The 57,597-nt window shown below is 39.4% G+C and overlaps 2 protein-coding genes across 5 annotated transcripts; one reads left to right on the top strand and one right to left on the bottom strand.

The window, feature by feature from the left end:
- The first annotated feature begins 10,674 nt into the window (after positions 1-10,674).
- On the top strand, positions 10,675-37,875 carry MFSD6 (major facilitator superfamily domain containing 6). 4 transcript variants are annotated; one of them, XM_067298940.1, is made up of 8 exons: positions 10,675-10,779; positions 15,517-15,669; positions 18,866-20,461; positions 25,544-25,641; positions 31,309-31,470; positions 32,109-32,207; positions 34,430-34,710; positions 37,255-37,875. In XM_067298940.1, exons 3-8 carry the CDS (start codon positions 18,918-18,920, stop codon positions 37,429-37,431), a joined length of 2,361 nt encoding a protein of 786 aa, XP_067155041.1. In that variant the 5' UTR covers positions 10,675-10,779; positions 15,517-15,669; positions 18,866-18,917; the 3' UTR covers positions 37,432-37,875. The 4 variants fall into 4 exon arrangements, with proteins under 4 accessions (XP_067155041.1, XP_067155045.1, XP_067155042.1 ...); XM_067298941.1 differs by lacking the exon at positions 10,675-10,779 and adding an exon at positions 11,093-11,134; XM_067298944.1 differs by lacking the exon at positions 15,517-15,669.
- A 2,416-nt stretch (positions 37,876-40,291) lies between these two features.
- NEMP2 (nuclear envelope integral membrane protein 2) lies at positions 40,292-56,597 on the bottom strand. Its single transcript, XM_067298621.1, has 9 exons — positions 56,480-56,597; positions 53,322-53,437; positions 51,525-51,753; positions 51,278-51,350; positions 50,159-50,252; positions 49,318-49,432; positions 48,463-48,688; positions 45,786-45,962; positions 40,292-43,568 (listed from the first exon to the last, which is right to left on the bottom strand). Exons 1-9 carry the CDS (start codon positions 56,595-56,597, stop codon positions 43,349-43,351), a joined length of 1,368 nt encoding a protein of 455 aa, XP_067154722.1. The 3' UTR covers positions 40,292-43,348.
- Between the last annotated feature and the right edge of the window lie 1,000 nt (positions 56,598-57,597).

The raw sequence follows: 57,597 nt of genomic DNA, 5'->3' as shown, positions 1-57,597 counted from the left end.
GAAAAGAGTCTGGTCCCATCCTCTCGACACCCTCCCTTCAGATACTTGTACACGTTGATAAGATCTCCTCTCAGCCTTCTCTTCTCCAGGCTAAACAGGCCCAGCTCTCTCAGCCTTTCCTCATAAGAGAGATGCTCCAGTCCCCTAATCGTCTCTGTAGCCCTTCGCTGGACTTGCTCCAGTAGTGCCACATCCCTCTTGTACTGGGGAGCCCAGAACTGGACGCAGTACTCCAGATGTGGCCTCACCAGGGCTGAGTAGAGGGGGAGAATCACCTCCCTCGACCTGCTGGCAACCCTCTTCCTAATGCACCCCAGGATACCATTGGCCTTCTTGGCCACAAGGGCACATTGCTGCCTCATGCTTAACTTGGTGTCCACCAGCACTCCCAGGTCCTTCAATGTCCTTCTCAATGCTCAGGGTAGTTGTTTAGTTTTTAATTCCAATACAACCTGAATATAAAATACAACCTGAATATAAAAAGACTATGGTTCAGAGCTAATGGCGCTTGCACCATTTGTACTGACAGAAGGGAGCGCAGGTGCTCCAAAGCAAGGAGGAACCGAGACCATAAGCTTTCTTTAACATTTCCCACTGTTGTTGCTACCAGCAGCCAGGGTTACAGCAGACCCAAATAATTGTTTCAATTACTGCTTTTCTGACTTAGACTTAAATGATGTCAAGAAGCAGCTAGCTTCTGCTAGCTTACCCTGACTCCTCTTTCCATCATTCATATTACTAAAGGAAGTGTGCTAATGGGATATGCTAAATGTTTAAGTACATTAGAAGGGCTTTATAGAATAGGAAAAATGTCTTCCTAATTCAGCACACGTGTAAGCTGTTTTTTTATGACAAAGCATGAGGATCAGTAGTACCTCACATATTGCGGCCTAGGGAACACTGATGGTCCATGAAACCATCAGTGGTCCATAGGTGATCTGCAAAAACAGATCTAGTGTTTACTTGAAATATTTAAGAATACATAATGTTTTGAAAAACTATGGGGAAAATAATCTGTGGTACGAAATGTTTGAGAACAATTGATTTACTGTTATTCTAATTTTCTTTAATTGTTTCCCAAGAGATTCCAGCTATTAGAAACTGAAAGAGATAGGAACAACTGTGCTGAGTCAGGCTGAACGTCCATTTAGCCAAAAACAGCCATAGCGGGCTACCTGAGGAAAAGTAAGAACAAGGCAAGCAAGCCCGGCCTCTGTTTTCAGCTCCAGGGATTCCTGAGTTGGAAGTATTTTTTGTTCCTTTTATTTCTATTTCTATTTAATTCTATTTATTCCTGGGATTTCTCTTCCATGTATTTGTCCAGCCTCCCCTGGAGCTTGTGCAGACGTCTAGCATCCGCAGTGTCCTTGCAAGCAGTCCCATAGGTCTGAAACCCACTGCAGGGAAAATGCCTCCCTTCGTCCTCCCCCCCCCCCAATTTGGTTCAGGCCTGGCTCCCCCCAGTTTTGTTTGATGTCCCCTAATAAATATATGGGAAGAAAGAGTAAACCCATCTATTTCCTCCAAGTCGTTCATGAGTTTGTAAATCTGTCATACGCCCCCTAAGTTGCCTCTTTTCCAGACTGAAGAATATCAGACCAGTGAGCTGTTCCAGGCAGATGGGTCACTCCACAGTTTTGACCGTCCTTCTCTTAACCCTTCCCAGTTCTACTATGCTCTTTTTGAAACAAGGAAACCATACTGGTTTTCTCAGAGAAATCATTTGGGATCCATGTCTCAATTTCTCTCAGCGTGGAAAAAATCTGAAGTAGAATTCTTTCTTATCTTTCAATTGGTTTTGCACTTACAATTACTATTTTTTTTAATACTCCTAAGTACTTTGACATTAGTTTTGAGGCTTCTGGTAACAAACAGTTAACAGCACACTGTAGCAATATCAGAAATCTTCAGGGATCTAGTTTGTACCTCCAGAAAAGCAGCTAAAATTATCTAACCCTACAGGCAACAGGAGACCTTTGCTCAACTATTAATAGAAGGGGGAAGAAGTGGGAAAGAAGAAAGGGAATTGGTAAATGATTTTAAAAAGCAGAGCTATTTAAGATTCATAGCTGATATGCCCATTTCGGAAGTTGTGAATTATGGCATAGAAAGAAGGTAAGAAATGTTAATACTGTTAGATAGGCAAAGAATATTTTTCTGCTTTTTGTCACTTTCCTGTATTTTTTTCTTTCCCCACCCAAGCATTTCAAAGGCATATCCTCGCAATGACTCATCAATTTGCTGTCTGCTGGAGGTCTGGAAATAGCTGAGATGTTATAAATAGATCATGATCTGCAAGAGACAGAACGGAAATACTGTGAAAGGTTAGCTGAAAAATTTAGGTGTGGATCAAGATCTCAAACATATCTCAGTGTGGAAGTACTTAGTTTGAAATGTTTTATTCAACACAGCAGAGGGACCTGCATTCATTGCAGAGCAGCATGGAGCAGCCGGCTGGAAGCGGCCGGGACTTCTGTGGTGGTGCAGGGCCCCAAAAGGTGGCATTTGCTTACTGTAAAGCTAAATTAGTAGAGCTAATTATTCTTATAAACACTGTATAGCCACTAAATCAGCATATATAATTTTACACAGTAATTTTTCTGGCACTACTCATGTATTTTGAATTGGTAAAATTCTTCAAGCTCACTCCCTTTTTCCATTTGTCCTCCAAAATGCCTTAACTTTACTGAAGTGCCTTGGCTTATGGTGAAACCTTATCCTTGTCCAGTGAGGCAGTAGAAAAGCTAGAACTGGAAAGGAGTCTAATATCTTTTTGTTTTTGTTTCGGAGTACTTGCTTTGTAAGGTCATTTAAATGCTGCAGAAACTTCCAATCTGCCTTTAAAAGAAGTAGTGGTCTATTGAGACCTGATACCAGGAAGTGTTTTTATTTCTCTATCCATGTACATATAGCTGAGGTCCATATTTTTATCTCCTGAGCAGCTAATTCTGTTACAGTGACTGTCAAAGGGAGCACACTTTCTCTAGGATGTGTTCCTGTTTTGAAGAGATGTTGCTTCCTGAAACCATTTTGGGTTTCATGGTAGCTATATTATGGTAACCGGCTTGACCTAAGCTGTACATTCTCAGTATCTGCCAAATACAGTGACGCACCACTAATGAAAGACCTGGTCTTTGCCCTTGAAGTGCATCTCCAGTTGTTATTGGTTTCCATAGAAGTTTAGGCCAAGAAGCACGTTGCAGAATCAGGCTCTTTAAACCTAAATTAACATTCTGTTGAAAATTAAACATATGTTGTTTTTCTTCACAGTCAATAATTTAGTTTCCAGGTTTGGAAAAGAAACACTGCTGGGGAGGAATCCAATGAATTTATTAATGAGCTTGGTAAGTATAGAACTATTAATATCTTCTGAAATTTTGTTTGTGTTATTTTTACCTTCAACTTAAGACTCTGAAGTAAACAGATGTTCTGAGGCTTTCCACTGAGAATACTACAGCATGTTAAGCCCTATTTTAAATACATTGTGATTATCAGTATATTGTAGGAAACAGGTGAATAGCTATGTTCAGTATTTTTGAAACAATTTGTTACATACATGAAGCCTTTATTTCAGATTGCACTGATAACACTACAAAGAGAACATCTTGAATGTTTCTCATATGTTACTAATGAATTTTATTTCCAGCCAGAAATCTGAATAGAAAAATGGAATCGGATTAGTTTATAATATCATCAGTGCACATTAAGGTTCCTATTACCATTACATGGCATGGCTAACAACGTAGTTTGCCCATTTTAGGCACATTTTAAATACATGAATGTTTCTATTTGTCTAAATTTTTTTATTTATTTCACATTCATTTTTGATCAGAGATACTGCTTTGAATCTCAGTGTAACTGGAGTCTATGGCAATCCTCACACTGACACTGAGGTATTAAGGTCCTTGTTCTTACAGTGACGAGTATCATCTTGAGAAGTTGTCTGAGAAGGGCATCAGTCAATCGCCCGTTGTTTTCACACTTTGGGAGGGAATGTTTGAAATTGACCTTAAAATTGAATTCAACTACTAGGATTGCTCAGGTGCTGATATATTAACCAAGAGGTTAAAATAGGTTAACCAATCAGTTACACTAGAGATCCTGAGAAGAAATACAAAATAAAAAAGATGCATCAGTTTTGGGGGGAAAGAAGGCTTGGCTGACGCTGTGACATGTCTGTATCAGAAGTGCCATTTGCTGCTCCATTTTATAATGAGGCAAATTCAGCCCTAGAGAATTAGATGTTAGTCCTCTGAAGCTGCTGGAGTTAGTCTTTAGAATTTGGTGCAATATGTTTCTCAAGAGAAAAGATGACTTCACTGCTTGCATCATTCAAGTGGTTTTCATAAAAAATCACATTTGCATGTCTTGGTGGTGATTTGTTTATTCAGCTGCATTGTAGAAGACATGAATTTAATATGATTCAAAGAAAACAGGTGGGTTAAAAGCTGCTTTGAGCTATCACCATTTATTTCAGCCATATAAGTGGTGAGAGCTGGTCCTTGGATTAAAGGAGAAGAATATATAATGCTGTGTAAAATCAGAAACTGTTTTCTTGACTAATCTTTCAATGTGAAGAGTACTGAACCTTAGCTAAAATTTGTTTTGGTCACAGAATATTTTGAAATGTAGTGGTATTGTATTTCTTTTAAAAGCTAATCTCGGAAACTTAATCTAGTTAGAAGCTGAGAACTCTAATTCTCATTGACCTCAGTGATCAAGCCATTTACTAATAACTAGGAAAAAAAACCCAGGAATATCTGACCTTTTTTTTTTCTTTTGCAGATGTGAAGAACAATGACAGAAAATAATTTCCTACTTGAATGCCAATATTTGCTCAATCTTTTGTTCTCAGAAGGGATAGAAAGAACTTCCTAGGGATCAGAGGGAAGTGGTCAGTTTGCTGTCCCTCAGTCATATACCTGTAGATATTATGTAAACAGGTTAGGCTCAATGGTTACTTATTATGTTCCGAATACAGTTTAGAAGACATACAGTTGGGTTATTGAAGCTGAGTATGGGAGCAAGGACCCGTTCTGCCAGGACATAATGGGCAGAGGAGATTGGTGCGTATGCCTCTTTTAACCATTCTGTCTGCCCTAGTCATTCTCCATTTTTATTTTTAAAGTTTCCAGTTTTTATTACAATAAAATGTGTGTGTGAAAGGGACGTTTGTACTCAAGTTCTAAAAGACTTTTGGTCTTTTCTGCAGACCTTGCTATATGAGAAGGCCTAAGGAGATCCATCTCAAAACTCTGGCCGGTTAAGCCTGCCTCTGTGAAAACAGACCGATGTAGAATTCATTGCAGGTTCAGTGTCTAAATTGCATAAACTATCTTATCTCCTGCCTGGAATACAAATAAAGTCAGCAGGGCTTTGCACAGGCTCTACAGCCTGTATTTGCAGAGCTTATGACAGGATCAAGGTCATAATATTTTTGCACATATTCATTGGCTTTTGTATTAGCAACAGCCCAATGTAAACAAGTGGCCCTGTGAACAGCAGAGCTAATGAAGCTTGGTTTCCTGCGGGTCTGTGTCCTACACCTTTACAACCTGCTCCCTTCCTCCACCACTTTGCACACCTCCGCCGCCCTGTCTCCATTTCTTCCAGTTCTCTCTATTCCCTAAACTGTCCCTCCACTCCTTCCCAGGTTAACTGTACTGCTGTTTGGGCAAGGCGAGGGTTCACGGCCGAACGGGAGACAGTTGTGGAGTTTATGCTGTAGGCTTTCCTTCCATGCAGGGCACTATCTTGGGTTTTTTTCCCTTGCTAGCTGCTGACGTTCACACAAACTTGTAGGAATTTAATATTTGTGAGACCATCACCACTCAGCCAATGGGTTCCAAAGTTCTCTGGATGAGGAAAAGTTGACTTCTGTATAGACAGATAAAGTGCAAACACAAACCTAATTTGAGGAAAAAAAGGCCTATCAGCTTGGAAAAAGGACATAGGTATATGCAGTAAACATACTTTCTGTAACTAGTATTTGCTAATGAATTTAATATTCTAAAGGTGTTAGATTAAAAATCTGAGGAAGTGAATCCTCTGCTTACCTGTTAAACCAGATAGATCACTGCAACAGTATCTCATGGTCTGACCAGCTGTGAATAGTTTTACTGTTGTTACCATTAATGTTGCTTTTAGCTCTGTATGATTTGCTAATTCACTGTGTGACTATTTTTCAGTTCCTCTGTCAGGATTTCTCTCTTACTGATGGTAATGTATTTGCATTTACTCTTTGAAACAGTAGAGAAAAGCCACTTTTCTTTGTTCCTCAGAACAACTTAACTTCTTCCCAGATTTATACTGGGATACATACAAACTGGGTGTGTGATGAAGACTTTCCTAAAGAGGAAGAACTGAGTGCTTTAGTCACCTTAGTGCACTTCCTCTCCCAGCTAAGGGGTGACTAAAGTAATTTTGTCCATGTTGTGCAAAATTTACTAAAGGTCTGATTGAAATAAAAGCTCTTCTGTTGACTTCAGTGTGCTCTGGAGCAAGTCCTAACAGCATAATCTCACCTTGAACTTATCTTTCTAGCCTCATTGATGTTTTTTTTTTTTTCCTTTTTGGCTCAGAGCTAAAAGCCACTGAAGGACAGTAGAATATTTTGTAGCAACCAGAAGTTCCTGATTTCAAAGTACCGCTCTACTTCATGAACGAACCCAAGAAAGGAGATAGTTCTATAAATTAAAATCTGAGCTCCTAGAAGCAGTTTCCATAAGATGAGATCTCAGATACCTTACCTTTGCCCTTATTGGAAAATATCAAAATCACACTATGCATATATTATCCTTATAATATGAAGGACGTTTTTCCGTGAAAGCTTTGTATGTGTTATGCAATAGCATATTTGCTTTATTTTCCCTCTAACCTAGGAACAAGTCAGCTGCCTCAGTGGGTCAGCTGACACCACTGAGTCCTTTTGAAGCAAGATCTGCTACTGTTAGCAACCTGCAGTGTTCCAGCGGATACATCTAGGTAATTTTGTTCATTTTGTTTTTAAAAATAACTATCTTGCTTTAATTTTTTCAGTTTCATTGGGCCTTTGTATTATATATTAAAGTTTTTCTTCTAAACAGTGAGATGTTTGTAGCTATTTTTGGCAAGTATTCTTACCACAATATATGGTAAAGTGGTATAGGACATGTAAATTGAAATCCTTATAAAGCAGTGTAAGCATTTAACCAAAAGCCCACAGAAATCCACTGCCATTTTTTTCCATTTCTTTGATAAGTTTAACCCAGGTATGGGTTCATAATACAGCATTTATTATATGACATGTATATTTACTCTTCATAATTATTTCACAGTTAAAAAGACTTACTTCTGAATATTCTAATAGCCAATGGTCAGGTGCATATTTATTAGTCTCACTCCACATATTTGCTAACAGAAAAAGAGTTTTTTAGCATAATATCTTGTTTTTTACATTCTGTATATCACATTTTACAGTGATTCAGAGCTTAATCCTAAGGCCCCTGAAAAAAAAGAGGTTTTCCAATTAATTTCAACGGACCTGACATCTGACCTGGCTTTTTATTTCCTTAATTCTACTATCATGTTCTATAATAGCAAGTGCTTTAACTGAAATCTTTGTATTTTTGGTAATTGAAAACTGTATTTCCTCTTCTCTGAACACTTCTTTGGCTAGAAATATATAGGCTTTCTTGATAAAAATACATTACGTACAGTCTGTGTATAGTGCAGCAGTTTCTCCATTTCTGCTAATCCTCATTTTCATAGCTGAAAGAACAGAGAAGGAACCCTCTGAGTGTATGTAATAATTTCTGATGGGTTGTAATCCAGATCTTTACATAGAGCTTCACTGAAAGAAAGAACCAGTCAGAGCCCTATTATGTTCAGTTCTGCTCACCCCGGGATAGCTTGTCAGATGGGAGCAACATTGTTGAATGCTGAGGTTTTTCCTTATGTCAGAGATCCTTATTGCTTGAAGCCAGTGGACCCCAGTCTAAGCTATTTGATCAAATTCAGTTGGTACTTTTTAAACTCAGTAAGAAACCATTTTTGCAATACATAAAAATAATTCATTGTAAATGACTGTGTATCGGGCACATTCTATAATCCACTCCTCAGCTGCAACTTCATGTTCACATAGCAGGTTATGCAACAACCTGCGAGGAAACATTACACATTTTGTCTAAATTCCCACATTCAGAGAGGAATTCTTTTTAGGATATATCCCTGGCGTCTCAGAAAGCAAGTATATGGAAGGGAGGATGTTCAAGGTATAATGTCCCAAAGACTCAGCTCCAAGAAATCATAATAGAAGCAAAGCTGCAAAAGGTGGTTACATTCTTAGTATGTATTAGTGGATTCCCTGAATTTGCGGTGTTGAGTTATCCGAGTTCATGAAAAGCCTGCTGTTATAGCTTCAGTAAATGTAATCTGTCACTACAAAGATCAGCTTTCCCTTTTCAGTTCAAGAATGACTGAAAATGATTGGAAATACATATTATTCCTAAAAGCATTTGTAGTAATTTGCCAAAAAATCTCCATCAGGGTTAAATAACTTCAGTTGGAGCTGACATCTGATCCATTACAATAATATTTTGTAATAACAACAAAACAAATTGTATGAGTTGATAAATCATGTCTGAGTTCGGCAAGACAGTATGAGACCTATGCTCCTGGTCTAGTCTGATGTGGTTTCTCTGTGTTTAAATAGCCTTAGGGGAGATTTTCAAAGACAAAAAGGGGTTTGTAAATCTGGACAGATGTTAAACCAGCCTCCTCCTGCACCAAGACATCTGTCTTCCCAAAGACTTTCAGCTTTTGCCTCCTGCCTCCTTTAGGAGAGGCCTTTACTGTAGAGTCAGGCAAGGTTTAAATCACATGTTGTCCCAGGCTACCTTCATATCTATGTACAAAGTCACGACCCCTTAGGTAATTAGCACGGTTGGGTAACGGCCTTCAGACAGCATTTCCTTCCACAGGGACTGGTATCCCATTCACTTCAGTGAGACTCGCATTAAATCGGTCAAATGCGACTGGTCCCCCTGCTCCCCTCAGGCGGAGGGGGCAGCTGAGTGTGGCCACGGCTGGGCTGGGACGAGTGCGCTCTCACGGACTGTAGCACAACGCGCTGCGGCTGTGTGCCCTGTGAGCCACAGCAGCAGCGCAAACTCGTCGCTGGTGAGACGTGTATGGTGGTGCCGGCTTTGCTCTGCGTAGCCACCCGCTCTGGTGAGGCTGCTCAGTACGTTAAGATTGGAGCTACTAGAAAACTTGCCTTCCCGCTGGCTCTCTCTCCAGTTTGTTCTTTTTATGGATGATCTGAGTTACCTGAAGTAACTACCAGCACTGTGTGTATGTATTTTAAACAATCCCATCCTCTGTCTGCCTGAATTATGCAAAACTATACTTTTCTCTTGACTTCTTCCCTTGGGTAAAATGCTGCAAAGATTTTTCTTTTCCTTGAGGAGAGGGGGAGCCTCCCTCACAAAAAGGGAGGTACAAAGAAGTTATTTGCCCCATTGCACCACAGTTGCACTGTTGGTACTGTAGTCCTGTCCTTGACAGCAACCTGTCTCCACGCGCATGCCCCACTTCAGAAACCTCCTTCTCCTCAAGGCAAACCACCTGCCTGTGCGCCACCGCTTTGGACGTCCCTGAGAAGTCTGCACGCACTTCATTGACTTTGCTTGGACTATGGCCCAGTTCCTTCATGGTAAACTCCCGAATCTGAGCTCTTGTGTACAAACCACAGTCACTTGAGCTTAATCCTCCAACGACTTTACTACTTCCTGTGCAGTTCAGGGCGTACAGACTCTCTCCAAACCCCAGGCGGTCCTTTCATTTTCTGTCTTGATTATTCCCCCTCTTTAGCTTAACGCTGTCAGACTTTCGACAGTGCTACGCTGTTCGGGGGCTGCTTGGGACAGTTTCTTTTGTGGAGATCCCGCCATCTGGAGCAGGTTGCTGGCATTTTTCCACCTCAGTAATTGTCATTCTGTTCCAAATCTCACTTTTGGTGGTGGGGGGAAGGTTTATCCTGTTGTCCATGCTTTCAGCAGTTATGTAATTTTATGTGTACATATTTCTAGAAATGTAACTTAACTGACTCTGTGGAAGACACTACAAACAATAATTTAATTCTTTATGCTCTAGTAGGCGTTTGAAACTTCTGAGCAGTAGGAAATGCGATCAGTCTTAGATTATTTTGTCGCTTAGGGTCCATGAATGCTCCCCAAACGCTATTTTTAAACCTAAGGTCTAGTCTGTGGCCGAAGCCCTACAGGCTGCTGTATGTAGGTACAGCTCTGACGTCAGCAGAATTATTTCTTGTAGATAAACTATCTCCACATCACCTTCCCGACGAAGGGGTTTAAATAAGAAGCAGCCCGTATAAGACCATGAAATACATAAGAGGCTCGATGCAGTTCAGCACCAGCGGCACGGTTAAAAAAAAGAGAAAGGAGGAGAGAACGATCCTTTCCGCGTCGCGCCGGGGGCAGCGCCCGCCCGGCCCGCGGGGCCGCCGCCGCGGGGGGAAGCGCGGGCGGCGGCCGCTCCCTGCGCGGGCGCGGAGGCGGCGCCGGGCGGCCGCGCGGCCCCCCCGCCGCGGGGGGCGGCTCCGTCCCTCCCCGCAGCGCCTCTGCGCGGCGGCGGCGGCGGCGGCGGCGGCCCGGGCGCGGGGGGGCGGGCGAGCGAGCGAGCGAGCGCGGCGCCGCCCGCAGCAGCGGCAGGAGGAGGCGGCGGGAGGCGCTGCGATGCCCGCGGCCGGGCGCCCTCCCGCAGCCGCCCCCGGGCGAGGTGAGTGGCGCGGCCCCGGCCCCGGCCCTGCGCGGCGGCGGGGATGGCGGGGGGCGGCGGGGCGGCGGCGCCCGGCAGCAGGCCGCCGGCTGCCCCTGCCCCCGCGGCGGCGGCGCGGCCGGGCCCCGCGGCGCCGGCTCCCCCCGCGGCGGCGGCTGCGGGGGCGGCCGAGCCCCGGCCCCGCTGCCGGCGGGGCGCCGCCGCCTCCCCAGCGGCCGCTCCTCGTCCTGCTGCCGCCGGTGTTCTCCGCCCTGCGCTGCTGCGCGCACCGGCCGCCCCGCAGCGGGGCCGCGGGCGCCTTCTGACGTGAACTGTGGCCGAACCGGGGCCTCCTTACTCGCCCCGCTCTTAAGGGGTAAAGCAGCGCTCTGCTCGGGGGCCGCGCAAGGGGGCCCTGCGCCCGGGCAGGGCCGGGCCGAGCCGAGCCGAGCCGAGCCGAGCCGGCCCCGGCCCGGGCCCCGCGGGAGCCTCCGCGGCGGCGGCGGCAGGTGGCTGCGCGGCGGGTGCTTGCGGCTGCCGCTTGATTTCTGGACTCTCAAGTCCTTAAAGCGTTAGGATGTTTAGTAAGCGGGTTGCCCATTGCTTTTCTGCGTACACCCAGCTTGTGAAAATAAGCATAGGAATATATGCTCGTTCAAGCCATCCGTGCTGGATACCATATGCATTGTGGACACCTGTAACATCCTACAGTGTCGCGCATAGATTTTAGAAGCTGTCTTGGGTCAGCACCTTTAAAGCTTTAACAGCAATTTATTTTAATGTGGTATTGATGAAAAATGCGGTATTGAACAGCAATAAACTTGACATTTGGGGAGAAGAGTGTTATCTGAGCATAATACTAGTAGTTTAAATATTTCAGTAAGAGCTCACCTGAAACAGTACTATGCTGCTAAGCTATATGTCAGGTCTAGTTGTCCATTTAGCTATGTCCAAGGAAGATCATTGTGAAATGCTAGTTTTCTGGTCTGGTAGTATTTCAGGTTTGTTTCCCTGGATGTAAATAAACAGTGGACAATGGAACATTTATTTAATTATTTGTACTCTCTGAAGACCCACAAGAGGACTAGGGGACTTGAAAACAAAATAATTCCCATTTTGAAGATGGTGTCTGTGATAGCAGTCATAAATACAGTAAAAGTCCTAAGCAAATTTTAGAAAAAATGTTCAAAGAGGTGGAGTGAGAGTATAAGAGCAAAAGCTGTTAACAGAAGTAGCTGATATGGAGCAGTCGCAGTTGGTCGCTGCTGTAATGGGGGCCCGAGCAGAGGTTCTTCCCACAACATCATCCTTAATGTGCCGCTGCAGCACGATGGGTGCAAGTTCTTATCGCATGCAAGAGGACGTAAGCTGGGGATATGATCCAGTTACAGTAACCGTGGTTGGTCCCAAAGGCTAAGTATCACCGAGCAAATCTCTTTGTTTTGGAACAGGTCACTACTTCCACTGCTGTGAAGCTGTGGCTGGTGGGGCACGGCGCGTTTTGCCTTTTCCCAGTACTAGAAGTACTGGAAGAGCTTGTAGACTACCTCAGGTCTGAAGTTGGCCACTTTCCTAGGCCATAGCTGAAGTCTCACTTATTTTTTACCAAAACTAAGGAAGTGTAAACCTTGTAAGTGCAGACACATAGTTGGTAAATTAAGAACTGGTTAAAAAGTTTGAGTTTAGTACTGGTGAAAAATGGTTAAAAAATAGCTTACTATGACATCTTAATTTGCACAGATTAAACAGAAAACATGGCTAGGAAAGCAGGAGTCCTAAGGTGCGAGTTTAATAGCTTTTCTTTAACAGATCAGGATCTGATAGTGCTCTTATCTTTTTGCTTTAATGTTAACACTAGTATTATTGTATCAACTTAGCAACTTCAAACCTATTAGAAAATGCGTTATAAAACCTATTATACCTAAAACCTATTATAAACCTGATCTTGACATACTTTAGACATATTTTTAGTCTCTCAATCTAATTGACTAAACATGTCAAAGTATGTGGTGTTTTACGTGCATATTAAATGATGTAGAAAAACCTATAGACCAAAACATCAAATAAGTGCATGCCAAGCAAAGCAAAATAAACCAATTTTAAGAGTTAAGTGTTTTAGAATGAAGTGATTTCACTTCTTAGAAACTCTAATTATGGTGGGTAATGTTAAAACACTAAGTCTCACTTCAAACTTGAAATAAATATATAACCCAGCATCAAGTTAATTCACTAAACGGTTTACGCTGCCTTTATAAATCCCGAGCAAGGTGGCCATGCTTGGAGGGGTGATGGGCGAGAGGTGCGTGAGGGCAGTGAAATCACCGTTCACCTGTTGGGGAGCAAGGGGGAGGTGCTGGGGGGAGCTGCTTTGGGGTGTGTGGCCTGGCAGGGGTCTGCACCTCCACCACGCTCCTGGAGGCTAGAGTACTGCCGAAAGGCTTGGGGCCCAGCCTAAGAGTAAATGCAGGATAAACACTCTATGTTGTGACGTAAGCTGTTTGCGTAACATTTCCCTTCTTCTTGGTGTAGATGTAGGTGACAACACTAGGCTGTTCCTTAGGAGTGAAACTTGCTTAAAAAGGGAAAATGCAGTCTATTATTCATGTTTATTACAGCAGTGTTTTATAGACTTGCTTAATTTCTGCTAGGCACTGCACAGAAACTGCAGCAGAAAGTTCTTGATCCAAAGATTTTGTAGCTTAGATCAATGAGATAAGCAGCGCTGAGGAAGAGATACTGTGTCTGAGCAATATGATGGGTGCAAATGTTGTGGCAGTTTCACCATCCCAGGGATAAGTGAGGTGATCTTTCTTTTAAAGATAGTTTTTAAGTCTGCTTCTCTAGCACAGACCTACTCTGAATTTAACTTAGTAATTTAAAACTTCTCGTAAACCCTAATTATGGTAGTTAATATTAAAAGGCTGAAGTCTCACTTCAAACTTCAGATAAATATATATCCCAGCAATGAGATAAGAACTTAGTAATTAAAAAAATAGAAACTGAAGATTTATTCAAAGGACATGTTTTGTGTTAGCAGATTGATTTTAAAATATTAGTGTGAAAATCTCATGTGAAATTTCACATGTTTATTGCAAACTCATTTTTCTAGTCAATGAAAGCCTGAACAGCGTAAAATAAGATTTGATGTTGTATATAGGCTGGCTTTGATTTATCCACACAATGCAGACAGCAGTCTAACCTGCTTCTGTCGTTACAGCTACATGTTGTTTGAGAGTTTAATTAATGTTTTCTGTTTGGTATTCTACTCTAGAGTATGTTTTCAGAGACTACGTAAACATAAATCTTATGCAGTGATTTTGCTGAGTACTTAACTGGTTAAAGCTATTCTTAACCGCTTGCACTGTGTTACTAGGAATTATGAGAGCTTTTTTTTTTTTTTTTTTTTTAAACATTCTGTTTACATCCAAACCCTGACTTTGAGGCTCTTGGATATTTTGCTTTGTGAGTCTTAATTATACTGGAATTCTCAAAGCCTAACATCTACAAATCAAATATTTATGCTGAATTAAGCTTTATTTAAAAACCACAATGCTCCTCCTTCTAATTGCTTTTTGGTCTGCAAGTGAAATTTTAATGCCTTCTTTTTACCTCCATAAATCTGTAAGTGCCTTGGGACTTTCCTTGAGAGGTTCAGGGATTCGCTACCCCAGTCAGATCTGTTGATTAGCATTTTTTTGAGAGACAATGCAAAGCAGGTGTTTTTTTTGAAGCTTTTGGGAAGAGTGGCTCCAAGGGGAGAACTGAGTTTTTAGCATCCTGCACTAATATTTTCTTGTGTTATTATTTTCCTTTGTTTTATAGGGAGCTAGCTGTAATGTCACGTTGTCTTGAATAGGCTGGCTTTTTGTCCTTTCTGATCTTGAAATCCTCTAATTATTGAGAGAGCCAGTGCAGATGAGGATCAATTTAAAAAATAAAAGAAATGCCAAGAAGATACTTAACTAAATAGAGCATACTCGTGTCTGTCTATTCCCACCCAGGTGCCAAGGAGGCTAGTCACAAATGTTAAAATGACCACCGTGCTGTCATCACTCGGTTCCTTGGAGCAAATGGTTTTTCCTCTGTTGCTCAGACGGAGTCAGTTGTTCATAGGCAGTTAAGTCTGCAGGAAAGTTGCTGTACCTTTTTGCAGATTACTGGCCGAAAGCCTTGCCATAGATTTCAGTGTTTGAAGTAGAATTTCATTAGAGGAATAAGAATTGATGTAAAACAGGAGGAAACATTCTGTTTATCAGGAAACTCACAAAAAATAATTGACTGTAGGACTTCTCTAAGAATACTTTTTGTGTAAAGCACAAAGGAAGAAGAGTCATGTGGTTAACATCTGTTTTCTTTATCTGAAAAGAAACGAATATACTTTTACATAAGCAGGCTTGGAGAATGTGTGGTCTTGCACAGAAGTCAGATCAGCCACAAGTTTCCTGTGTAACTCTGAGCAAGTGACTTAGTCCTGTACCTGTAAAACCAGATTACGTTTCTCGGGGGGAGGGGAGGATGTACATTTTAATATTTTGAAAGCCTTTCGAGTTGTTACAATGTTAAGGATGATAGGGTGATGGAGAAACAAAGATTCAGTTCTTAATTCTGAGTGTTAAAGCGTTTTGGAAACATAAACCTGTGTAAAGTGAAAGGCTTGTTTGTGCTGTCAGTTGGAGGAACAACATACTTTCTTGTTACATAAATCTGCTATCCGCTTGCTAAACCTCATTCCTTTCCATTTGTGTTTTTCTTTTTCAGGATCTTTTCAGATGTTTCTTCCCGTTTGCATATAGAGGTTAACGGGCTGTATTGTCTGTTAGTGCTACTTAGATAAGTTCATGGAAGATAGCTTCAAAACAGTTATTCCTGCTTTCCAAAGTGATGTTACCGCTCGGGAACATTTCTGATCGTGTGAGTGGACCCTTTTACTATGTGTACGTTCAGTTATGCTGGCTAGACCGATGCCGTTTGACAGGCCTCGACCAAAACTTCAGGCTCCTGTTCTGCCGCAGAGAAGCTAGAGCAGGCGAATCCGTTCCGTTTGCTTTTTGAACCTTTGCTCCTCACTGCTGTTTGCTGCTGATCATTTTAAGCTTGCTGGTGGCACTGTCTTCTGTCCTCCTACTGCCTTGTAGATCAGAAAAAGATTTTACAAAGGGAAGATGTAGCATTTGAAGACTATGTTTATAATACCTTGTAGATACCTAGTCTGTTCTCGCTTAGAAGTATGTTGTTTTGCCATCTGCTTGATTTCACTGCACATTCAGTTGCTGCCTGGCTTTTTTTTTTTTCTTCCAGGAGAAGAAAAGCCCCATAGATTACTAAATTTTTTGCAGATTTCCAATAACAGTACCAGTTAGTTGGCTTTCTCATTTTTAGTCATTTATTTTTAGAATTTAAAAAGATTGCTAAATAAAATCACTTCCAAAAACCCAACCCCCAAACAAACTAGTGATCAAAACATTAAAGAATGCCATATGGCTCCTACCAGTCTTGATGCTGTTATATTTCTGAAGGGTATATTCCATGTTATTAATAATATTCAAAGAAACACTCTAAGGGTGGGAAAATATTTACTGAACTTATTATGAAATATATTATGAAATATATTTTTCATAGGTTTCTTATTCTAGATTTTCTAGTCAAAATAATAGAAGAGTATAAAGACTTCTGTTGGATTAATCCTCACACAACAGGTTAGAAGCGGATGGATGCACTGGCAAATAAAAGTCATGGGGCAGGGGAAAGAGGGTGCAACAACTTAAGTTTTTAAAGGTTAAGAATATAACAATTTTTAATATACTTACTCTTCATACATCTTATGAAACTGAAGTCCCTTTCCAACAGGAAAGGGAAACCGAAGTAAAAAAGATCAAATACTAATTGACAACAAATCTTTGTTGTCAAAGGCAAGGCTTAAAGAAAATAAAAGCACAGATGATGACTGATCAAATTTACTCATTAGAAGGACTTGTTTTATGGATGTATAAGCCACAAATGAGCAAATGTATGAGCAAAGACCCAAAGTCTTTCCAGCTGTCAGGTGGAGGTGGCTGGCTGAACTGAAAATTACAGGAACTAACTAAACATCTGCTGGTTTTCCCTTCACATGGCTTATAATGGTAGTAAGTAAGAGCAAGAAAATGTGTTTTCACATTTGACTGTTGTAACAACTTAATTAGAACTTTCTCTAAACTTTTGACACTTGCAGGTTTTTTATTTAATTGGATTGTCCCTGAAGTATTTTTAAAGCAATAGGAGAGAAAAGGAGGCTATGTTTATGTGCTGAGGTTTTTTGATCAGCTTCTGATTTTGTACACTTGAATATTTAAGGTTCCAAGATTTTCGTGCAACCTTTTCTCCCTGGGTAAAACCAGAGATCTTTGTAGATAGTATCCATAGAAATACCATTTAAAAATAAAAAACATGCACAAATATCATGAGAGTTTGGGATCTTAGTGATGATATTTTGAGACTTGTCCAATACTGAACTATGTCAGGTTTTGATTATTTCGATGGACCTCTCTTTTTTAGAAGTATCCATCACTTGTTCTGCCAGCTGTTGTGTGTACATTGGATCAGCATGAAACAATTCATTCAACACACTTGCAAATTTCAGAATCTCTTTCATTAGCCTTCCATTGGTTTGCAAATACATTGTTGGTATTGAAATCAATTCTCACTTATAATTAAATAATTTAAATGAGCTGGTTATCTCAATGCATGACTAATTTTAAATAGACCGTATTATGCTTTCAGTTGAGCTATGAAAGTTTGAAGTTTCATTGGAGCATTGCTTGTGAGAATAGAAAGGGCAGAGCTGCAAAATATACTCCAATTTCTGGAGGAATGTATTCCATATCCATAACTTCAGTGCTCTTAGAGAAATTTCAGGCTCTTTTGGAATAATGCTAAAATGCCATATTCAAATCTTCGTCCTTGAAAAGGTTCTTGTGTGTCATTAACAGTAATCCAAACAGTAAAGGAGTGACAGAACCAAAACATATTAAGTGTTCAACTTACAATGAATGTAAGCTAACCTTCCTAGGTTAAATTTACAGATATGGGCACAGCAAAATTGATTGCTTAATATAATGGTTTTGAGCTGGTAGTCCATTGGTAGAGCTTTGTTTTATTCCTCAAGAGGAAAGCTTCTTTTAGCTAAATTGTTTGTAAGAATGGTTTGTTGTTTTCAAATGTAAAAGCTGTTTTGTCAAATCAAGTCTAAGTAGTGGTGACTTTGGTTTTGTTTTCAAGTGCAGCTTGTCAGTTCTGCAGCCTTTTACTTCTCCACAGGTTAAGTACAGTGCAGGCAGCTGCAGTACAGTTTTCTCTCCTTAGCCATCTTTCTTGAATTTCAGAATTTGACTTGAAAATATCATTATAGGGCCTGTATTTACTTTCTGTCCTTGTGTTTCTTTGCTCTCAGGCCTTTGATGCCTTTGAAGTTGTTACTCTAATTATGAGGATCTCTTGTTTTAATCTTGAAGGCCTCTCCCAATTCCCACCTCCCTTCCCACTTGGCCCAGAAGCTTTAAGCCTCCCACCAATTTCTGCTGTGGTTGTACAGTTTTTTGAAAATCATGTTTCAAGAGGAGATTGACTAACTTTGTGTAGGGTTAGGGTCATCATCAGCCTTCAGATAGTAATTTATTTTGGTTATTAACAAAACAGGATATATATATTTGGCTGCATTAATTAATTATGGAATCATGGCTTTCTTATCCTGTGGTATTACTGTATTCCTGTGGGAATACAGGAAATAAAGCAGTTAGCGTTGGAGGAGAAAAGACAACTTGAAAGAAAAGACTTGCAAATGATAGCACTTAATTGCCACAGTAACTTTGAATATACAAATTTTCCCTGTCTTAGACACAAAAGGTGCTTTATAGCACAATGTTATGGCTGCTGTTGGGAGAACAGCATTGGTCATAAAATCCATTTTTCTTGAACCTACCGTGTACCCGTAGTCTAGGCAAATGGCCTTCCCTGCCCTAATAACTGCTGTATTGCTTAGGAGCATCAGTTATGTTTGTCCCTGATGACTGGCATTGCAGATCTCTCCCTATGTGTTACCTTACCATGGTCTCTCTTATTTATTCTGTAGGGTAGCAGTAATTCCTCAGAGTGCACGAAATATTGGATGCCTGTGGTAAGCCATGGCAGCTGATGATAAAGTTGCCATTTTAACAGATGATGAAGAAGAACAGAAGAGGAAGTATGTGCTTGCTGATCCTTTCAATGGCATTTCCAAGGATCAAGACTTGCAGCCCCAGGACGAATCCCCTTCGACAGAGACAACTACTGTCCCAGATGAAGAGCTAGACTGGTTAGAAAAGCACTGTGTCAAAATAAATAATGATCTTCTGATCTCAAAGGTCTTCTATTTTTTCTTCTATTCTGCATATGGCTCTCTCTACCCCTTGCTGCCCGTGTATTACAAGCAGCTGGGTATGTCACCCAGCCAGAGTGGACTTCTGGTGGGCATTAGGTACTTTATTGAGTTCTGCAGTGCTCCCTTCTGGGGAGTGGTAGCAGATCGCTTTAAGAAAGGGAAGATTGTCCTTCTCTTTTCACTTTTATGCTGGGTTTTATTTAACCTGGGGATTGGATTTGTTAGACCAGCCACCTTAAGATGTGTACCAAAGGGCCTTCCCCCAGCACATCCCACCAATGCAAGCAGCCATTTAACAACAGTTTTGCAAAATGTCTCGATTTCTTCTCTGCTAATCACAGCAAATACTACATCCCAGAAAGTTCGTGGGAAGAGGGACCTGTTCACTTCCAATCCAGTCACTTTGGAAACAACAGGGACTGCTAGTCCTGAAATAACATTCCTGTTACCTACTCAGAGCAATGACATGGAGTTTGCCTTGGAAAACAGTACCCATTTGATTTCAAAAAACACGACTGCTAGCCCAGCCTCACTGGGAAATACGACTCAGAGTACCACTCCAGCTGCCACCACCACAAAGCCAATGCCTTCTGACCAAGCTGTGCTCGTTTATGATCATCAAGAAGTAGAAGCCATCTTTCTACTCATTCTGTTGGTTGTCATAATAGGAGAATTTTTCAGTGCTTCTTCCGTTACTATTGTGGACACTGTAACTCTGCAATACCTCGGCAAACACAGGGACCGGTATGGACTGCAGCGTATGTGGGGGTCTCTGGGCTGGGGGCTAGCCATGTTGTCTGTGGGAATTGGCATTGACTATACCCATATTGAAGTTGGCATTGAAGGTCAAGGATGTAAAGCTCCTGAGTACAAGAACTACAGGATAGTTTTCATAGTTTTTGGTGTTCTGATGACAATGGCATTAATTGTGGCCACCCAGTTCAGATTTCATTATACGCATTTCAAGCAAGATGAAAATAAGAGAAAAGAAGTAGAAATATCACAGGTGGACAGAAGTGCCTCCAACGAATCCTCTGATAATACTCCGACTAGTATGAGCCAGTCGCAGTCTTTCAGTTTTTGGGATCTAATAAAACTGCTGTGTAGTATCCAGTATGGCTCAGTGCTCTTTGTGGCTTGGTTCATGGGGTTTGGATATGGCTTTGTGTTCACCTTCCTTTACTGGCACTTGGAAGACCTGAATGGCACTACCACTCTCTTTGGAGTTTGTTCTGTGCTCAGCCATGTGTCTGAGCTGACTGCCTACTTCTTCAGCCACAAGTTGATTGAACTGGTTGGTCATATCAGGTAAGGAGATGTTAACAATCATTAAAGAGCTGTACGAAAAATGTTCAATGTTTGGCCTAGCCTTGTGTTCCAGAGTGAAATTCAAGTTAATCTGTTTTAAGGATTTCCTTTTATTTTAAAATTCCAAGCCCTGATCAGATACGTAGCTGTCTAATTGAGTTCTCTTATTTTAGGAGCTTAAAGTGCTCTGAAATACTTCTGTAGCATTTTAGTTGCATGTTAGTACATGCATTTTGCTGGCAACGTGACCTTCTGTAGATGGTTCCAAAATACATCCTAGTTCACTGATGCAAAGCTCTATTAGAGATATTTTCAAACCGCTTCCTACTCAAGCATTGTTTGCTTTGAAATAAAATTTCAATTAATTGTATAACTTTTTCCTGTGAGTAGCGATGTTCTGGAAGTCTCTTGCTTAGCTGTTCCTCCTTCCAACGTGGTTCTTTGCTCCTGCACATGACTGGGAATGTGTCCCTTGCATGCTGGGAGGGGAGGCGTATGAGATGGAGAAGAGAGGTGAGCACCTCCTGTGCAGATGTCCTGGTAATCAGACTCTAGGTGTTGACAGAATGAGGTTGCAGCCTGGTAGTGTTGCTTACAGGTTCAGTTCCTTACTCTGTGCCTTTCGTTGCAGCTCTTTGTGTTAACTACTTAAGTGAAATGGCTGTACAGTTCTTGTACTTTTTCCCTTGGTGAGCGGGACTGATTACTTAACAGCATGTTAATGAATGTCTTTACTCTAAATTCAAAACTGACATGATATAATTTCTGCATATTTTATATCCATTCACTCTTCTTCAAAAAAGCTTAGGGAGGAAAGATATAGGGCAATCTCAGTTAATGCAATTATAAAGGTTTTTCTGTATTCATTCAGGTACTGTGTGTGTGTGAGCACAGAACTCCGTGTGCCTCTTGTCTCTTCCAAATACCCCAGTTACAATCATACAGTCATTTAGATACAAGTCTATTTTCAGCCACCTGATTACTCTGTTCTTTTTCTGTGCCTCTTCTGTGTGTTTGCCTTTTGGGTTTTCATTTTGCTTTTCATTTGGATAAATCTTTCGATTCATTTGACCTCTACTAAAAATATGTTTGAGATGCTTAGCACAGTAATTTGAGAGATCACTTAAGAGACAGTGGGTTTTTTTGTTTGTTTGTTTTTTAAACTAAGGATGGTCTTTCTACTTTGAGCCAGTCTTTTATTTTTAATCTCTGAATTTAACAGTAATTAATTTGAGAAAATATGACACCTTACATGCAAAGACTGGAGGAAGGATATGATGATGGAGGAGTGGTGAGAACAGATCATAATCTTGATAGCTGAAGATAGGGTATGCTCTTTCAATGTGTGTTGTTATAGTACAACATTCAGGGTTAGACTTCAAATAGAGAAAAAAAATGAAAGAAAGGCAGGTTTATGAATAAGTTGAAATAGAAGTTATAGGGGGGATAGGAGTACTGGCCTGTAAAAAGAAAGGATTCTCTCTCTCTCTCCCCCCCCCCCTTTTTTTTCCTTTGCACTGTTAAACCTATAAATCCCAGATTGGATCAGCATAAGTTGTTAAAACACTAGCTCCTGTTTGCAGTGAAACAACATTCTTTATAGATATACCTGGAAAATGCAGATCAGTCATATCTTAATGTTTTCTAAGGCTTATTCATATTTAGTCATCACAGTTTATGAGCAGTCGCCTTCTGGTTGCCTTTCTTCTCCAACTTTTTGAACTTTGCTATATAATGCATGGTTTGTTCAAGAGAAGACAAACTAAAACAAACAAACAAAAAAAAGCATTGATAGGAGTTCAGAGTTCATACTCTTCTCTGATAGTTCTGTGTATGTCTGTCCTATATTACAGGTATTCTTTCTCCCTTTAATAAGAACCAGTAGTCTACAGCTAGATGTCTTTTATCCTAGGTTGCTAGACTCCCGTAAATAGACACTCAATCTTTCCTTGTTATCCTAATTCTTTGAAGACAGGCCTGAGTAACATAGTTGCATGCACTGTCACAACAGCAAGGAAAGAATACTATTAACTGTCCCTTGCAGAACTTGTAGAACAAGAAAATGGGCTTTACACCTCTGTCAGATACAAACTCAGTTTTCATTTTCCAGTCTTGTAAAGCTTTCTGTTTCTGCCATTGTATGTGTTGGCACATAAGCTCCTCACCACGTTCTGAATGTATTCCATTTTCACACATTGATTGAACTAGTATTCAAATTACTATCCAAGCATTTTAAGCAATACTTTACTGAATATGTATTGATTTAAAGTGCCTTATTTCTGGCTTCATTAGCTTTACTGTTCATAAACATATGTTCTACATGTGTACAGATGTTATATATGCTGGTAGCATTTCTGATTTTGTACAAGATTAACAGGTGACTAGATGAATCTGGTGTAGCGATACTGATCAGTTCAGCTAGATAACTGTTCTGTGGTTGTACGCATTTGTGGGGGAAAGGGAATTCTGCAGATGTTAGAGGGGTTTTTTTGCCTTTCCTCCTCCAGCCACCTTTTGAGAGTTGAGAAGGTAGATTTTTCATTTAAATGTAGACTAAATAATTTAAAAGAAGTAAGTCATCAGAAGGTGTGGTGAAGGCCACAAGTTCTTTGAGAGCATATGGTGATGCAAGTGTACAAAACTGGCTATCAAATGTTTAGACACTATTGCTGAATGGTGTCCTGTGCAGAAGCACTCATAGTTGCCCTTGAATTTAGGAAGATGTTGTTAATCTCTGAAAATAACCTCCTGCTTGAGGTTAAGCTTGAATGTGTTTGACCATAATTTCAGCATGTGAGCTTTTATGGGAAGCAGAGACTGGTAGTTGTGGCTGTAAACAGCTTAGTTGTCTTAACATAAATAATAGATTCAGTGCTTTAAGTATTTAACCTGTAAATTGAATATGGTATCTCTGTGAATACTGCAAATAGTGTTCATAAGGAATGTCTGTTTACATTATCCATTTAGGTCTGATAAAGAGCCTAAATGGTTACTATAAATAGATTTTTGAAAGATTCTGTAAATATACAAAAGTTTTCATGTGATGTGCCCCTCCAGAAGCATAATTATAGAAATTGTCATATGAATAACTTAAATATATCTAAAACTACATACATATTCTATTAAATTAAAAGGTAGAACTGGACCAAATAGCTCTTATTAAACTCCAAATTATTCTTCAAATATAACATGGGGGGGAGGTAGCTGAGTGTATTAGCGGCCATGGAGTAACTATGAAGCAGGAGATCTCTGTTCATATGTCTGATCTGGCTGTCATAGTGAATGGCTAAGATGGAAAGAAGGTCCTTGCTGAATAGTCAGACTTTTTGCTAGACAAAAGTGAAATTAAGCTGGCAGGAATTAGTCCTAAACAAAAGGCTGGATGCATCTGGGTGTTGATGTGGAAAAACAGGTATATGGTGATGTGGTTTCTTTACATCTCCAAGAGTATGCACTATGCTGGATCTTCCTGGTGGACCCCACTAGTCTCTTCTTAGGTTTCCGTCCTTTTTCTGGCAAGTGTCGTAATACAGTTCAGAAGTGTAACTGTACATAGGAATTGCATTAACTTGTGGCTGTAGAAGGAACTAAGTTAATTGTTTGGAACAGTAGACATTAAAGAGGAGGATAAGACTTATGATTAATGGTATACAGAATAAGTTTCTTCTCTTTATCTTATAATATCTAACTTTTCATGGTTTCCCATGTTTCCTTCAACTAATGCCTTGGTTTGTGTTGCATAAAGGCAGCCTGCACCAGCTATTGATGGATATCACATGCATCTGGGAGCAACACAACTTGGCCTGATGAGGGGTTTTGGGAAAAAAAAAACAAACTCCTGCAAACTTACCCAACTCACTGAAAGTAAAATGTATTATGTCTTCTGTAAGCCTGTGCTGTTGCAAAAGGCACAGGCCTGTCTTTATAATTTTGAATGTTCTGTGATATCCCTGACATAATGAAAACTATGGTATTAGTATTTTAGCTGTCAACATGTATATTTAGAGACCTCATATGTTAACAAGATGCTGCTTTTGTATGAGAGCATCTCACTCTAGATTTTGCAGTGGCTATGTACCATTGAATTAAATCTTGCTGTGCTTTTGTGGAATACCTAACTAAAAATCAGCACAAAGAATTGTGAGTCCTTTCAAAGAATATCTATGCTTAGACCTTTATTATCAATTATGTGTATTTTACTTGTGCCAAACCAGGGCTTAACCAAGAACACGGCAGCCCTATATTTGAGCAATAGATAGTCCCTGTTTCTGGAAACCTTTAAAGGTTGCAATGGCATCTATTCTCAAGCAAAAAACATGCTTGGAATGAAGTCTTTGTTTCCTAAAATCCACCTGAAAATAAGAGAAAGATAGCTGGATGAATGAGGAACTTATCAAATATTAAGGTAAATTAAGCTAAATCTGAAAACTGAAGGGAAAAAGTCATCTGATGCAATGGGAAATGCACTGTGAAATTAGTTTTTGTACTTCATTGTTTAAAAAATTTTATCAGAGCTTTTTTCTCTTGCTTCTGAGATGCAGCATCTGCTGCTTTTCAACAGCATGGTTAAGTTTTATCCTGAGGCATGTTGCTATAAACCATACTGTTTCTGTGGGATGTGTTTTTAGAGTAGTTCTGAGCAGTTTGCAGATACTGGGAAGATAAACTTATATTAATCGGGATAAAATTAATTCATGTAATATAAACCTGCACCAAGTCCATATTAAAATGGAAAAATTGACATCTGAATGCTTAGAAAAGAGGATTTTTTTTTTGAATGTGTTTAGAATGAAACTATAAAAGCTCAGTGGATCTGTTGACCCTTTTGATTTTTTCCATTAGGATTTTGAAGTGATGTTTAACTTTACTCATTTTGAATATATGTGTCTTTAGTGTGGGCAAGAGGAGAGTTTATGTTTGGGTGTAGGACTTGAAGGAGGTATTTTTTGTTGAGCAAATGCTTAAGACAAGCAAGCTGTCTGTACACATGCAAATGATTTCCAAAGCAGTAGGGTATATTGTAACAAACAAAGCAAGGAAAGTGCAAACCGTTATGACGTCTCTTTTCCTTACTTCCTTTAGAGTGCTCTATATTGGTCTTGCCTGTAATACAGCTCGCTACATTTACATCTCATATCTGGAAAATGCCTGGACGGTTCTCCCTATGGAAGTACTTCAAGGTAAGACAGTACATTATGGTACATTACAGTACATTAATGGCTTTCCAGTTTAAGATCCTATGCTTATATTTTTCTTGTTTTCAGGAAAATCACTGAACTGTGATTAAGTAGCAATCTGGTATTTCTCTATTCTTCAACCACAAATATCCCAGAAGACCCAGTTTCCTAAAACATTATTGTTTATCTTGGAAAATATTTGACGTCAAAAGGGCGAGTTTGCATTTGATTGTGCCCAGTTCTCTGTTGATTCAAACAGAACTGTAAAAGACCAACACACCCTTTAACTAAACAAAGAGACAGAAACATGAACTGAGTACACACCTTTTGCAAATCCTGTTTGGTGGATAAATATGAACTTCATTAAATGCAAAAGGTCACGGTACTTGAAAGGATGCTTTAAAAACAAAAAGGACTAAGAACATAGTCTGGGTCACTCTGTCTCTATTAAAATATTTTGCAGCTGTTTTTCAGTGGTATTGTTTGATTTATACCTTAAACTATTGATTTTTTTTTTTTAATAACTAGAGAGGAATTTCTTTTAAAAGCTTTGTCAAGTGCTAATAGAGCTTCTTTAAGATAATGGCCTTTTACATGACTTAGAAGGACAAAGGTGTGGTCTATGCAAAGTCACTGTTTTCATGTTGTGTTGTCAAAGAAGTTTGTTTGTAAGACCTTCATTGCACTGTTAAAGTATAAATTGTTCTTATATTTTATGTCATTTTTATTCCCTCTTTGTAGTGTGTATCGCTACTCAAACATAAGAAAAAATCTAAACAATTTTACTTTGTCTCTCCTGTACTTGAATAATACTGAATTTGGATTTGCAGGCTTGAAAGAGACTGTTTAATTTAAATGCATAAAATGTTTTCCCTGCCTTTAAAATTAACTGAGCCATCTTTCCTAAAGCCAATATTTTGACTTTATAGAAAGCTGCATAGAAAGTTTTCCACAGATTATACTTAGAGGGTTTTAATTTTGTTTGTGCAGCATAATTTGAGTTTGCACTAACTTTTTCTATTATATTTACAGGAATCTTTGTAAGATAGATTTCAACTTGAGTTATAAAATGCCATTTGAGAGCACTGTGTAGATCTCTAAATATATGTAGAAAGAAATGTGTCTGTCCTGGCTCCTTCCCTCCCTACCAACAAAAATGGTTTATTGTATTTATCTATTGTAACAGCAAGCTTCTGAATTTTTATTAAGAAAGAAAAGATGCAAAACCACCACTATCAAACTGATATTTCAGCTCTCATACCAAGTGTTAAAATATGGAAGTGTGACAAAGAACCTAAAGAAAGTGTATGTGTTATAAATACTCTTGCCTGCTTAAACATCTAGGGAGGATGAACGATGAATACAAGGGATTGGATATTGCCTTGCAGGTAATCCTATTTTAATGACACCCTGACTCAAAATAGAGGGGAGGAAGCTTATGTCTCCACAATACAGCCATAAATTTGTGTCTTGCATCCTACAGTTACAGCTGAGAAGGAATTTTCTTCTACTTTCTATCTTGTATTTATTCTACTGAAATGTCAGTATGATTTGTTTATTATATAGCTTTGCTTTTACAGAAAGGCTATGAGGGGGCTATTTTGGGAGACTTTTTTGTATGGTATAATCTTGAGTAATTGAGATTTAAGAAAAAAATGGGGAACTGCAAAATAATACTTTCTCCTAAATTATTCTGCCGAACTTTATCTATATCTAGCCATTCCCGAATCATTTACACTTTATAATCTTGTTTTTTAAAAAATGAAAATTTGCAGTTATTTATAGTCAGCAAGCCAGATTGCTTTAAAAAAAAACACACAGAAAACAATAAAAACCCTCTTCATGTTTTATGTGCACTTTTCAGCTGGCGTCTCATCTGTCATTGCTGTTAGGGGACATGAAGTTCATAGGCATAGTATATATGTCTCTAATTACTGCCACTATGTTTGTTACTTCCCAGTAATAGCATTCAGTATTGCTCAATGGGAGAATGAGGTCATCTTTTTAGAAGTACTTTGGGGTTTTTTTGTCCATTATTCTCTTCCCCTCCTCTTTCTGATTCATTTTCTCTGTTCTTGATTTTTTTTTAGTTCTTTTGCAGCAATTATCAAATTCTATTTCTTTGGGCCCTACTTTCTTTTCTATATATGCAGTGAATCTGTCAGTAGGGATAATAGGTGACACCTCAGTGAAATTTGGGGAGTTGGAAACTCATTTTTGTTTAAGCGAGTCTTGTGACTGGGGGAGATAGAGTTGCAGCTATTTTGCATATGTGAGGGTTAGAAGTATTTAGAAACAATGAAAGATTAGATCGTGCAGAGTATATGTGTACTGTATGGGTCACGTAACTGCTGATAGGTCTTTTAACTCTCTTGGTGAAGCCCATGTTGTAACTGAACATAATTCTGTTTCTCGGGAAGCTGTCAGATTCTATGCAAATTCCAGTACCGGCAGCTCAAGGGTTTGTAGGGTCAGCAAGTTCAGCTGAGTCTTGTAAAGAATTTCTTTTTCTTTTGAATATGTTTCTGAAATACAAGAATGATTATCCCCATGTGCTGTGCTGAAGGGCATGAAGACACTTCTGGAAGATGACTCTGCAAACATGCCTCTATTGATTGTAATATGAACCATGCTGTATTTCAATTGCTATCAGCCTAACTAGGGTGGTGAGGGCTTTTCAAGTGCATTATACTCTCAAAGGAGTAAATGAGGAGATTTAAACTCACTTCCTCATTCAGAGTTCTGAATCTGTATGATTTATTTATTTGTACGTGCATTGTATGAAAACAAGGGCTTAGGTTGAACCTTAAATGACTGAAAGTTTCAAGACATCCTGATAGGTACCTATGTATGGTAGGTATGTGTATAAAATGCTGTATGTCATTAATCTCTGAACATGCAAGGAATTTTCATTTTGCAGTTGACTCATTATGATGTTTTAATATAGTAGTTATATATGTCCAAATTCTGTGGTAACAGCTATGCTAGCTAACTAATTTGCATAACAGGGATTTTTCTAAAGTACAAAACTATAATAAAAACTTGAAAATTAGTTTCAGTTGGTAGTTATCCATCAAACTCCAAAAAATATATAATTCTCATAACTGACTTCTATCTTACTGATGCTGCAGTAACACAGTTACATTCTAGAGAATAAAAAAGCTTGGGTCATTAACTAGCAATAATTACATTATCATATATCTCTCTTGAAGTAAATTAGGCTGCCAAAATCTTCAACTCTTAAGTTTACTGAATATTATCATTCTGAGCATAATACCAGGGTTGTCACAAGCATTAGTACTATAGTCCGAATGGCCAAGGAGGGTTAGTAGTTATAGCAAACAATGTTAAAATATGTTTAATGGGAGCAATTTCTTTAAAACAAAACAAAACATGATTAGCTGTAATGCAGACCGAACTTCTTATAAGAGTTGTTGTTAAAACTGTTCCAACCGTTCCAAACTGTCACTGTTGTATAAATAATCATCATAAAAATCACATTAATAATGTACAATTTTAAATGTCTGTATCTTTAGAGCCAAGTACAATAAGCTAGATTTAAAGGGAGCAGATTTCTTTTCAAAAGAACTGAGAACACTATGTTCTATCTGGACCTCCTAGTTAAAGGTGAAAAACATCCAAGAACCTGTGTATTAAGTACAGCCTTTTGTTTTCAAACAAATATAGTAGTATTGTGCCTAATGGTTTGAGTAATATCTGATGTGCTTTTCATTTGCCTGGCTTTAAAATTTGATTTACTCTTCAATGACTAACAAAACTGAGTATTTTACATCAACTGATATTCATTGTATTCCCATTGGCACATGCTCTTCCTAAAGACACATCATCTGTGTTAGATTAGCTTTGCTTTGTGACTGGGACAATACCTGGTTGCTATTTTCAGTGCATGCATGGATCTGCATTTAATAAAAAAATTATTAGTAGAAATCCAATGAGTTTTAAAACTCAGAGCTTTTTCAATGGAAAATCTGTAAGTTTTAAAGCCTTAAACTGTAAATGATAGGGTAAAATATACTCAGCCTAATGTAAGCCTTTTTTTCAACAAGATGATATACTATTAGCAAAAACAATTCCACAATGGTAAATGTGGTCTTTATGTACTTTGCTGTCCTTTCAGTAGTCCTCTTTTTACAAATCGAAAGGTTGGGCAATTTTTATTCAGACTCGGAATTAAATTGAAGAGTACAGTCCTGTGGACATCAAATGTACACCAACTATATTGATTTCTTACAGTGTTGTTTATCATTTTACTGCTAAGCAAAAGCAAAGTTATTCTGTGAGTATGTTAAAAACCAGTGTATTGTCTTGCTCTTATGAATCTTCAGCCTAACTGTCAGTAATTATTGAGTGTCCAACTGTTCCTTAATAAGTTAAGCGTAGAGGACAGAACCATGTTGATTGAATCATCAGTTATGCCAACGCTTTTTTAAAATTAGGCAGTAGAGCTTAGAATGTCTAGGCACTGGTAAACTGTGATTACTATTTTTAATTCCACTGGAATGAGAATAAATATTCCCACTCAGTCTGAGGGTGGCAAAATAGTTCAGGCTTATTTACTGTGTAGCAAGCTACAAAACTGCTGTTTTTTTTCTCCAGCATCTCCATAACCCCTCCTTTTCCTGTCCAATTTTACCCCCCTCCAAAAAAACCCCACCCACCAGGTGCTCCAAGAAGAAGACTGAGTCTGCAGCCTGTTTCTGCGTGTTGATGATCATTTGTTTTTCTATTTAGCTGTTATTTTTCTGTGGTAGGAAAAATTGTTTATAACCCTGAATCTACAATGCAAGTACCAAAAAGAGACATCCAAAATCTATATGGGTGAGCTCTGACTGTCTTGGATATATGACCATTATTTATAGCTGTGAGGACCTCTACTCTTCTTAGTCCTTGATGCGGGTGCAATATGAGCAGGCAGTGTGGGGCAGCGTGCCTGGTCAGGATACCATCAGAGCCATGAGGAAGGGCCTCTTGGATCTACCTCAAAACAGCATACACAAAAATCAGTGTCCTTGGCCTATCCGGTTTGCCAGTCTGGAGCTTGCATGGTTTGCCAGCCCAGACTCCTCAGTGCTAAATGCAGAGTGTTGGTGCCGAGTTCAGAAAGTGTTTGGGGTTGGGTTGGTGAGGAGTGAGAAGGGCAGAAGGGGATTCATTCTTGCCTCTGAAAAAATGATGTGGGTGTCTCTGAGACCGTTTAATTTTTATAGGCTTTGCACCTCCTTCATTGCGGCAGTAATGAGACTGCTGAGAAGCATCAATGCTTTAATTGCCTGTAACTTACGAAATCAGCAAGGTATATCCAAGGCCCTAGCTCAGTCTCAAAGGGAATCTGGTGGAGAGACTTTAAAAACATTTTATATAGCCTTCCTAGGGACTGTGTCTTCAAAAGAGAAATGAAGTCATCTTAGAGAGAGAAAGAGCAACTGCCAGACTCTACAGAAGTAGTCGTCACATCTCCCTGTGGTTTGGTTGCCAGTATTACATTACCAAAAGTTGATTTGTACTTCACAGGCATTAGTCACTGAAGGGTTTTTGTTCTGTCTTCCTTTTTCCCCCAATGCATGCTCCAACTGGTAAGTGCAATTGTTGTGCTGTTGTGTTAGTATACTTCGGGCCCTGTACCCTCTTCACAATGTTTCATCTCTCTAGGTGTTACACATGCAGCTATATGGGCAGCTTGTATTTCATACCTTAGTGCAGCGGTGCCTCCAGAGTTGAGAACATCAGCCCAGGGAATCCTGCAAGGTCTCCACTTGGGTCTGGGCAGAGGATGCGGGGCTATGATCGGAGGGGTTTTGGTCAATTACTTTGGTAAGGAAAAATTGTATTGAAGGATTTTATTTTATTTATTGAAATTCCGGGTTTACTGAACTGCTAACTTACAATACCTTAAGTATAAATAAGTTTTATTACTCTTACTCTTTAAAACATAGCACTTTGTATAAATCTTGGAATCACAGGATTGCTCAGGTGGGAAGGGACTGTAGCAGGTCTCCAGTCCGGACTCCTGATGAAAGCAGGGTCAACACTGAATTCAGACCAGGTTGCTTATGGCTTTGTCCTGTCAGATTGATTAAATATGTTACATCTTGATAATTTTTGGATCGTGTGATCAAATCTATTAACTAATCCTTAGGTAGGATGAGTGAATCCTTTGTGAGAGAATAGGTTGATAGTATATAGCCTCTTGACCAAGAAATGAGAATGTAATTATTCAGTTAAAAATCCTATGCAAAACCTGTTGAGGAAAAGTGTCAGGAGGAGGAAAACGTAATAAAACAACCTAACAAGAATCTATGTGGGATAAATATCTGCAGAGTACATTATGCTGACTTATCTTGTATTACTTTATTAGTTAAGTAGATTCTCAATTAAAAATTATATATATATATATACACACACATATTAAAAAAATATAAAAGATATAAAAAATATATCTCTCTTCACAGGTCCTGCTTCGACATTCAGGGGAATAGGAATGGCTTGTTTAGTGATTCTTCTTCTGTTTGCACTGATCCAGTGGCTGTTGGTTCCTGATGAAGAAGAAGGTAAATATTCATGTCACTGAGACGCTGCAAAATTAGAGATGGTGAAAATGATATCTCCAAATGTCATTCTCTGCAGCTTTAACTTGGTCTGTTTGGTGTCTTTTCTTGATTTTGGCTGGACAGCTTGTTTTCAAATGAGAGGCTTTTTCCTGAGTAATGACTGAAATTGAGGTGGTGTGTTGCTGCTGTAAAAAGCGCAGCACTGAGTTCTTGGATTTTAATAGGAAGAAAGTTAATATACTTTACTACCTTTATATCTTCTCAGTTCTGGGAATCCCTTAGTTTAGTCTGACAGCTGTAAGGAGTTGTTTCAGTTATTTCAGTCCCTTAAGGCAGCCTTCTCGACCACTGCAAGCACTCGTACTCTACCAGTCCAAGCCATGTCTGCCAGAAATTGTAGAAATGACCTTAGAGAGCAGAAACTTATAACTGCTTCAGTTATGTCCTTGCACCAGAAAAGTTTCCCCACAGATGGAACCTGAGATTTTTCACCACTACCTTTATTAGTATAAAGGTTAAGCAGAAATGAAAACTTATTGCAAAGTTAAGGATTTATCATAAATCTAATTCTTACAAACAGAAAATAGAATTGTTGCATAATTCTGAAAAGTTGCATGAGTTTTTGATCTCCTTTTTACCCAAATGTTACTTTCTAATATGCTTGGCATTGAATATGAAATGAAAGATTGTTTTGTTTAGCTGGAGTATTAAATGAACTGTCCTTGAATAATTATCAAGTTGCCTGTACCGAAGTATTCAAATATTTATTTTGCTAGAATTTTCTTCACCTCTGTTCAAATGATAATGGAGAAAAATGGAAAGGTGAACAGGATATTTGCTGTTTTTATTTTCCATCAATGTTAGGTTCATTACATATGAACCTACAAAAGTATAGTTTGTTCCTTGTGGTCTTACTCTATGAAGTTTGTTTCAGTCTTTGGTTTTCACTTAAGATACACTCAATACCCATCTGAAGAGTATGTATCTTAATTTTAAGCATCATAGTAATTATGTGGATCTCAACAAGACTATCTGAGTGAGTAAAGCTAAGCATGAGCTTAAGTGTTTGCAGGATTAGTCTCTTTGTTTCTTAACTACTAGAGAACTTACAGCCATTGCTTAAAATATCCACTGCTATCTTAACAGTGTGTAAACAAAATATATTTTATAAATTTGAAAATAAAAATCTTTTTATGCGGTAGAGTATGTACTCAGAAAAAATATTTTCTTCAAATTTACAGTGTTACTTACAGACTCATAAACAACATACAGCTTGTTACACAAAAAGTAATTAAACAGATTGTTAGAAACTGTTGGATATTTTAAGTACAAATACTCTGGCTCTTCAAGATTAAAAGGCACACTGTGTTGGGCCACAACAGTCATATTTTGGGTGGTATTTCAAGGCAGTTGTGAAAACTATTTCAGACTATCAGAAGACCTAAGATGTAAAAGAAGGAAATCTGTGGTATTATTTCTCCTTTCACCTAAGCCTCTGTGATAAACATTTTCATTTTCTCCAGTGTATCACTCTAACTTTTTTTTTTTGGTCACTAACTGTTACTTCATCTCAGTAACTATGCAGAGATGATTTGTTTTCTTTGATGGGACTACGTTAGGTAATGGAATAAAGTGATGAAGAAAATGTAGAACTACTCCTTTAGTCAAATCAGTCATGTTTAGAAACTTTAAGATCAGAATCAAATATTATGATGATGTAGGCCACGGGACTTCACTGAATGGTTCTGAATAGTGTTTAGCTATGACTGTGAGTGAGTTGTAAGATGCAGGGTTTATGCAGAGAACAAAGTTTGCCACAAGGTTAAAAGACTTATTTTAAGTTTGCATTTAGCATGAAAATGACTTATTTTAAATTTGTATTAACATGAAAATAAATAAACCTAATAGCTAGTTGGGAGCAAGTGGGCCACTTCCTACTCATTAGCCCCTTCTGCTCATGCAGCCATCTAAGATACATCACTGCAGCTGCAGAACAACCTTGTTTGTAAGGAGCATCCACATAGTGTTCCCCCTAACTAGATTGTGACGTTTCTTGTTCCTGGCTGTTTGTGCCTTGCGGTCTGCTTTCAGGACAGTAATAACCATATTATGACAGCAAGAATCACTTTGTGTTCGTTGCCTGCTTCGCTTTTTTTTTTTTTTTTTTTTTAAAAAAAAGCTCATTTGGCTTTTGCTGATGATTATTTTGTTTTAAACTTCAGAAAAGACAATGCTCGCAGAAAGGATCCCAGTGCCTTCCAGTCCTGTTCCCATAGCAACTATTGACCTTGTACAGCAGCAATCAGAAGATATCATGCCTCGGACTGAGCCCAGACTCCCTCTAAAGAAAACCAAACACCAAGAAGAACAAGAGGATGTGAACAAGCCTGCTTGGGGGATCAGCTCTTCTCCTTGGGTCACCTTAGCTTATGCCATCTATCAGATAAAAGAGATGGTTAAGCTATCCAAAACCAATCCAACTCCTGAGAATCAGCCTTTGCAGGTAATCTTCTAATATATAGAAAGTTCTTACCATAACTTAATGTTGAAGGTAAAAACATTCTGTGGGATGCTTGAAAGACCTCAATAGCTGTGTAAATCTGTTAATACCTGACAAGCATTCTCTGTCAGCTTGTAATAAATCTGGCGCTGTGAAACAATAATTGAAATATTGTAGCAAATAAAGTTGCGACCCATGTATACAGTAGTACAGCAGGAGTAACTATTTTTGAAGATATCTTCCTGAAGATAGAAGAGGGAGACATGGAAAGAAACTTTGTTTTATAGGCTTGGAGGTACCTGAATTCCCTTTAAGTCCACGTTTGTTTTCATATTATTTGGAATGTGTTTTTTTTCCATTTACCAAAATTAACAAGAGGATAAATGAACGTGAAGTAAGATGCACAGCTTCTTAGTAGAGTGTAAAATGTTTTTTATTCACTTTTGCTTCCTTGGGCGATGCTGCCAAACATCTCTATTGTGGTGGACACAGGTGTTTCAGACAATTACCAATGGGTACAGAGCCTTCTGTTGAAATAGATTTCATCTCAATTTTATCTAGAGTTGTACCAGATGAAGGCAAGAGCCATTCTGTGACTTAAAATGTCTGATTCCTGGTGCTTACTTTACACAGTTTCCCCTCTTTCTAGTCTCTTCCCAGAATAACTTTTTAGACTTGAATCTTAAACAATGACCTAATGCTTTGGATGCACCTTTCAGAATGGAGTTGAAGCATACTGGTTAAGCAAAGTAGGAAAATGCTGTTGATACAGGTTTGAGAACAGCATGGGTAATGTTAAAACCGCTGTGTTTACTTGTCTGGAAGAAGGAGTGGTGAGGTTTCCTCTTATGCACCCGGTGCATGTGAACACAGAAATGCTATTTCCACAATTCCTGTCTTTGGAAATGGGTAATTTGGGATATGACTGTGAATCAGCTGAGCACAGTGTGCAGGAATTTCACCTGCTCAGCTCTCTCCTGCCTTTACCATTTGTCTTTATTATTGAAAATACATTTACAGGGACATTTGCTTTAGTTTTCCTTTGTGCTTCCCTGAGTCTCTAAACTGACTTGCAGGAAGGGCAAGCACCTCAGCTGTCCATTAATGAATCTCTAGTATCTGATGTCTTATCTGGAATGATCTTTTTTGAACATATAATGGAACAGATGTTTTTTATAGTGACACAGAAGATATCATTGAGTGTCTCACATCAAAGTAATCTGTCTAGATAAACCACTCTGTTTCCCACTGGTAAATGCCCTCAAGGTGTTTGCTAATATAAGCTGTCCCCATTTAAAAGTCAGAAAAAAGCAGTGTTAGAGAGTGCTATGTACACGTCAAGAAAAGAATGTTTTGCAGTTGTGTGGTGTCTTAAAAAGACTTGTCCAACACTGTTGGACACTACCCAACTGCTTCACTGAGAATTATTAAGTAGCCAAAAAGGCTTTCTTGCCTGTTGAAGTTCATTGGTATCTCTAAAGAACATCATCTCTTCATTATTCTTTCATTCCTGTAACAATACAGTACTGATATAAAAGTAGTTCTTGCTGATATGCCAAAACTTGATGCATCACATTGTATTACTTTCTTCATTTTCCAGTCTCCAAAGTCAATTCCTTATCCCTGTTTCAGGTTTCCAAAAGCACAAACCTGCCCCAAAGCTTTTCTGTTTTCTCTTGACACAGTCATTTTAGGCTGCTGGTAGTAAAATACTGAAACTAGAAAAAGGCTGCTCAGATCTGTTACTAAATTTGTCAAATAGCCTCCTTAAAATGTGCATGAAAATAGATCACTTCTAAGGAGGATTAGTATACAGAGAATGGAATTAGTTACAAAACTTATTCTTCCTCATTTCATAAAGATTTTGGCTTGACAGTGCTACTGCTTGCTTATCTTCCTTCAAGCTAAGGAATATACTTGCCATACTCTTTATTCTTTAATGAAAAAAATATTCATAGATAATGTGCCACCTTCTAATGTGAAATTTATCAGTGTGAAGGCTTGTTGTTTCAGTCCTAGGGGATATAATTGGTGTTTGTCCTTAAATGTGCTCTCATGTTTCTTAGTAAGGCCTGGTTGAATAGACTGGATGGAATGCATACTTCAGTATTGCAAAAGTTCTGCCATTCAGAGTCTGAGCAGTATCTTGGAGAGGGAGGCACTATTGAAGAAAGCAATGTGTAAGGAGCATGAAATAATTTTTACAGAATTCTTTGGTCAAAATAATGATGATGTTTGAACACTTTAAAATTCTTTTTTTTTCCCTTGAAACACAACAAGTTTGTTTTTTGCATGCTTCTTGGGGAAGTGCAGTTAGGAAAAGAGATAGAAGGTAAGTTATTGTTTGCTTGTTGTTAGTGTCATCTGGATTTGAATGTACTACTTTTGCTTTGCTTCTTTAAGTTGATTTGCTGTGTTGTGGGCATTCAACCTAAGAGCTTTGTGACTTTCCAGAAGTGACTGAATGCATCTGGGGATATCCGCTGGGGATAGTGCCATGAGTGTTTATAATTACTTTTTGCACACAATGCTTTCCTCTCTCTTTAGAAAATCAATGAGAATTGCAGTGCTTCACCAGACAGCTCAGCAGGACAACCCCAAAATGTGACAGATTCTGGGCAGTCCAGAAATTGCTCTACACCAACAGCAACATCAGATTCCCAAGTAGGCGGCGGCCGCATTGTGTTGGACTGTGACGCTCAGCCTGCTGCTGCAGGGCCCTGAGATATGTTCATCTTATCAAATCCAGTGCATGGAATTCTGCTTCTTGGCTGGGAAACGCTGGAGTAGGAGCTCAAAAGTAGGACTTCCTTCATCTTAATGATCATAATGTGATGCAGTGCAAGCTTTTAACTATATAAAGAACATTCATATGACTACGCAGAGCAACATGAGCTGGTAAGCCAAAAGTTTGGAAGGCTTGAGGGAAGTGATGCAACTGGATCTATTTGTAGGAAGAATTATTGGCTGCTTTGCTAAAGTTTAGTCGAATGTTATGAGATTTCTTTGCAATCTGTAGAAAAAGGGAGTTCACTTTTCACTTGCTCAGGCACAGAGTGTCTGACTTGGTCAGCTAACTTTTTTTCTTTTAATTTGTTCCTAGGACAAAGAGACTTTTTAGGAGAGAAACTGATTTTCCCTGCATAGTCTATTAGAAAATATAAGACCCAATAAATATAGGAACAGCATGAAACTGTCTCTGTAAAGATTTCTCAGAAACAGAATAGCTTTAGCAAGCATATCTTCATATTGTGGTGATGGATTAAGTAAACACACAGCATATCCTTTGACGGAAGCATTATCATGTTTGAGATACAGGTCTAGTTCTGCAAAGCAGAGATACAGAACTGGCATTTTAGTGAAACAATAAAGGCTGGAGGAAAGGTTCTAAAGAAGCTAACCTCTGGGCTTGTAGCTCTCAGTTGGGGCATATGTTGTGTGTGTTTGGGTAACCTTAGGTTTGATGTTATATCAAGACAACAATCTGATCAAGATTGCACAAGCTGAGATTGATCAAGGTTTTCAATGGACACACTGACTTTATTTTTTATTTCATCATCTATACAATGGTTTATTTAATGAAGTGTTGTTACTGTGGTTATTTATTAAGAAAACAGTAAGCTTTAAGTGCCTGGGGAAGGTGGGAGGGCAGGGATGTATTACCTATAAATCTTAATGATTAGGATTTCAGGGGGGAAATTGTTGATGCAAGAGTCAAGTAACATGAGAGATTCTCAGGAGGAAGGAAATGTAGCTACATAGCAGTATGTTTAGAAAATTGCTTTGCCCAATGTCAAGACACTGAAAGACTTTTGAATTATGTTTGTCATGCTTTTCAATGTTAACTGTGGCCAGCTCAGTTGCTGGTGCACAGTGTAAATTGCTGCTGAAAGGAAAATTCTTGGGATCAAGGTAGGAGTCTGTGGGGTTTAGGCAGGATAGTGTTTTGGCCCACTTGCTTACATTAAGAGCTTGATCCTGGGAGATGCTGAGCACTCAACTTTTACAGGACTAAGTATTGCTTAGCCCTCCTTGAAGTCAGGCATATGGGACAGGCCTTCCATGGGGAAGGTGCTTGCTGTTGGACTGTACAGCCTGTGCAATGATCCAGGTGCAAGCTTCACATGAGCACAGGGTTAGGGGAGAAGAAGGTGGCAGCAGCTCAGAAGGAAAGGGGATCCGCAGTTCCACCTACTTTGAAATCCAGTTAGCTTGACTGAAGGGTCTCCCATAGCTGTGCTTTAGCTGTGCTTTTAGTACAACCCATGTTCTGGTACCTGGACCAACACCATAGAAAATAAAAGGAAACATCGATAACTAGCCACTAGTTTCTTTTTTTGCACTTGAACTTAAATGTACTGTACTCACGTAAATCCTCATGACTTGTTTAAGTGTCCTTTAAAATCAGAAGTGTATTTATTATATGGTTGTATAACTTGGGGGAGAACTAGACAACTGAACAGGTGACAGGACAGAAGGATGCTAAGAATCATCAGACAAACCATTTGTAGAGTTCATGCTGTATGGTGTTACCTCAGCTTCTACTGCATAGCACCTGGATTGTGAGGTGAAGAGCTTGTACACTGTGTTTACACTTCAGAATTGTTTATTTGAAATGCCTGCTCTTTTTGGAAATGTACAGTCATTCTGTGTTGCAAAATGGACATGTACACTTGGGTTTTGATATTTGTGAAACTGTAAAAACTGTGGTAAGAATTATAAAATATCCATAATGTATTTAATAGTATCAATCTGAACTTTTATTACATTTGCTCATTTTATGGCACCAGCAGTGAACATAATCGCCTGAATTGAAAATAATTAAATTATAATTACCTTTTGTCAGGTTCATTCCCTGAAGGATAGTGAACCTAGAACCTGGGAGCTACTATCTCGTGTGGTGTTAAAAACTGCTTAGGTAATAAAATGTGACTGTAGGCACAAACTGCCTTTTGTAGGGTGAGATGAATCTAAGGGTTGATAGGAGAGTGGGCAAATTCTTTTCGGGACATGAGTGAAAGTAAAAGCTGAATTAAGTTTGTCTCCTAGCAAGTTATGAAAAAGAGGCTGCTAAATGCTGGTATGGAAATACTTCCAACGTCTATTTCTGATTAACTAAATGTATTTGCACTAATGCACCTGCTCTACACAGCAGCACATTTGCCTGAAATTATTTTTATTTTAAGTGTAGAGAAGTTCAGTTTTTACTATTCCAACTGCTTAACTTGTGTGCACACAGAAGTCATGAAAGGGAGAAATCTTAGGGAAAGTTGTTGTTGTTGTTGTTCCCACGTGTATTGTTGTTCCCACCTCACTTGTAATCTTATGAATTTGGCTTTGTTGTGGTTTGGATCTGCTACAAATGGAGAATGAGTAAGGCAAATTCCTGCAGGGAGATGCATTCGAGGTAGAGGACCCACTCCATTTTGAAGCAACCACAGCCAGTACACAGCTACTGTTTAAATCTGCTATGATGCAGAAGACCTAAGGACATGAACACGTGTATCCATTTGCTTGGCTCCTTTTTGTTAGGTGCCCTGCTGTTCTGAAGAGAGTAAATACATAAGGGGGGTGGATCACACAGTTGAAAAAATACTTTTATTTAAAAATCCTGAATGCAAAAGACAGTACATCAAGTATGTTGCACCATGAATGCAAAATAAATATGTGATTCTAACTTTTTTTTAACACTGTGAAACAGAAGATAAATGTAACACATCCATCATTAAGGAAGAAAAACTTCTCTAATGGATAAGGCACTGGATTAACATCTAGATTCTGTTCCCAGATGTTCCTGATGAACACTACACAGCACTTAATAATTGTGTTTCAGTAAACCTGTGTAATCTCCGTATATCATAGGAGCACTGTGCAAGTAAACTCACTCTTGGTAAAGGCCTCAAATGACAGCAGTCAGTTTTATGAAAAGCTTCAAATGTTGAAACAAACTTGGGAGGATTTTTAAGCATTCTTAGCTATTCACTAAAGTAGTTATCTTTCTCAATATGTTGCTATACTACTTTTGGATGTGCTTAGTAGTTGCTGTCCTTTGGGTAGCATTTATCCATCCCTGGTAAATGACAGGCTTTGTAACTATGTAAAACTTGTGTTGTGTTTTTTCCACTTTGGAGTAGGTGTACCTGATATTTTTCTAAAAAAATTAGCAAAAAGAAAAGAGTCTGAAAAATTGCCTATTTTGTTTGGTCTTTTCCATTTAACATATCACATAGCCAAATAATACATTAAGATAATATTTTACCTATTGTGTATAAATACATACTATATATCTATGGAAAGACAATCATCACTAACTCAGTAAAAAGAGCAAGTCCAGAAAGATTGTGTGAGTTTAAGCTAGGACAAAATCTGATTCTCCCCCTTGGCCTCAAATCTCATGATAAGCAGTTCTTAGCTAGTTAAGAAGTATACTGAAGAAACTTACTTGCTTTAAAACATGCAAGAAATAAATAGATTTAAAATTAAGACATCTCTGCAAGAATGCCTTTCTGATTAATTTTGTAATAGTTTTTGAGTATTTCATTTTCACAGGGGCAACACAGGCAAAGATGAAGTAAATCTTCAGTCTACTAAGATCATTGCTCCAGTGGGGGAGTTTCTATCGTTCTGTCAAACCATCAAAGGTAATGGGGCTTCCCTCAATTTTCACAACAGCTAATACTTCTAACTTCTTGCCAGTGACAGAACCCACCCAGGCAAACTGGACTGATGGAATATGGGTGACAATTTAACTGTGAATTTGGTAGCAACCTCTCTTAGAGGTGGCTGGAGTGTGTCTTGCTGCCAATGGCTTTGCTGAGTAGAACTCCCTCGTTCTATCTATTTTTGAATATTACTGACTTACAAGTGAACATATTTTTGATCACTGGCTTGACAGGGCTTCTCTCCCCTAACTATGCTATAGACTGTGCCTATATATTTCTAAAAATGTATGGCACAAAAAGGTGTTAAGCTTCTTTTCACTATAAAATGAAAAGTTATTTTTAAAATAAAGCCTACCTCAAAATGATATGAAGGAGGAAGAATGGTCTAAGTGATGCATATAAGCATTCAATCTGAGTCATGTTTTGTAGAGAGGAGCTCTTGGAATGTCGTAAGGTGGTAGTTTTTAGGACTTTGACTGGAGGTAATGGATTTTCTCCCTTGTCCAGAGATGCACATGAGAAACCACAATTAGCCATGCACCACTGCAGTGATGCTGCATCAGTAGGTGTGCTACAAAGAAAAGGTATTCCTTTCAAAGAAGATGCATTTTGGTCTGAAATGCCCTTCTGGAGAGTAAACTGCTTCCTACCACTGGCAATTCCTGGAGGTCTTGTAAGAGAAAATTAACATCTCTTGCTCTCTGAAGTTTGGAGACAATAAAAGAAAACCAGCAAGGGTGAGGGAGGAAGAATATAGGGAAAGCCTGAAGAATAAAAGAAGAAAATGATCCCTGTAGACAGATGAATTGAGGGGAAATGATATATCCCCTAGCCTAGTATTGTATAATACATAAACTGTAAGATACATGGCTGTCTAAGGTTCTCTCCCCATTCTCTTTATTCTCCTCACACACATCTCCTGTCATAAGTCCCCAAAAAGGGCCTAAGAAGAGGAGGGAAGAGTCAGGTATTTCTCCCTCCTTGTTTTGCCAGGCATACTTTTTTTCCTGTTTATTGAATGAGCTAACCACTGAATACTCTGAGGATAGTGGGGCTACGTGTGGGTCATTCCCACTTACATGGCTATAGCATCACTCTGGCCTCACTGACAGCAATTCCTCCAAGCAGCTGAAACATCCTCAGGCTTTGCTGCCTTTCCTGGGCTGTTCAGAGGGTTGGAATGGAGGGCAGTACCGTTCTGAGGTAAGGTGACACAGAAATTGAAAGCAATTATAGAAGAAGACTGAAGAAAGATGCAGTAGAGGGGACCTGTGGAAGAGGGAAGAAGTGTGTGTGAAGAAATAAAAATGTAGAAAGAACAAAGTACAGCATAACTAGAACGGAGACAAAGAACAGAGCAACACAAGCGGAAGGATGAAAAGTCAGGTAGGGTTCCAAAGAGGAGCTTAAAATTAATGTGGGAGGTAAAATGAAGCTAACAAAGAGCAAGCCTAGCCAGAAGAGCAAACAAAGTGTGTTCAGCTGTGTTAACTCTCTGTGGAGCTTTAGCACTGAAAAGTTGCATGAATGATAGAACTGGCTTATCAGCATACTATCAGCATTATTCAATTTGTTAACATGTAGGGTCCTTAGTAAAAGTAGAGCATTAATAATGACTTCCCTTCCTTCTGGTGCTCAGCACAGAGGACTTGACAATGAAAAGGAGCAAAATGGATTCTCTCTTTTCTAGAGGTAGTGTCCTTGGAGAAACAAGTACTGCTGCCAGTACTTGCTTTGGAAATAAGCAATGTTTATTTCTACAGCTGAAGTACTAAGAGCATGAGAATCCTCTTCACTTGAACAGCCTATATGACTTTCTTCTGTTGCTCTAATCAGGCACATCAGTGATAAAGGAAACAATCTTTCAAAGACGCTTGCTTGTTCCCTGGCATCCATAAGAAATCACCAAGAGTGAGTTCTCAGTCTGCACCCTTCCTTTCTAGGAAGAATGTCTCCTTTTTAAAGTATTTTTCCAAAGCTCAGCAGAACTCAGTGCCATATGGAAATAAAACTTGTTCATCTTCATCTTCATCATCTCCTCCTTCATGGATGGAGTTGGCTGGTTCACCCTGCTCTGATTCTGCCCTTGTGTCAAAGAGCTGCTGTTCCAGAAAGATGCTTCCAATGCCATATTCCTCATCATGTGCCTTTGTTTCTGCAGGTGAAACATGGGGAGATCCCAGAACAAAACCTGCAAACCTGCCAGATTTTTTAAAGAGAAGTGATCAGCTGGGAAGCAAAAATATACTGTAAATGGGGGAAATACTGCCAGTTAAACACGGAGGTTGTGAGGGCATATCCATGTGCAGTGCAGGGAAGTTGCAGCATAAGCTAGGGAGTCATGCACAACAGAGTAAATAGCAAAGGATGGCAACAACTCTGAACACCTCTCATTGTTTTCCTGTCTCATCTTCATTTCTGTCTTCAGTCTTTTCTCAATAAGTAACTTTTGCTCTTCTAGAAGCCATCTGCAAGGTCTTGTGACTAAGCAAGAAGATCTGACTTTGATTTCTCACCTTGTCAGTGCTTGCAGGGTAATCCAGAGTAAGAAACTGTCCCCTTCCTGTACTTAGGTAAATGGTACTTTAACTTCTAAAAATAAATTAAAATTCATAGTGTATTTGAGATAACTTACCTGAATTCCTACAGCCTTTGACATTCTGCTAATGAAGGCAAAAAGGGTAAGAACTCCCATGTTCCTGTGCGATCACCTTGCTTCTGATGCCGAATACTCTGGGCAAGCTGAGACAGTGTCTTGTGGAAGAATTTCTGCTTTTGGTGAACTTTGAGCTGCAGACTGGGAATTCTGCAGCTGGTCCAAGTAAACACCAAACTGGAGGTTTTGCGGAACAAAGCATGAACTTAACACTGTCTCTACATTTCAATTTGCAATAAATCTTACTTTCAGTGGACAACTGTATTGAAAATACAGTCAGAATGGAGCTGGAGGTTTCTGGCAAGTGCATGGAAACAGACGGCAGTTCTGACACCTGGGTTTAAGTGTCGACAGCATCAGAGAAATGTAAGAAAAAGGAACCACGGCTATATTTTACAGTTCTGGTAAACTGATCAATAATTTACATTTAGATTTAACAGTTCTTTGAGATGAATGTGTCACCTCACTCTTCTTCACAGCATCGTTAGCTTATATGGGGAACAGTGTTGGACTCGCTCCATTTTCCAGGTTTGCCTAGTGTAGAACTATCTTCAGATAGTTAATGAAAGCTTGAAGAGATACTCAAATTTAAATCAGACCTCTGCCAGTTCTCCTCATTATTTTTGTATTTTTATCATGAACAATTTGTAATAATATTAATTAAATGAACTAAAATAAAGAACAATATTAACTAAACTAAAGAATAGTATTAACTAATCTAACCAGAGAATACACATCTCAATTGCTTGCTCTGTGCATTTGGCATGTTTGTTTGTTTGTTTGTTTTACAAAACTGAAGTTGAGTTTTCACTTTTTGTATCTTTAAATAGTGCTACAGAATGCAAGTAGCTTAGAAAATAAGATAGTTTAACAGGAAATCTATAAACCATGGCAGGGGGGCTGTCTGTGTATCCATCCAAGGAAGATGGAGCTTCTGAAACTAGTTTTAATTTTATACTGATTAAATGCCAAGCTGATGGTGGCACCTTTGAAATTGCGACAATTGGTTCTGGGGTAATGGCTGAATCTTGCATGGCTGGCTAATACGTGAAAGTCTCCTCCTAATATTTTAAAGTTTTGATACTGAAAAAAGTACACAGCAATTATTTTTATTTTCTACAAGCTTTTTTTGCCACATTTATCGGACCCTTCACTTCACAACTCTTACTTGTCTTAAGTTTGTCTCTTAAGCTGTATCTGGAGTAGCTCCTCTACTCATACTTCCTAGGTGCAGATGCTGCTGTTTGCACAGTATTCTTAGTCTTAGATATTGGTTGATACTTTAAGCAATAGGTTTCCTTAGCTGTGCTGGCTTGCAGTTAGAGAGCTTAATACTGCTAACGTTTGAGAAAGTTACCATTGACCTGCCCCAATTTTACAGAACATACAAGTATTGCTCCTAAAGCTACAGAAATAAGGGGGCATTTCACTGGTTAGACAGCCCCCTGGGTCACTAGGTAGGAACCTGCAGAGGCATTATAGGGAGTGTATAAGGTTTGGGGAAAACTGTTATTACTGTGAATTAGCTTTGAACCTCTGCAAAATCCCCCCAAATGGGGTATAATATCACCAGCAAGTAATATCCTGGAGAACTGTGCCTGTGATCTGTAGCAGGATTACCCAAGTAGATAAAGCGAATTCCATGTCTAACTGGATGTAAGATAAACTCACCTGGAACAATGCTTGAAGTAGTATTTGGATCTGCTGTGTTAGTGACCATACAATGCAGTTACTGTTTTAGAAAAGCCAGATTTTCTTACCTATGAGGCGACTGGAGTTTGGATACTGCTAGCCATGATGGGAAGTCAGGGTTCCTGCAGAATGAGCGTAGCTCCTCCAGAGCTCTGACAGTTTCTGTTTCACCTTGTTCTCTATATTCTTCTTCAGTAAGGCATCTAATCACTAACTTTTTTGATTTAAAGTAGTTCTTCATTTTTCTAAAATGAAATGAAAACAATTAGTACTTCTAAAGTCTTCTAGCATGTATTTCTTGTGCCACACATGCAGTCCACTTAATTACGGCCCATCCTTTTTCTCTACCATCTACTATTAACATGCATTAATCATCTTTTTCCTCTTAAGAGGAAAAGCCACATACTTGTATTAAAATTTTAGGATAAGGGGTCTAATGTTTGCTAGCCCGTTTACTCTAGGTCTCATCCAAAACTGTAGAATTACACAGAAAGATATCCAATGAGCTTCAACTGAATTTTGGATCAGGTTCTTTCTAAATACTTTATTGTGTATGCATGGACTAAAAACTCATAAATATCAAATAGATGGCTGCTTGCTCAGCCATTTTTAGGTGCAATATGCAAAATGGGTCTGTGCAGAGACACAGGCTGAATCAAAAGCCAGTTTGCATATATAACTTTGAAGATAAGCAATGCTCTAAGTCTGTTATGAGTTGTTCGTGTTGTTTACTAGATTGCTTCTCTTAAATCTTGCTTTAAATTACACAACTGAGTAGTCTGAGGCCAAAATGTTTACAATCTGATGTTTTTTTAGCTGCTGCGTAGCAATGTATAATATAATTAGATATCAATTAGAAAGTGTGCCATGTTCTGTTCCCTTCTGTCGACTGCTTTCAATTTAAACGTTGTGATGAGTTAAGATAAGCAAGGGCTGGATGCCCATAAAACTTTCAGCTTCGTATAAAAACACCTGCTCCAACCATCAGCGTTCAACTTTCCTTCTTATTTCCTGTAGAGCAAGAATGAACTGCAGCCCTTGTTTGGGTCAAACAACAAAGGTCTTGCTGGCTCAGTGTGATCAGTACTGATCTTAATAACAGATAGATAATGTAAGATTAATTTCTAGTTGTGTTGACATATCTGCTGCTCTGAACTATATATCTTGGCTTCTGTGTATCTGAATGTGTATGTGTGTGTGTGTGTATATATATATATATATATATACACACACACACATATACACACATATATATTTATATATAATGTGCATCTCGGGTATCTTTCTGTATCTGTGCTCTGAACTGTATATCTTGGCCATCTTGGGCTCAAAGTTTGGTATTACTGCTTAATGTTTTCAAAACAGGAAAAAAAAAGTTCAGATCTTCCTGGTTTTGAAAATGCATGCTCATTCTCCCCAGAGAGATTTGTAGTGCTATCACTTCAGTGCTTTTTGGCTCTACAGAAGCATCAATTCATTGAAAAGAAAAAGGGGTCCGTGTGAAGAACAAACCACAGTATATCAGGGCAAAACACATATGTTCTGACTTCTGTCAAATCCTAACCAAATCTTGCTGATTTCAGAGTGAGTTGAGCCTGCTTACACCAGGTAAGCATTGATCCTATATGCTGCTGTTGAAACAGTTTATACTTTTCAGCTGGTGGAAAAATCAGTCTTTGACAAATGACAAATTCTACCTAAAACAAAAAAGCTTCAACCTACTCCACACCTGAACATCTAAAAATAATACAAGAGCAAAGCAATATGTTCTTCAAAACTAAACAATGTGTCAAAGAAATTAGTATTTGTTTTTTATTCTTTTGGTTATGCTAGTTGTAGCCTTTGCCTCTTCCTGATTCTTAAGGTTCAGCAGAAGTACACAGCCATGGAATAGTCTGCACTAAAGACTCTCTTAATCTGGATGTCATCACTGAAGGTAACAAGCAGCTGTAAATTGTTGGGATTTTTTTTTTTTTTTTAGAATCTTCATTTGTGTGCTATGTTTGTGATTAAACACACTTTAAGATCAGGAAGATCAAACATGCTGTTCCCATACTGCTAATTAAAATGCTTAGCAAACTAATGTCTACATATTGTAGTTCCAATTCCAAATGCCACATTGTATAAACGGGGCTCTGGGAATATGCTGGAATTCTTCACAATGATAGCTGTTGCCGTGCAGTAAGGGTAGACAAGTACATCTCTGATAATAACCCTGGAATACTAAATTGAGTGGAAACCATTACTTTGGTGGAACTAGGTTTTTAATCCCTGAACTCTACCTGACAGTGATAGCCAACTAACCTCCAAGAACCATCAGTATTTAACATCTACTTCCTAGGTGATAATACACTGTTTTATCCTGTAAGATTCAGTGCAAATTACCTGCAAATTCTGTATTACAATGCATGAAACCAAGATGGTATTGCTGTGGTCCAATCAATCAAACAAAAATGTTTTGGTTACCATATGCTGCAGACTAGAAGGTGCTACATTTGTAGTTAAGAGCACAGTCACGTTTCTCCACAGAACAAAATTTATGCTTAGAACTGCCAACTAGAAAGCAATTAAATTCTGTGTCTTATGGATTTAAACATCTCCTAATGTAGCTTTGTATTTGGTAAAAATATGAACTAGCACTAGAAACTCACAAATAGTAATCAAAATGTAAGGGTTTTTTTCATTATTAACTTCTAATACCTCCTGGTGATACAGAGATTTGGACATTTGCAAACACATACAAACCTGCCTATGTGACAAGCAGCACCAAGGGGATAACACAGGCCTTTTGAACAGAGGCTGACTGCTATTACTGTATATGCAACTTGAGGTATGGTGACACCGCAATAAATCAAGGCAAAGGCTATTAATTGTAGTGTCCATGTGAAGCAGGTTATGCTCAGTTCACTGGTAAGTGGTCCATGCTGATAGCAAGTGGCAAAGCTTATAATTCCAACAGCCAAAAAATACCCTGTGGAAACAGGAAAGAATGACATGGAGAAAAAGATGCAAACTATCCACATATGCTTTAGTAGGTTGGTTGACAAAGTATAGCCTGCTGTTTCTTGTATTGCCCTATAGGTACCTGAGACATGTTATATGCCCTTTGTATTTAAAATGCGTGCAAAGAGTTCACAAGGTGATCTATGAACAGCCTTTAGCTAATGCTATAAGAGCCGCACAAGAACCCTTTCATGAGAGAATGTCAAAGCAGGTGCCAAATCAGCAGGTTTGTCAGCCCCTGCAGCCACATCCAATTATCAGTTTGTGCATCCACATCTCCCAGTGCCAGCAAAATGCAAGCCTGCACAGCTAACCTTTTGCTGTCATGGGAAGAGTATGAAATGACAAATTAATGAAGAAATAATACAGTCAAAATCTGCTTTTAAAGTTGCTACTGGCCCACTATATTTAATGTGGAGTAAATGATCATTTGAGTGGATTAGGAACCTTCAGAATATTCCAACATCTCTGGCTCAGGAGAAAAAAGTAAATAAATGTCAGTCACTTGCCGTTTCTTTATGGGCAGGTATTAATCTAACCTCTAAATCAACACAAAATATGCAGTGCATTTTCTGATTATTCTGATCAGTCTCTTACCCAACAGGTAGTTCCTGTGTTCAGACCACAACCACTGCATATTCTCTTTAAAACAGTAAATGAAATATAGCGAGGACATCCAGCAGCCACCCATTAAAATCCAAAAGGTACTGTGCTGGGGAAAAAAGGGAAAAAAGGAAAAGGGAATACCTCAGGCAGAGAGTTACTTCTATGATGGTAGCATCAAAAATCTCAGTCAGAATTAGGACCACTGTGTGCAAGGGAATTCCCAGGCAAAGACAGATATGATATTTGGTAGACCTACCAGGCTTATGATCTGTGTTAGACTTCCAGTATACAGTGCTCTGCATGCTACAACTAAACAATGTCAAGCCTAAGTGGAGCAACTGCATTTCTGTGTTTGTGTACATGTCCCAGTGTCATGGTATGAGCCCATTACATCCTCTTGCAATGTACTTCCAATTAACATATCTCAGAAATGTGACAACAATGCACGGAGATAAAGGTTTTGTGAAATGAAGGAAAAGTTCATATCCGCCTTGAGATGAATTTTCTCTGGTGAATAGAATTTGTCCCAATTGCCACTAAAGCTATGGTTTGAGTAAGCTTATCTGCAATCTAATAAAAACAATTCAGGTTTCAGAATAAACTTTTCTTGTGTATCAACAGTCTCCAGTTCGTTTTAAACTTGGGAGCAACCTAATTAGAACTCAATTCTGACCTGATTATATTTATTTGATACAAGCAATCCTGCACCCATTTCAGTGGAATTACTGGCCACAAAATCAGAGCAAGGTCAGAATCTGGATCTAGACTCCTTACTTCCTATATTATTACGATGATGATGATGATTATTTTGTTTTCACAAATGTAGATTTACCCTTGGAATAAATCTTTTAAGCGTCAACAGGAGAAAGACTAGCAGAGCAAGAACACCCAGTACTATTCCAGAAAGGTAAAAGAACTTGGGGCTTCTGTAAGAGAACAAGAGAGAATACTGTAAGAAGTTTTTACTAAATTGCAATTGATTAGAAATGCCACATTTTTAAAGACAGCAGTGGTCTTCAGTAAGAACACAACTGTAAATCAGAGGTTGCAGTAATATGGTTAACAGGTCTTGTATAGATTTTAAACTCATGCAAGAAAAATTCCCAAAAAATATCATAAAATCACTGGAGTGTTAAAGTCACAGGCTAGAAGTTTGTCTTCTTAATGCTCACGTTGTTTCTGTTTTTATTGAATTTCTAGTTTCTAGTCATTTTGTTTCCTTATATATACAGATACAGTTTTGCATTGCAAGACAAGTTTTTAGTTTAATTTAAAATGTTGTAAAAAAATTTTTTTTCTAGGATTGTTTGTATAAAATCTGACTTACAAAATATAATACGGAGTTAACTCTATAAAACCTATTGCTGCTCTGCTTGTTTTAAAGATGTCACCTGACAATTAATTTCTGACTTATTTTGCTTTGAAGTCCTGGGGCAAATAGTTTGTTAGAATAAGAAGCATCTTCCCTTACATGCTATGCAAAATATGCATCAAAAGAACAATGAGAAAAGGCTGTCAGCAAGGTGGAGGCAGACCAGGCCCCACATGACCTCATCCTAAGCATTTCTCCCTGCAGGAATGCATCATCTGTAATACATACAGCATCCTTTAGCATTCAGCTAACCTCACTCATCTGCAAAAGGGAGAGAGTTTTTCTAAATCCGCACACACTTGCTCACTCAAGATTGTCTTGTTGTTTCCCAGAATTTCTCATGAGTGCAGGAAGCTAGGATCTAAAGAACCCTAACACAGCTACGTGATGAATATACCACAACACTCCAAGGCATGGCACAATCTGTCTATACACGAACAGTATGAAATTAAAACATATGTTTATTTTCCATATTTCACTGTCCCAAAGAACAGCTGTTTAGCATCTTTAGCTTAGGTAACAGACCAAAGATGCACAGACATTGGAAAAGAAGGTCAAAACACAGGGGCTAGTACTTACCTGCTAAGACTGTTTGCAAAATGGAACAGAAAAATTCCAGCTACAAACAAAAACAAGATCTTTCCATCTAGCACTAAAAAAGGGGAAAAAAAAACAAACAAAAATGGATTTTAGGCTAATTTAATCTGAAACGTTGATTATATATACATTAACAGAAAAGTCTAGGCTTCCTACATAAGGAGTAGCGTTCATTAACACTTGCAATACCAAACTATTTGTAAGCTAAACTGAAAGCATTATTACTTACTTTTTCGTTTTACACTCACAATGTATGGTTCTTTCTTGAAGGGCTGTATTTTGAAACAAATATCCTCTCCATATTGTTTTATGTTTATGAAAGTTTCTGTAGATGTCTCTGATTGCCACAAGATTCGAACAGCACATGCAGCAAACTCAAAAACGGTTTCTGAATTACGACAGTTGCTTTTGTCTGAAATAGGCACAAACTTGAACGTTTCTGTGCTGTTAACTTTTATCTAAAATCAAACAATAACAAAATACCTGTAGAAGTAGCTCAAAACCATTGGGTTTTTTTGTTTCTGAAACACATAGCATATAATTCATACATCTGATAATGAAAATCAGTATAGAGGGCTAGAGCATAAAATGTTAGTTCAGTTCTTTGTTAGTTGTTTAATCCTGCTATATACAGTTTGGACCTTAAAAGGCGATTCAGAGAACTCACAGTCAACAAAGTTCTGAGGGCCTCAATCCATTCAAAGGCTCTGTGGGTTTGGTTTCACCTGTGATATTTGCCTACCCACAAATTTCTAACAAAACCAGCAATATTTGACTGACCACAGTTTCTTTTGTGGATGGTCACACTCTTTCCCATTCCACTCCTGAACCACAAGAAACTGAACTTGTTTTTCTCGTAGAAAAGAACACAATCTTCATGTTAGGGACAGAAGAGGGAAAAGGAAAATAGAAGGTATCATAAGTAAAAAATTAAGCATTAAGGATGTTCCCGTTGTGTCTTTTGGGGTTACTTGTTGGTGCTCTCCCCCTGAAAACTGTAACAGATCTCGTCCATCTTCTGAGATGGGATGATCTACCTGAAGACTATGATTGACTGTGAACTCTTGAACAGGGCATATTGGACAACGAAGACCCATCTACAAAAAAGTGCTTTAATAGGTAATAAAACAGGCTTCTACTAAGAGAAAAAACAGCATGGCAGCAAGCAATTTGTTGTGGGAAAAATCTTAACTTCCTGGTTTTAAGCACTTACTCAGAGAAAGCTTGTATGACTGCTGGAGGGTTTCACTGTCTAAAATCTGCTGCCATGCACAAAAACATCTCTGGCATGTTCCTAAGAAAAAAGTCCTGGGAACAGATAAAAAGATGTTCCCGTTCCTTCCATCTCAGAGCCAATTCCTCCAACTGATGTGAAGCAAAACTGTTTCCTTCCCTTGTCCAGTGACATACTTCCCAGAAAAAAAAAGAACAGATATTCAGCTTGTTCCTTACTCTGTCATTACTTTCAATGTTTTGAGGTTTTTATGTTTCAAGCCTGATGTCCTAAACATGTTTCTTATAAGAAGACCCTCTGTTACTCTGCAAAACAGAAATATACTGCTACTGCTGTTTTTTATTAGTCATGATCTAATACACCTTTTGTTCCTATACTGTGGCCTGCAATGCTACAGTAATCCACAGAGCTGTATTTTATCCTCAGATTTAAAAATCTGATGAAGATGTTTGGTGATAAGCAAAAACATTTGTTACAGAGGTTAACGTTTGTTACAGATGTCCGTCATTGGAAAAGGTGTGTAACAAAATAATATGCAACACAAAGTAGATGTTTGGCCTCTTACAATAACACTATAGCCTGGTTGACCTCCTCCTAACAGAGACAGCAAACCTCCACTGCACACAAAGTGAAGACCCACACTACTATAATGTAGTTTTATCATGGTCCTACCTGCACACCATTCAGACTACCAATTATACACAGAGATACAACTTCGATCTTGCTAATGGATCAAATACTCTGCTGGGGAAAGTACTGCATATGTAAATGATCCCCAAAATAGACTCTTACCTGAACAGTTGACCAAACGTATTGTAAGTGCATGGTTCTGTTTTGCACATAACAGTAACAGTTTTCATCCAGTTCCTGGATGACATCTCTTTCCTCCAAAAGGCTACAGTTTCCATCTGGTGGGGGAAAAGTTAATTTTAAGTATGTATCTAATACAAATATATAATCTTCCTCTTTTTTGCCTCCTTCTCCTTCCACTCATTTTTGATATATGCTGAGGGAATCACAAGCAATTTGCAGATAATCTAACATAAAAGCTATGCTACAGGGTAACCTGCTCAATACAATTTAGATGAAAATTCAAATTAGAATTTTAATCAAGTAATTTAGGCTCCAAAGTAAACTGCAGCACCTTTGAAAAAGATTAATCTAGGGTGGTATTTTTAAAAAATGTGTTCAGTAAAAAGCTTGGCTTTTATAACAGCGTTTTGATGGCACTGGAATAGGGCCTCTGGGCCAAATTCACTGCTGGCATGAGTGGGTGTAACTGCACTGTAGTCAATGCTTATACCAATGGTGAATGCAACTGTGGGAGTCTAAGCAGGTAAACAGGCTTACATATTAAAATAGTCATTTAGCACATGACTACTGCTGATTGCAGAAATCTCAGTCATCTCCCTCTGAAATGTTTATAATGTTAAATAACATAACTCTTCTTTTAAAAACAATTTGTCCCTATAGTATCATCTTTCCTGACATATTCCAGCCATAACACGTAAAAAAGAAACTGCACTGATAGCTTGCCAAAAGTCATTTAATTAGGGCTGCTAATTGGTCTAACTCTCCTGAAATGTTAGGGACCCCCTATAATTTTCAGAATTAGATTGCACCTCAGAGTGGGAATGTACCTAAAAGATTTATGGAACAAATTTTTAAGTACATTCCAATCTATACATGTGTAAAATATAGCCTACAGTGCATTACATCAGTGTTCCAGGAACATAATTAAAGAGCAGAATAAAGGAAATGAATACAGATGTGAAAAGAGGGAATCATCTGGCTCACTGAACAGGAAAAGTAGGTCTAAGACAAACTCGCTAATAACTGCTAAAATACCGTCACACACTCAGAACAACAAAATCAGTATGTGCAAAACAGACTCAGCCTGGATGAGGAAATACTGTTTACAGGCAAGAACCTGCCCTGTCTCCACGAGGAAGTTAAACGTAGCCTAAATTATTTTTAAATGGATTTAATTAAACCAATGAAAAAATATCTGTATGGATATTCTTATCTCAGTTTGCTAAGTCATTCGAAAATCAGAATATACAGTGTACACAAATGATCCTGTTAAACTAAATTGGTTTAAATTTACAATTTGGACACTTCTTTTATGAAGATTAACCATATGACTAATCCCCATCCATACTGAAACCAGTGAGAGCACAATAATTTCAGACAAGGGCTGACTATACCTCTGAACTGACAGGCACTTCTATAAGGTGATCAGAGGAAGTTGCAAAAAGATTCATTTGTCTCTGAAAAGTGTTACTGACTGATGCAGCAAACAGATGGCGCTGGGCATTATCACAGGGCTAAGACTGAAGTGAATTCAGTGATAAGGAAATGGCAATACTATAGCAGAAACAAAGTGCAGCCTAAATTGCAAACACCTTTTCTGCAAGATGTATTAGGAAGAGATGTTTGTCTGCCTGGGGCAAGCTAGAGATGGTGTCCTGTACTACCATCCACACAGTAGCCATAAGCAAGAAATCAGAAAAGTCTGTAAGAAAGGGAAGGATGAGGGAGGAATGGTCACAGCAGGGGCTGAAAGGAATGGCCACAGCAGACATTGGCACATGATGTGAAAAAGATTCAACACCCCAGGCCAGACAAAGGAAATGAAAATCTCTGAAGAAGCAAAGATGTAAAAGCTGCCACACTGGAAATAAATTACCACAGATAAACTTTTTGTCCACATTAGAAGTAATGTCCCCAATATGTAATACTAGTAAATGTTTTCTTAGCTTCCTTAAGGCATCTATATGCATTTCCTTGCTTCAAACATGACATCAGCTCCACAGAGTGAAACAGAAACAAAAGGAGGGATGCATCTGAATAGCTAACCATCAGAAGTAGAAATTTAGCTGAAGTAGGGACACAGAGAAGGCAACCCTCAAATTTCAAGATTGTGAGCAGCAGAGGGAATCAGCATCTTCTGCAGAATCCTGAGGAAGCCTCAGATCAGGGAACTTCCATACAGAAAAGAAATGTAAACAGCTTCTTGAATTATGTATTGCTACTACAGCCGAGAATGATCTTTCTGTTTTTTGTTGCCCTATTAAAAGAGGCATTCTGCAGTCGACTGTCTTGAACCAAACTAATAAGAAAGCCTGAGAGAGTAACATACATCGCAAATCATAGCTTCACATGACAACATATACCTAGGCTTCCAAGCTCTGCAACTGAAATAGGTCAAAAAAATGTTTCTCGTGCATTTGATGCCACTTCATTTATACTTTTTTCCAGTTCAGTCACAAGCACTCTTGTGCCCACCTATCTCACAAAGTAACACTAGAGAATGTTATTGCAGTAACTAAAATTGAGACTAGAAAAGCAGAAAAACTAGCAGAGGATCTCAAGAATAGGTTTGATGAAATTACTGAATGAAATTATTTTAACTTTCTATTTAGCCGTACAGATTTCAAACAGAGCACCCTGTCTCAGGAGTTATGGCCACCCAGATGGTGGCAGAGCAGAGGACAATACCCTGAGTTCCTGCCTTAATAACAAAACAAATGTAGCTGAAATATCTTGCTCTGAAGCTAGAGGGACGAAGACGAATTACTCACATATTTGTGAGAAGCCGTCATCTGTATCTTTTTTATAGGATAATGCCATTTTGGGTGGAAGTAGGAGCAGAAGAAACTTGAGGAAACAGGTCACTGTTTTCTGGAGGCGATGGATTCCTGATCACACAAAACTGTGAGAAATCCGCCCCTCTCGGGAAACCCGAGACCCTTCCCTTCGCGTCTGGAGGGGTGGGACGACGGGAGGAACCCGCCGCACCCCGACGGGCCCGTCTTGGTGCGGCGCGGCCCGCTACGGTGCCCCGGGCAGGGGCAGGCAGCGCCCCGCCGACAGCAGCCTCCGCGGCTGCGCGCAAGCCCTGAGGCCCCTCGGCCTGAGGCCGGGGGGAGGGAGGGAAAGGCGAGTACCTGCGGATGGCGCCTCCCCACTGCCGCCGGCCGCCTCGGCCAGCAGCAGCAGCAAGAGCCGCAGCCGGAGCGGGGCCAGGGGGCGCTGCGAGCGGCGGGGCGGCCGCGCCGGGCTCATGGGGCGGCCGGGGGCTCCGGGGCCGAGAGGGCGCCGCGCGCCCCGCCCGCCCCTAACGGTCGCCGCCCCTAACGGTCGCCGCATGGCGCGGGGGGGGGGAGGGGTGGGGCGGCACCTCCCCCGCAGGCTGCGAGCGGCGGCGGCGGCCCGGGAATGCCCTGCGGGGGCGGGAGGGGGAGGAGGCCGGCGGCGGGGGCGGCGCTCGCCCGCTCCCTCCCTGCCCTGTGGCCGCCCGCGCCCCGCCGCGGCCGGCTTGCTCCCGCCCCCGCTCCGGCGAGGGCACTGCTCGCGCGCAATTTTGGGGTGTTTTCGGGTCACTTCCGCCTCAGGAAGCGGCTCCCGGGGTCTCCCCCGGGAACGGGCCCCTGCGGCTGCCCTGCCCTGCCCGGCTGGGCCTCCGGGGCTGATGGGTCGCGTTCAACCGGTAATGCCCCACTTCCCCCCCCCCCCCCCCTTTTTTATGTCCTCTCCTGTTCTGTGGTAACTCCAGTTTTGAGCGCTACCGTTTGAGGAAACGTTCAGATTGGACTTGAGAGTTCACAGAAATCTGTAGGCTACTGGCGTGTTCAGCTTCAGCCACAAAGCGTTTAAAGACGTGATGCTTCGGGTGTGGGGGGGAAACACATTCGGTAGCTACTCTCTTACGTTTCATGTTTTTTCTTTTTTAAGCCTGGACTCGTAGGGAGTTGAAGCGTTTGCAGACATGCTGTCACTTTCCTGTTCACTCGGTAGTTTTTGGACTGGGTCAACTCCCAACATGGTGGGATAGAAACCTCAGGTACTAAGTTCCTTCAGGTTTCTGGAGATACGTGGTGGAGAGCAGAGACACAAAGTGGGACATCTAGGTAGGAGAGGGCTGAGTGTCATCTCTGTTGTTAAACACCAGAGAAATCGGAACCAGGTGCCAATTGCAGTAGGTGCTTTTAACTTGTATGAGAGGGAAGCCCAAAGAATCCGTAGTTTAAGGGGTTTGTGGGCTGTTTCTTTTGATATTTTAATA

The sequence above is a fragment of the Apteryx mantelli genome, chromosome 6, assembly GCF_036417845.1.
Source record: "Apteryx mantelli isolate bAptMan1 chromosome 6, bAptMan1.hap1, whole genome shotgun sequence".
Lineage (NCBI taxonomy): Eukaryota > Metazoa > Chordata > Aves > Apterygiformes > Apterygidae > Apteryx > Apteryx mantelli.
This window is presented reverse-complemented; position numbering and strand designations above follow the sequence as displayed.

What these genes read in the sequence shown, in the direction of transcription:
- NEMP2 (XM_067298621.1), bottom strand. Translation starts at nt 56,597, where the DNA reads ATGAGCCCGGCGCGGCCGCCCCGCCGCTCGCAGCGCCCCCTGGCCCCG. An exon ending in ACGTTTGGTCAACTGTTCAG is followed by an intron (nt 51,754 to 53,321) that starts GTAAGAGTCTAT and finishes GTTTGATTTTAG; the next exon opens with ATAAAAGTTAACAGCACAGA. An exon ending in TTTGCAAACAGTCTTAGCAG is followed by an intron (nt 50,253 to 51,277) that starts GTAAGTACTAGC and finishes GTTCTCTTACAG; the next exon opens with AAGCCCCAAGTTCTTTTACC.
- MFSD6 (XM_067298944.1), top strand. Translation starts at nt 18,918, where the DNA reads ATGGCAGCTGATGATAAAGTTGCCATTTTAACAGATGATGAAGAAGAA. An exon ending in GGTTTTGGTCAATTACTTTG is followed by an intron (nt 31,471 to 32,108) that starts GTAAGGAAAAAT and finishes CTCTCTTCACAG; the next exon opens with GTCCTGCTTCGACATTCAGG. An exon ending in CTGAGAATCAGCCTTTGCAG is followed by an intron (nt 34,711 to 37,254) that starts GTAATCTTCTAA and finishes CTCTCTCTTTAG; the next exon opens with AAAATCAATGAGAATTGCAG.